We start from the raw sequence: 61,103 nt of genomic DNA, 5'->3' as shown, positions 1-61,103 counted from the left end.
ATATTAAGCTATCACCTCTGTGATTTTCTTTCACTATTCCTTTAACTTCGACTGACTTAGACATCTAAGGGTCTCCCATCGGATAACTTCCGACAAAAGGACTCATCTTATAGATTTTTTCACCAACGGTGGCAAAGGCACACTTATTGGCATCCAATCGAGGATCTCGCTGGAGTTTAATGGCAACAGATTGGCATGCCAGATAGGAGATAAATAAACCATGATGGAAATGAGGGCTCAGAATGCATCTACAGCTCCGTCAGATGCTCTTCACGTCGTGAAGAGCTTCTTATGCAACACGCAGAGCCTAGTACTTCACGATCAATAATCATGATGGACCAACAGCAGCTCACCATCCTAATGCAGTAATTCAAAATGCTAACCAAGACTGTCCATAGTCTACAATAGATTGTAGAATAGTAACAGCAACAGTCACCAATGGAGAAGCTGGCACCACATACTGTGCCATCTAGACATAGCTGCCATGCCCCTAGCAACCTTCTTTACCACAGCACCAACCTACTCGACACTCACACTGTACTGATCCTCAACTTACTTGGCACTCCCATCGTGCCGATTCCAAAGAGCGACGATCTCTTTGTCCCAGATGAATTTTGAAAAAAGAGAAACAGCCTCGCTCTCCTTCAAACTCCTCAGGGGAAGACTTTACTCCAAGATATTTTTGATATAATAAGGAGTCTCGATGATGGCTGAATGATTATGATCAAATTATGAAAAATCGATCATTGACTCGCTCAGCTTTAGGAGGACAACCGAGGCTCATCAAATGGCCTCGGGTTCAACTGTCGTCCTCCTTTCTCTCGAAGAATTTTGGACAAGCTGATCTTGGCTCAATTCAAGATGCCATAGCTGGAGTCTTATGATGGCTCCATCAACCTACTCGACCACCTAAAGAGCTACAAAGCTCTCATGCTGATTCAAGGGGCTTCCAATGCCCTCCTCTATTTGGCCTTCCCAACGACTCTTTGAAAATTTGCTCGAGTCTGGTACTTCAGACTTCGGCCAACAAGCATTCGCTCCTTCAAGCAGTTTGAGCAACTATTCATGAAACACTTCAGCTTAAGCAAAAAGATGCCACGAAAATTCAATAATCTCTTCTCTATCTACCAGTGGGAAGGAGAATCATTGAGGGACTGCATAGTGCACTTTAACATTGCCACATTAGAAATTCATGATCTCAATGAATCGATGGTCGTGTCAGTCATGAAATGGAGACTTTGAAATTTCAGATTCACTTACTCCTTGGACAAGTTCTCTAGATCCTACTCTGAACTCCTTGAACAACATAGAAGTACATACGCACTGAGGAAGGCGCGACTGACCAGCATCAGATTGAAGAAAAGAAGAAACAAAAGAAGAATGTAGCCTCAAAGGGATCTAGTAGGGCCTAGCTGACAAGGAGGCTCCACCTTGATGATAAAGCCTAAGGCCGAAAACCCTCAACTACAGATATGACTCTTATGCCCCTCTCTTTGCTTCTCGTGCATAAATTCTTATGGAGATTGAAGGGGGGAGAACTACCTCCACAGACCTCAATAGGGAATCACCGACTTCTCATAACAAAAGAAAGTACATACATTTTCATCAGAACTATGGGCACGATATTGAGTAGTGCATCCAATTAAAGGACGAGATACAGGCTCTGATCTGTCGAGGTTATTTCAATGAGTATCTGCGTGATCGTCCAATCTAGGCACCTGCCAATTAATAAACTTGATCTCAACCCAAGGAAGAGATCAATAATCAACCTACAATAGGGGTGGTCAACATGATCTCTAAAGGAATACCATTTGGGGGGCAAAATGTTCAAGGAACTCCTTAAAGCACCAGCGAGGAGATAATCTCATCATTTTTTTTGATGAAGATCTCCAAGAAATTCAGACTCTTCATGATGACGTTATTGTCATTTCTATGACAATAGTTAATTATAATATAAAAAAAGTTTTAATTGATAATGAAAGTTCTACCAATATATTATTTTATGATGTTTTCTCCAAAAAATGATTAACTATTGATCGACTGAAACAAGTCAACAGTTCTTTAGTCAGATTTTCAGGTGATTCAGTAAAGATTGATGGAGAAATACTCTTTCCAGTCATTGTAGGATAACAACCTCGATAGGTTACCATCCTCAACTTTCTCATTGTCTGAGTACCATCGGTCTACAATGTACTATTAGGACGACTTGGGCTGAATGCTGTACAAGCGATAGTTTCAACTTATCACCTCCTCATCTGGTTTTCAATAAAAAATGGAGTTGGTGAAATACAGAGAGATCAACAATTAGTCCGATAGTGTTATATGACAATAATTAGAGGAAAGAAGTCCTTAGATATCTTTCTGATCGATGGGTTAGATCAACGGAAGAAAAAAAATCAAAGAGAACTTGCTGAACAGCTTATATCAATCCTATTCCAGGAGGGAGATCTGACTAAGACTGTGCAAGTCGGGTCACTACAAAATGAGCACCTTCGAGAAGATCTAATGGCCTTCTTGAGAAAAAATACAGACATCTCTGCTTGGTTGGCCACGGACATGTCAGGTATACCTTCTAACGTAATTTCCATAGATTAAATATTAATCTAAGGGGGTATTTGTTATGGGATGATCCATCCAAGATCAAGGATGATGTAGGTGAAGGTAATGAGATCACCGTATTTGATTGCACCATGATAATTCTATATAGTAGTAATTTTAAATCACCCCTACTCCTCAATCATCATCAAATGCGATGATAGAAAATCCGCTCTTAAGGATGAATATCCAACATCGCTCAATCATGGTGATCTTATATTAAAATATATTAATCAAAATATCCTCATAATCGAGAGATTTCTTAGAAAAAAAATCTATCTTTTTTGCTATGATATTTTTTCGCACGTATATGCGATATTATTTATGCATACTGGATGGATATATGAGGTGTCATCTCTATGAAAGAAGAGAAAGAAATCCTTTCTTTTCTCATCATATTGATTAAAAAGAAGAAAAATTTATTAGATATTTTTCTAAAATTTTCTACCCTAATCCTAAATCCCTACTCCCAAAACTTTGTTGAGAGGGTGATTCAAAGTGATGATTTCGTTTCCTCAATCCAATCACGGTAATCTGAGACTTTTTTTTTCTTCCGTCTCTCTTTTATTATTTTTTTTCTTTCCATCTGAGATATGTTAGGAATATTTTTAATATTATATGGTCGGTAATCTTGACTTTTCATAGCATACATAACAAGTTACTTGTACATATCTGAGGATTTTAATCACTACACCATGACCAACCAAATATTATGATTTTAGATCACTAGAGATCAGATCACCCAAGAATTTGGATCACCAGTGATCTAATATTATCGTGGTGATCCTAGTTGGGTCACCAAACATCCTCTAAAATGCAGGCCAGCATGTCAGAAGAAAAGAAACTTTATCCCAGAGAGGTAGACAGCAATCGATGAAGAAGTTGGCAAGTTGTTAGCTGTGGATTTCATCCGAGAGACATATTTCCTAGAATGGCTGGCAAATGTGGTGATAGTTAAAAAGGCTAAAGGTAAGTGGAGAATATGCATTGACTACAATGACCTTAATAAGGCTTGTTCAAAGGATAATTTTTTGCTACTGAGAATCGACCAACTAATCGATGCGACATCGGACCATCAACTCCTAAATTTTATGGATATTTTCTCTAACCACGATCAAATTCAAATGGCTCCCGAAGATGAAGACAAGACAGCATTCATCATCAAGAAAGGCTTATACTGTTATAAAATCATATCTTTTGGCCTAAAAAATGTTAGAGCAACTTATCGACCAATTGGTCAATAAAGTCTTTACAGATCAAATCGGTAGGAACATAGAGATTTATGTTAACAAAATGCTCGTAAAAAGTGATGAGGCTTCTCGATATATAAATAACTTAGAAGAAGCATTCGATGCATTGAGGAAGCACCAAATGATACTAAACCCAAATAAATGTGCTTTCAGAGTAATCTTAGAAATTTTTTTGATTTTATGATGTCAAAGCAAGGAATAGAGGTCAATCCTGAAAAGATCAAGGCAATCATCAACATAAAACCTTCAACTTCAAAAAGAGATATTCAGAAGCTGGCTGGATGTATTACAGCCCCTAGCCGAATCTCTAGGTCAGTAGAACAATGTCTTCCATTCTTCAAAATCTTGCAACACATGAAGAACTTCACTTGGTGGGATGAGTGTCAAAAAGTCTTTGAAGAGTTGAAAAGTTATCTAAGTTCTCCCCCTTTGTTATCGAAGCCAAATATGGATGAAACATTATTCATATACTTGGCTACTATTAGTTTGCAGCTGATTTGCATGCAAAATTATACTAGTTACGTTAACTACAGTGGAAGCAGATATGAAAAAAAATTCAGATCTAAGCATGCAGATTCAAAATCTTAATCACTTAGAATCGTCTAACATGCATAAATAAATTTATAAACATGGATCTGAAATAAAAAATAGTAAGAAAGAAGGTATACCTGATTGCTTTTCTCTCCTCTTTCCTCGGATCAAATCCTACAGATGTCTAGGGTTTTTATCATAGCCGCATATGTGCCCGACCTCTGCTGGTATCCACACAGAGATGATCTCGATCAAAAACTCTGAAGCCTTCGGAGTGCTAGCTTCCTTGCAGACTTCATTCCTCGACTTGGATCAGGGCCTTTTTCCTTATATTACTTGAAGCAGCCCTGTATAGGATTCTAAGGATTAATCCTAATCACCAAGAAAGATCAAGAATCCCTTCTTGATTCTTCTTTCTCTCTCTAAATCCTCTTTTAGATCTCTATATGGAGGTGGAACTAGGTGTGGAAGGGAGGGAACAAGGAGGAGTTGGCGTGGAGGAGGAAGGGGGCGGCAAGATTGTTATGTTGCAACTCTCTCCCTTTTTACCACACGCCCACCTCTTTCCTTTTATTTTGTCGCCCAAACATGAGCCCCTTTCCACACCAGTAACTAACTATAATTAGATTAGAATCAGTTTAAAATTTGTTAGCCTTGTCCCTATCTAGATAGGAATTCAAACTAACCAAGAAATGAAATGGCACCTCATCCCAATCCTCCCACACGCATGTCAAGAAGAATTGGCATGAATTTTCATCACCCCATCCTTATTTTGTTTAGCTAGATGGAGAGAGAAGCCCAGATAAATATGGGCTCAGATGTTCAGATTCAATTGGGTCCAATCTGGGTTCAAATCAAATTCAATTTGGGTCCGATTCGAATCTAATTCAAAAAGCTGTCAAACCTGTTCCAATCAGGATCGAAATCTAAGTCTAACTTAGATTATTAAATCTAATTAATCTTTAAATTAAATTAAGATCAATTAAATTAAATTTGATTTAAATTAATTAGGACTTGATTCATAATTTAATCAATCTCAATTAAATTATAATATTTATAATTAAGTCCCTCTGCTAATAATTAGCAGTTACTAAATCTGTAAACTTACAAATTAATTCAAATCATCAATCCTATTGATAATTTGACTTTGATCCAAATCATTGATCGGGTCAAGCTCCTTTTACGTGTGACCTCTCAGATTATATTCTGCCTAAAAATGAGACATATCGTGATCTCTATCATAGTATTATCGAAACTCTTTTCGATGGATTAGAATAATTTTAGCTCAATCCAACAAGGATCGTTGATCCATAAATAATCTTAGTGTATTCTCACAATCTACCAGTAATGGCTAACAGCATATAGTGGCAATCCAGCAGAATAAAAAAATCTAAACCCCTATGTACAGTTATCATGTGATTCAGTCTTTCTATCGTGAGTCCCTACTCGACGGAGATATAGAGAACTTGTCAAACCCCATCGTCAGTCAAATACCAAATTGGCTCGACTCAAGTTCATATATGAATCCCTTGGAAAAGAGTTTTTTCAGTATTCATGCTTGCTTCGGCCAACGACTTTCTAAACTCAGTCTTGTGAATTGCATAGGACTATTTCTTTTCTATCAAGATTGATAGATTATATCTAAATGCATCCTACTCCAAACAGTGAATCTGAATCTACTGTAATCAATATACATAGCAAGGACCCAAATGACTAAAGATCAAGTGAATATGCAGTCAAACTCAGTAGCCTCACTATGAATAGCCAATGCACTCCAGTTCAAAGGACCACTCACACCACTGCAGCATCGAGAAATTACTGACGAGTGTGTAGATATCCAAGTGATTTCTCATATTGATCATACTCGGTATAAATTATTCTCTAACAACCACCTACACTCTCATCTCAATGTCTCTACATTACAGACTCGACACTCATCTGTCCAGAAGGAAGGTGATCCATGCATCGATCTTAAATGAATTGATCACTATCTTTCATGATGATCCTATGATCGAAAGCCTTTAAAACTAATCATTAATAATGTATGTCTTAAATTCTCAACACGTTGAGAATATACAAAATCATCTTTGTTAATTTTTAGGATAAATCATGGACACATAAACATAATTAAAAATAAAAATTATCTTTTATTAATAATAAAAATTTTATAAATATAAAAATAAGTTCTAAAATTATAAAATATGTCAGCCAATAATTGGCTTCTATGGCACACATTTAACAGCTACTTTCTTGGAAGTTACAAGCTCGATATTGATTCGAAAAGATGAAAAGAGTGTATAAAAACCCGTCTATTATGCTAGCAGAGTTCTATATGATGCAGAGTCAAGGTATTTCAAAATAAAGAAGGTGGTCTATACACTCATTATCACCGTACGATGACTTCATTCATATTTTCAAACTCATTCTGTGGTAGTTTTAACCGATCTATCCTTAAAAGCTTTATTACAATGATCAGACACTTCGGAAAGAATGGCAAAATGAGTGGTAGAGCTCAGTGAGTTTGATATCTCTTATCATCTTCGATCTTCAATTAAAGTTCAAATATTAGCTAATTTTATTATCGAATGTACCATTCTAGAAGGCAAGTTGAATCAGAAGGTATCCAAAGAATCAACTACTGAACCGACATGGATTCTACATGTGGATGGAGTATCCAATAATCCAATTCGCAAGACTATGAAGCAGGCCATATCCTGACTAATTCAAAAGGAGTTGTTGCCAAATATGCACTTCGCTTCGCCTTCAAAGCTTCGAACAATCAAGTCAAATACAAAGTTTTGATAGCCAGCTTGAAAGTTGCTAAAGAGCTTAGGGTACAAAGATTAAATGTTTTCATCGATTCGCAACCGGTAATCGAATAGGGCCGAGATCCAACTCTTGCAAGGTATCTCTAGAAGCTCCAAGCCTTAAAATTTGATTTTGATTCTTTTGAAATTTTTGATATTCCACGATCAGAAAATGCTCAAGCAGATACCTTGTCCTGACTCGCAACTTCTAAATATAATAAGTTGGGCAAAATCTATATAGAACATCTCGATGCTCCAAGTATCATTGTTGCAGAGAAAGTCCACCAAGTCAAGACCAGTCATGAACCAATTTAGATTGACCCGTTCGTAAGATATCTAACCTATAGAAATCTACCGACAGATCCTATGGAGGCATGATGAATAAAGTGACCAGCATTTCGGTATGTGCTCGTAGAAGGATGACTTTATAGAAGATCTTTCTCCCTACCTTTACTTAAATACCTTCAGTCTACTGAAGCCGACCATACCTTCCAAGAAGTCCATAAAAGAATTTACGATAATTATCTAAAGGGTAGATCTTTGGCTTATAAAATATTTGACAAGGATATTATTGGCCGACTTTGCAAAAAGATGCCATTGAATTAGTAAAGAAATGTGACTTATATCAAAGATTCGCCAACATATAGAGACAACTGGCGAGTTATATATTTAACTTTAGTTTCAGCATCATGGCCTTTTGCCTAGTGGGGAGTTGAGATTCTCGGTCCATTTCCTCCCGCAAGTGGATGATGAAGATTTATTATCGTTGCCATTGACTACTTCACAAAATGGATAGAGGCAGAACCCCTAACACAAATTATCGAGAAGAAGACAATAGACTTCTTGTGGAAGTCGGTCATTTGCCATTTTGGTTTACTATGAGTAATCAATATGGATAATGACGATAATTCGATAATACTAAGTTTAAAAAAATTAATGCAGAACTTCACATTATTCACAAACTTACTTCGGTTGGATATCTACAATCAAATGAAGAAGCCGAGGTAATCAACAGAACTATACTATAGAGCCTAAAGACAAGATTAAGTCAAGCTAAAGTACAATAGGTTGATGAATTATATAGTTTCTATGGTCCTACCGAACAACTCTTTGGATCCCAATTGGAGAAAGTCACTTAACTTAGCACTTGGAATGGAAGCTATGATTCCACTAGAAATCGAACTACCATTGACAAGGGTTGAGCAAAATGAAGAACCAAGTAATTTAGATCGACAACGTGTAGGTTTAGACTTAATTGAAGGAACACAAAGGCAAGCTTAGCTGAGAATGACTTCATTCCAACAGCGGATAGATCGATATTATAATTTTTGAATAGTCCGATATTATAATTCTCGAGTAAAATCTAACATCTTTCATTAGGGGATCTTATCCTTAGAAGAGTTGAAGTCTCTAAGTCAATTGAATAAGACAAACTATCACTGAATAGAAAAGGTCCATATAAAATCTCTGAGGTACTCTGATTAGAAGCCTATAGGATCAAAAACTTAGATGACACTGAAATTTCTCAGACCTAGAACGTCGAAAATCTATGCATGTATGATTAGTAAGTTTTTACAAGAAATTATATTATGCAAGTAGTTTTACTATAATATGCCGACAAGTTATGGGCGATGAATCTCAGCTAATATGAAATTGATTGTTTGGCACTTGATCGAATAACATAGACAACTGATACTTGATCATGCAAAAATGTCATCGGCTGACACCCGATAAAATTTTAGTCGGTTTGCACCCAATCAGTAGAAAGACTAGATATAACCCAAAATAAAATAATTATAAATCGATCAAGTCCAAAGGAAAGAAATGCGATGACATTTGATAAATCTACTTAGAAATTTTTTGACAAAAAAGTCAAATTTCAATCACATGCCATCGATCTTACTTAGACATCTCATTTACTAAGCAAGACAAAGAAGTAACGAAGAAAAGAAGATTTCATTGATCAAGTTGTTCTTACAAACTCGGCTCACAACCGAGGTCAAAAATCAAAATATAAAACAACTTGACAGAAAAGAGAAAAACATCTAAGGGACGACGTCAGAGCCGGGGATATTGTTTCTTCAATAGCATCAACAGCTTCAGGAGTAGTTTTTTCTTCTTCCTCAGCATCTTTCGGTTGCATCCCACTCAAGTCCAACTCGACATGAAGACGATTGATAGCGGCCTTGCAGTTTGCAAAGCCGACTTTGTAAGCGATAGCTAACCCTTCAGCGATCTCATCTTCGAACTCTCAAGAAGTTTTATGTTCGGCCAGTGCTTGGGAAGCTGACTCTTGGACTTGAACTTCAACAGCAAAATCTTTCTCCTCTGCTTCCCGAGCGACCTTCTCGGCATCTTTCCATTTTTCTTTGGCCTCTGTAACAGCAACCTTGGTCGGGTCAATTTCCTTCTCAAGCTCAGTGATCATTCTCTTTTGCTTGCCGACCTCTTGTCTCTCCTTTTGTAGTTGGGCCTCCAATGAAGCAATTTTATCCCGAGAAGGAGATAACTTGCCATCTAGCTGAGCAAGATCCTCTTGATACTTCTCCCACTCCTCAATAGTGTGGAGAAGTTCTTCAGCTACTTCACTCCGAGCTTTTGCAACTTGGACCTTATCTTCAAGAGAGTAACTAAGTTAGTCGAAGTTGGTTAGCCCCTCATACAAAATGGTCGCATCATGCATCATCTATAAGAAAAGAAGAAATTCTTCTAAGTAAGAAATTTGAGAATGAAACTAACAACAAAGTCAAATAGTAAGTCAGACTTACCGAAAGAAGTGACGCATAGGAACCGTTGATAATATCCTCCAGTGGGTGAGACTTTCTGACCTCCCAGTCAGTTAGAAGCATGATCATCTTCATCAGCTCTCAGACAACTATGTCGAAGGTCCCAGAGCATCGAGCCACTCACCCAAACATGCATCCCAATGGTGATGTAACTTTCCTCGGATGATTCGGGAGGAGGTTGGTTGGTGGGAGAAGCAGATGATTGTGGTGCCTCTCCTCAGCTAACACTCGAAGGACCTGCTTCTACAGGCGACTAACGACATGATAGAACTCGAACCGAACCTGACATAGTGGACATCGGTAAAGCTTGGACTGCTGGTGCAACCATAGTCGGTGCACCCCCGATGATGACTACATCATCATCGACTCCTATCGAGACGGTCAAAGAAGCTCCGATCTGAGGAGGAGGTGGGGTTGACCTTGGCGGTATTGCACTCCTTTGATCTCCTAAGGAAGGTTCTTCATGGATCTTCTTCGAGGGCTCTCAAGAAGTTTTTCCTTAAGAAGAAATCAACCTCTTTGAACCGCTTGATGGATCAACTCAATAGTGATCTTCATGACTACAAAATTGAGAAAGACAGTCAGCATCAAGAAAAGACATGCAATAAAGAAATTCAGAACTTAAGGAAAAGATGAAGCACTACCTAAAGAGTTAATCGGACTTAATCTGATATTATGCAAATACTGCTCCAAATCCGACAACAATTCTTGTTGCTTCGAAACTTTGACACCAAGCAGCAAATGATAGTGCTCTTTATTCTCTTCAAGGACCATATCGTTCTTATTCGGGACAATATTGAGAGCAGTCCAAATCCAACTAAAACCCTAAGAATGATGATAGAGACAAAAAAAAATTATTTTTCTATCTGTGAATGGAAGATGGAAGCCTAGTAATAAAGTGATGATAGTACCAAAGATCGAAAAACTACCATCCTCTCTCTCGAAGGTATTTCTTCAAAGAAATAAAGCTCGAAAAAGAGAGATCTTTAGAGAAATTTGAAGAAGATTACAAAAAATAGTAAAAGAACAGAGAATCCAAATGGAATTTGGAGCCAATTGAGCTAAAAGTATTTGGTACCAATCTAAGATGTTGCAAATGAAAGGATGGAGAGGGAATCAAAGCCTAGACCGAAGAAACTTCTCATAAATGGCGATATGACCATCTAATGGATGGGTCACTCGACCATCTCAGTTTGGAGTCGAGAATTTATATCGGCTTGGGACCAAGTATTGATCCTTCAAGCATCGAGTATCAACCTCAGACAATTCGGACCTCTTATGCAGTGGGCCTGAATAGTTCTCGATGACCATTTTCCAACCCCCTAGAATCTGATTGGGCCTAAAGAGAAGATGTACTTTCTCAGGTGCATCTTGAGGAACTTTCTTAGCCTTATCTTGAGAAAACGAAGCCTGAGAATCTTGATCTCTCACAAGGTTCTCGCCCCTAGACTCACTTCTAGAGGATGACATCTCAAAGAGCAAGAAATGCAGAAAAACCCAAATGGCAGGGAAGAGAACAAGGGAGAACCTAGAAAAATCTAAGACTTGGACCGAGAAGGAAAGAAAAAAGAACATAACAGGAGAAAACTGACCTTCAATCCAAATGACCTTGAGGAAGAACACAGTTGAGGAGACTTTTTCTTTCGATTATGAATCAAAGAGGAATAGAGTAGTCTGGAGGCAGAAGAAGGCAACAGTAGGGAAGAAACTTCCATGGATAAAGGGCCTACAATATATAAACATCTTCAACGGCCATGATCAATCCTTCGGTTCCTGATCTCCCTGGTGATGTTGACATATGGCAGAGATCTTAGCCAACAAGTTCCATGGCCATTCAACATACCATCACTGCGATCTTACCATGCAAGGTGAGTCCATGAAAAAAATCTCTGGGCCAATACTCTGTCGATACATGGCCACTTACAAGCGACTCGAGAGCAATCACTTGGATCGCTCAATCTTTCGAAATTATTATGGAATATCATTTTACGCAACCCACAATCATAACTATTGCATGACTCATGAAATGACAAAACTGCCTGACATGCCTTTCCAAGATAACAATAAATATAGGTGGCAAAGGAAACGACATGCTAGGCATACGCCAGAAATCAAATTTGAAATTTGAAATCCTGATTTACTCCCTCCGCCCAATGCCCTTAGACTATTTCGAACTTGAGAGATGGGGGGCCAAGTGTTGGGGCACATATTTGAAACTGCGATATCGAAGGAATTCTAACAATCTTACTCGGCTTATAGCCGACAATCAGCAGCATTGCCGAATCTACTTAGATGATGGCTGATGATTTCAATCTGACAATGCTCAGCGATTTATTTAGCAATACAGTCATTTATACATCTACAATTTTATCAGTATTCAACTGATTGTCTTACTCGATTTATACCCAAGAATCTGAGGAAAAATCGTAATGCATGATCTGGAAGATCATGGCTCAGAAAATGGCTATAATGCATGATGCGAGCATTAACTTCTTATAACTGAAAGATCGTGGGCCGAAATAACTGCCTACTCAACTCACTTGAATTCGATAACTCTCACGTTCCCGTATTCCGAGGGACTAAAGTTATAGAACAACGGCAGACTCCACCCTTATATAAAGGGAGGTAAAAGGAGAATTGGGATAAACTTGTTTTGATAGATACTAAGCTCTCGCTTTTATGATTTTCTTCTACTATTCCCTTAACTCCGGATAACTTAAGTATCGGAGCATCCTCCGTCAGACAACTTCCGATAAGAGGACTTCATCTTGTAGATTTTTTCTTCACCAATGGTAAAGTGCACTTATTCAGTACCCAATCGAGGATCTCGCCGGAGTTTAGCAGCAATAATAACCATTTGCCCTGATATTTGTTTAAGTAATAGTGAAATGATAGCATGTAACAGCTTGAAAGTCTAGCCAGCACAATTAGCATGTAGCAATGATAAATGTGGCAAATAATAGTAAGTATTCAGTAGTTTAACTAATTATCGACATAAATTAAATTATTAGCATAACATATAATTAAACCTTATAATACTACAATTCTCTTAATTCTAAGTACATAGAATATGCTCTTCCCAAAAATCACATTTAAATGCTAAATAGAGTTATGAAAACTTGAGACCAAAATTTTATAGAATGACAATGATTTTATTGGTAATGATCTTTTGTTATGGTATCAGTTAAGGTAGCTAGTAAATGCTCAGCCAAAAGGCAGCTAAAAAAAGGCAGCTAGTAAATGATCGCCTGTAAGAACAGCATGTTCGAGGCCAATAGCATGGGTCCAGCTCAAGTCAGCCAAACATATGACCAACAAAAGAAACACAGCTCAAGTTACAGCAGCTTTGGGCAGTTGAGGGCATTTATTAAAGTACCACCCAAGCATAACTCAAATTTCTGATTGCATAAATTTCTGTGGTCCTAGTTGCATAAGATCTGGCTGCTCAGCATTTCTGATACTAGCATAAGGAATAAAACCTAAGGATTTGCTCATTCAAGAAGTTGCCAACGACCATCACATGAATTAGTTCTGTTAATAATTTGAAGTGCCGAAAGATACATATCTCATGAATCTGGATACACCAATAGAAAGCAGCAATATGTTTACCGAATGATGTTCAGGTAATTACATCCAAACTTGCATCTCTCTAACAAATCAAAATTCCTCAGGATATGTACGGGTTCTTTATGCAAAAATTGATTGCACCAGTTAATCTGTCATGGCCAGATAGCCTTTAAAAAAAAGTCAATCTGCTCTATGACATCAAAATTGGGTTTATCCATCCAAAGACCAATGATCAGCCCCTCTGCTGCACCGTAAAATAACAGAAATCTCCTTCTGAGATACCAAACTATATGTTACTTATTTGCACCTTTCCTAGACTTATTCTTAGGGCGTGGCTTGCTTCTGTTTTTAGAAGATGTGGTAGCCAACTTATGTTTCTTGTTCTTCTGCTTTGGTGAGGTGGCCAGCTTGCGTTTCCCGCTCTCCTGCTTTAGTGATGGACTACTCTTTGACTCATGGTCTTCCTCATCAGAAGGCAAGCCACCATCAGGAGCCTCATCTTCTTCATCATCATCATCATCCGAACTTAGGACAAGATCTTCCACTACATCCTCATCTCCACCTACATCTTGCTCCTTTTCGTGGCTTCGCTTTTTCGAACTCTTTTTCTCATCCCTAAGTCTGCATGCCAATGTATATTATCAGATTTACCACACATGTTGACAGTGAAAGTACGAAGGGCATTGAATAATAATTAATTATTAGCCCTACTTAGATTTCTTTTCAGGCAACCAGGATGAGCTGAACACAGCAGCACCTTCTTCAGCATCCCCATCATCATCATCTTGTTCCCTCATTTCAGACAGCCTGCTGGCAAAAACAGAAGACTCTGCACCCACAAGAACACTGGCAATAGAAAAGCACAAAATATTAATAACCGAAGTAGTACTTCCAATTTTAACAAAACTTTGGGAAGGGGGAGCTAAATTCTACAATGTGAAGATATTAGGAATTTTAATGGGCATTGCATGCTCAAATGTTCAGGTAAATTGTCAATTAATAAGCTTATACATTCTATACTGAAGTGACATTTTACCTGTTAATTGACATTTCAATTGTGAAACAATTGTGAAACAAATGCTGTATCTAATAATAAAACAAACCTGGATTCCACCATTGAATCAATCCTCTGTTGAGCTTTCAGGTGCAACTTAGCAACAAATTTTGAAAGAGGACTGCTCCCAGCTTCCTTTTCAGCCTATAGCAAAGCCAAATTCCATTGGTTTCTGATAACAGACACATCAAACAAAAGAAGAGAAAAGCGAAAATGAGGCTGCAGTGCTACCTTGAGAAATGATGCTGCAGCAGGATCATTAGGTGAAAATTCAATACCAATTCGTTTGGAGTTTGTAAAGTCACAATTGGCCTCCACCTGGAAAGAAGAAACAGGAGCCATGAAAACATTGGTATTTACACAGCTAATTAAATAATTATATATGCATTTTCTAAAACACCTGGCGGATGAGCTCCTTTATTTCTTGTCTAAACCTATCAGCTTTGGTGGATTTGCAAAAGTTCCGGAGCCGAACAACTGGAATAAAAGACAACTCGAAGAAGGCAACAGAGTAGCTCCACTGAGATAAATGTTCAGCAAGTTCCTCAACCACTGAATATATACATGCCTCCTGAAAACCACGTGTCTTCAATGTAGTCTTGTCAACCTGCAGTAGAACATTCAGGTTATTTTCCCTGCAACATACACAGTTTGGATGGTGAAATTATCAGAGAATAAAATTTCACCTGTTTAACATTAGGCAAATTGACAGCTTTACCAACACCTCCAGTAGGGGCCCTATTCAGTTCTTTCATTTCCAACATACTAAGCAGGAGCGACGACACAGGAACAAAGGTACCAGTGGCGCCTGCAATACGATTGAGCATTCTTACACACCGCAGCCTAAGAGGGAAGTACCGAGCAGTTGGAACTAAACTTGCCACCCCATAAATTATCTGAGTAAGTGGGTAAGCCAAAGGTTGGAAATCATCTTCTGAACTGTAAGCACATATAACTCCAGTCCAAAGCTCAAGGCAGAATATGAACTGCCAATCATAGACCTTTTGATATGCTTTCTGCAAAAGGAAGGAAAAAAAATCCATTAAACCATCAGAAGTATGAAGCAATAAAACAATATTCAGTAATGATAACTAGAAAAGAAAACACAAACACCGATCTACAAATATTTTCCCAATGCCAGAATATAACATAAACCTAATTCTTGTCCTTTTTTCAATTGATTATTTTAAACTTGTTCGACAATAAGTAAATGCTGGACAGTTGCATTACCCAGCAATATAAATAATTGTTGTTGGGCGCTATTCATGGACAAAGCAAGATTCTGAATTTTAAAAAACTTGCAAACTTATACATTCTATGGTGAAAAGCTAGACTAACTCATGGACTTCTTAGTGGCATGGTTGAAAAAGTAGCAAATCAATGCACACATACAGAATTACTACAGATATCATTTTTTCTCAAAGAAAAAACCATCATAGGATATCAAATCAAAAAATTGTAGATTTAGAACAGCGCAACATGGGCATGCAAAGTAAGCATATCATCTATGGCTATAGATTATGGATGCTGCAGACCAAGTGACCAACAAATGCCAGAGCTCCAACCACCATATCATAGAGATTCTTTACTTGTGCCTATGGAGCTGTAGCTACTGAGAGGCATGAAATATTGTGTTAATCACTAACAATTACATAACCCATCAAAGAACTGTTTTTCCCATCAATCCAACATTCAACAATATGCTTGCAAACCAAAAAATGCACATGCTGGTTGCTCTCCATTCACCATTGTTTTTTCGATAGTATTTTTGGGTATATAGATAGCCCTCTTGCCAGTTCCCTTCAGAAAAGAAGCCAATCAACAAAATATTTCATGTGAACATGTCTGCAAATATGACACAGCATCTCATAAATTCAACCGTGTAACCATTAGATCTCCATATGAGTGCCCATGGGTATCGCCATAACTATCAATGATTGAAAATTCTTTTGCAACATTTAAGCTTTCTTATGAATTTGTAGTTCGACAAAACAATTCCTGGTGTATGTCTTTTCCTATTCAGATGGAAATAAGTCTTGAATTTTGCCTGAAACAAATGGTTTGAGGCCTATTGTTGGTACTAATTCAATAAGAGGCAGCCAACACTTCCATGAACCAACTTTTAATTTGCAAGATAACTGGAAATGGTCACTTTTGCAGAGCATGTCCTCAAGTCATACTGAAGACATTTCAATACATTTTCAAACTTACACAAGTACCAAAAATCCCCGTTCCATATCGTTGATGATCAATGCTTACACTCAAGGAATGCCAAACTATCCTGAACTAGGTGGTTCGGGGCATATTGAACAGACCGATCGATTACTGGGACAATTCGGCCTAGGGATGGCAGCTAGGTGGGTCTTTTCAGTTATCTGACCCATCTCGAACCAAATAGGACCAAAACCCTATAGGATTGAGGAAGGGTTTGGGATTTAAAATTAAAACTCGTAAGGGTTTGGGAATCTACCTAAACTCAATTATATACATATATATATATATACGTGTATATGTATGTATATACGTATACATATATGTATATACGCATATATATGTATGTATATATATGGATATGTATGTATATACGTATATATATGTATATACATATATATACATATATATATATATATGTATATATATATATATCTATATATATGTGTGTGTGTGTGTGTGTGTGTGTGTGTGCATATGTGTACATATGTGTGTGTGTGTGTGTATTATAAAATTTTACAAATATATATATACAACAAAGGGGTCAAGGGATTATGGACATAATGTTGGTATTACGGATTATGGCTGTTTGTTCAAGTTTGAATCAGAAGTTTGATATAATATTGATTTTCACATGATATTAGTTATATTCAGGTCATTATGCAAAGGTCTTTCCCTCTGTTCCCCCTCCATTTCTTTTTTCTTTTTTTTGTTTGTAATTCCAAATCAGGTATCCGACTTAGCCGAATAAAGATTAATGGGTTTTGCTATAGTGCTCCAAAGGGTATTTTGGTCTTTTTATTTTTTATTTATTTTGGACCATTGGATTAAATATAAACGACTCAAATTTGAGATTAATGGACTACCCATGTGCATGGTTGGTGCAGTAAATATTTTAAAAATTAGAATTATTTTTTTTCAAAAAATCTATTCTTCCCTGCACCGGAAGAGGGGGGTAAATGCGGAGGAGCCGCATGGGCATCGGGAGTTGGGGGGCGGCGACAAGGAGAAGTCACAGGCCATGGACGCGGGGGACGCTAGGGGGTGGGGGGTGCGGTGGCGTGGAGAAGCCGCAGACCGCAGTGGGGGGGAGGGAGGGGAGTGGTTGTGGTGGCACGGAGAAGCCGCTAGGGGAGGGTGCGCGTAGTGTCGGGGGTGGGCGCAAAGCAGCTGCTAAGGGGTGGGGGGGCACAGAGCAGCCACGGCCGTCAGGGGTGGGGGGAGGGGGGTTGGGGGGCTCAGAGCGACGACGAAAACGAAGGGAGGGGGGGCATGCACAGAGTCGAGAGCAGAGGAGGCTTGGGCCGCCAAGGGGTTGGGGGGGTGTTGGTGGTGTGGAGGAGGCGCAGGCCATGGGGGAGCGCATGCAAAGGAGCGGAGGAGGCACGCGGGGGGCCGGGTGGTGGCACAAAAGAGGCACAGGGGCTTACCGGGGGGGGGGGTGTTGTGGAGCACGGTGGCACCGCGGACCAGGGAGGTGGGGGCGTTGGGCACAGTGAAGCCATGATAGAGGAAGAAGAAAGAGGAAACAAATAATAATAAAATATTATTTAAAAAAAAATAAAATATATTAAAAATTTAATGTATAACGTCTTTAATGTCCTTTATAATAAAATATTATAAAGAAATACTGTAGCAAAACCCAAGATTAATTGGTCGGATTTAGGTGCCTGACAAATTTATGTTTTTTGATGGGATGGGTTTGAGATTTTTAGAAAAATTTTAAATCGGATTAAGGATAGGTTTTGGTAATAAGAATTTAAACATGGTTCGCATACGGGTAGAGTGAAATTTGTGGGTACCCTACCCATTGCCATTCCTAGTTTGGCTGCTAGATTTGGTTCAACCGAAACCTTATTTTATAAATTCCCCTCCCCTCTCAATCCTCTCCTCTCAGTTCTTCTCCCCTCTTCCGATCTCTCAATCTCGACTCTCCTCTCGCTCTCTCTCGAGATGGTCGAACTTCCTATGTCTGCCAGAAATGATGCTCGCAACGAATTGAAATGGCTTTACTTCCCAATGACAAGGATTGAGGACTCAGCAAGCAAGGTGCAGCTCTGATGAAGTGCCATCAATCAACTGAGAAGTGTTATAGTAGTGTGTTTATCTAGGTCTACTATTTTTTTTCCCCTCTTTCTCTAGTGATTGTGGGTGGAGATCATAGGGAGAATAGGAGCTTTCTGAAGGATGAAGTCTTGTTACTTTATCATTATACCCTTCCAACGAAGAGCTTCCAGTGGTCAATTGGCATATCATGCGTAGTATTGAGAGCAGATGGCTGCATGTCTAAGGACTGTTTCTTGAGGTTTGAGGTATCGTGTTCTGCGCATTTCTTTGTTCATGTGTACGTTGTTATATTTATATATATGATTCTCTGTCATTGTGGACCAACAAACCTTGTAATCATCATGGTGGGTAGATCCATGGAGGCTTGGACTGTGTATTTTGCAATTTAATCATCACTCCCAACCCTCCACACTGGAGAAAAAAAAGTAAAGAGAAGACAACTAATATCAAGTTTCTCGTCAATAATATTTTGGGGGGAAGGGACATTAGACAACTTTAAAAGCAGCAAGCTGGGTGGGAGACCTAGCTAGTTGTCCTATAGTCTAATTTCATGCAATCAAGAAGCTGCCCCTAAACTTAGACACACAGCCCAAATAGGACAGGAAGAAAGCATGGTCCTTAACTTGCAAATAGTCTAGGTAGAGATTGAAGAAGGCATGGTTTGATATAAAAGGAACTGCATTCATACTTCAGGAACATTACTAATGCAGGTGCACTCAGGCCTGTCCAACACCCATGCACATGCTCACATGCCTGCCCCAAAGTGTATGAGAAAGTGCATGTATGGTCAGCTGCAAATATAACTACAACCAAGCAAAAACTGCTACCATTGGGAATGTTATAAACTTTCAGAGGTAAGAAAACATCAATAACACTATATAAATGTGCACATGAAACAAGTGTTGACTACAAGTCCTGCACGGTTATGTATACCTGTGTTGCTTATTCAACCATCCCAGTAAAAATAGTTCAAGCAAGAATAGGAAATTATTAATGGTGGAAAAATCATTGTCTCATTTATTAATGGCCATGCGGTGACTGTCATTTGTTAATGGAGAAAAGGAGAGAGAGTAGGAAATTGTTTGCAGACATGGGATTACCAACAGAAGAGATTGGATGTGCAAACATGGGATTACAAAGAGGAGATTGGATGGAAGAGGTGGGCTGGGTTTGGAGAAGGAAAGGGTGAGGGGGAATTCCTACAGGCGAGGGAGAATTCCTACAATAACTTTTGGAAGAAGAAAGATGGAGAATGTGCTACTGGAGAAAGACAGAGCAAAAAGGAGGGCAGCATGCCTGGATGGTAGTATATTTTTGCATCCAAACAGGGACCAATAATGGGGGTAAACCTCACAGTCCGACATGAATGTAGACATAAAACTCTAGGTTTGTCACTTACAATGCTGTTGTGGAAATGCAGCAACAGCCATAAAGTCTTGAAATATAACAGTAGGTTAACATATGGAACAGGTAATAACAGAAGATCATAAAAACTATATAAGAATTATGAAAGGCTTAAGAAAATCTTGACAAAGCTCACCTCAACTTGTTTCTTTGTGCTCTTGCTGCTTTCTTGTTGCTTTTGCCCTTTCTTTTTATCTTTTACTGCCTTTGAAAAATAATAAAAGAGCAACAGCAGAACAGCTATAATAAGTAACCCAGATCAAATCAAAAGCATTATGATAATATTGTGAACACAATTTTAATTGGAAATTCAAGATACAAGAAACCTAGAAGATGGATGGTGGATTTAACATTACCTTATTCCCCCTCTCAGTGAGGGCACCTCGTAATATCACTGCCAGTTGACGAATGAAAACAAATGCATGTTGATATGCGGCTGGTGGGTCCAGACCATATAGTTCACTGACACAATTTCCAAGGAACTGAATGTGCTGCAACTTTGATCTACTAACAGATTTGGACAGTTTGCAATTCAAAACATAACCCTTGTATACTCCCTTAAGGCATGTATCAAGACAATCAGAACCAAGACGAACACACAAATCTCTCAGGAATAGAAATGAAACAACCGGTAGAGCACCTTTTCCTGTACCCCAACAGTGAAGGGCAACCTGCAAATAGAAAAACAATTAGAAGTGGCATCCAAGACCAAATGTTTCTTATTCACATTTTGAAGGTGGAACCACATATGCAAGGATAACCAGAAGGTCCCACTTATAATTTATAAATGGTAAGAGGACATAAACATTTATGTACCTTAACATACTTCCTCAAGAGAGCAGGATAGGCAGCTAAAAAGACAGCTGATGCCTTGATACGCTTTAAGGTGAATGAGATCATTTGTTCATCTGTCATTTGTGTTAATATATGAAGTGCATTACCAAGATATAGCCTCATCAAGCTGCCATACTTCTTCCAATTTTGAGTGGTTGTCAGCTCCATAATGGTCTCCTTTTTCCCTCCAGAGCCAGGGGCTTTCAACATTCCACGAAGAATTCCATCCATTTCATTCAGAACAAACACCATTATCTTATTAAATACATTGCTAGATATGATACTAAATTTCGGTGCTGAACTATTTTCTCCATCATCTCCATAATGGCATGCTGTCCTAAAAGCTCGCAGCAGACATCGAACTGCACCAAGTTTATCTCTTTCTTTGACTGCTTTGCACCATGAATCAACCATTGCAGTTGTAATAACTTTGGCTTGTGGTTTCTGTTCCCTCTCATGAGTAGGCTGAGATTCCACATCCTCCTCCAAATCAGTTCCTTCACCCTCCTAGATAGAACATTCAGCATAAAGTTTGATTTATAATTTCTTGTGCCAAGAATGTCGTAAACAAATCAATATATACTCACATCAATATCTTCATCATCAAACTCTAACAGCTCCTTGTCGTGCTCCTTCAGATATTGATAGAATTCCGGATCCTGCAGAGCGAAAAATGCCATTGCAAAGAGATCGGATAACACAAGCAGATGAACACCATGAAGTTTTTTTTAGATTGATAATCATTCTCTGGAACCTCCCAGGATGTACAATTTTATGAATGGTTCAAAAACAAGCCAGTTGTTAGTGAAAATATGAAACACAAGTTACTGACCAACAGACAAGGGGCAAGCAAATTCATAGAATTAGTGTTGGATCGACAATTTTTTTTTTTTCATTCACTTAATCAGCAAACAATGAAAACAAAAGCACCCTTCGGAAATATAAGCCCACATCACCCAAGATTGGCTACAAGCTTAAATCACCCAAAATTGGCTACTTATATCCAAATATTGGCAGATACCTGGTTTTTGTCAGTCAGTTTTCATTGTAGATATTCTGGCTTACAGTCGGAAGAGTAATGCTAGCTAATAAATAAATGTGATGATATAGGTTCCACAAGTCATGCATGGAGCTTCAAGGAAACAAAATGTTAAAAAAATCGTAATCTACCATTTTCTAAAGATATATGAGAAACCATTTTTTGTAGTGTCACATATAAAATTTCAGTAATCAAAATGTGTACGGTCCCATGCACAAGAAAGTATTCAATTCATGAAGAAAAACTATCAGAAACAAGCTGTGGTCAAAAGTGAATTGTGTCAGAATATAAATGAATTAGTGAATACAACCCTTCAAAAAGTAGCATTTATTTTCGTTCTAGCAAATGTTTTTATAAACAATGAAAATGAGTCCCCTTTAATTAATAAGCATCTTATCTAATTTGCAAACTGGAGGATTTTCCTTTTATCTTACCAAAAAATGGGTGGTGACAAAAGAGATTGTGTTAAACCAGAACAAAGGTCTTAGGTCTAGATGAAACCTTACCTCCTACAATGTAATTTTAAAATTCGCATAGTGCTTTGACTTTTGAATATTGTACCTATGTTTGAACCAAATGAACATGAAAAGAACATTGAAAACACTTTTTTATCGAGCATCACTAGAAACAAGCAAGATATTCATAATTCAAAACCATAAACTAACGAAAAACTAGAATCATGAAGAAATGAAAATTTTACAAATGAACATTCTTTAAATGTTCAGGTTTAAAAAGCATTAAGGCTCTATTTGCTAGCTAAGGAACTAAAGGAGACAAAGTTAGTGCCAGGAGAATCTTCTTTTCCGATCTTTGGTGATGAAATCTAACTACAAGAAGTGAGCAGAAAAGAAATAAAATGCCATAAGTTCCATCAGACACACCTAATATCAATTGGATAGCTGACTCACAAACACTTTATCTAAGATGTTCTCCATAATTTTCACAGCTTAATTAAATAAAAGGAAATCATTATTTGTGTTCCTTTTTTATTTCATTCCTCAATCAGCAGAAATAGGTTAAACCTTTACTATCGAATCTTACGTATCATATTGGTATCATTACATCTGACAATCAAACCTCTATGCAATACACACTCAGCAAAGTATAGAGGGGTCAGTATCAATCAGACATCCATACTATGCATGCTATACAAGATACTATCATAATTTAAACCAGAAAGCAAACTTAAAGTTTAGCCACTCGTCAGCTGCAAGGTCGAAATCTATCAAGTTGACAAATATGGCCAACCAAAATGCCAGCTGATCATAAGATATAACCCATATTAGATACATCAACAAATATTTTATGTCCTGTGACACTTGAAAGTTGGCAACACAACCATTCTTTACATCTTTATTAGAAGAACATAACCAACAGTCATATCGATATGATAGGCATATCTAAATCATGTATGCTAAGTGATTGTTCTACATGGTGGAGACACCAGCATCAAACTTTAAAGATACTGCGAATGGCCTGAAATATATACCTTCTTAATTTTGCAACCTATGACCCCTAGATTACTAAAATGTGTCTACATCATAAAATGCACCTATGAAAACAATTTTAATAATAAGATGAAGGCATTTTGAGTTGATATTCATAGGTATTTGTACTTTAATTTCTCAATGACGTCTATGACACATGCTCTATTTGACTGCAGATGTCCGATATAAAATTCATAACTTCGTTTTGTTTTGTGGAAAATGTGTTGACACATAATATAAGACTAAAATAGGCTTATACATCAACCCTTTATGTGGAAACATTTTTTTCCTGTCAGCATGAACATCTATCCAAATCGTGCTTTTCTACATCAACAAAGTTCTTAGATCGAATTTTTTCTTGGATACGAATAAGCAAATGAAATCTTAAAATACTAGGCAGCAACATGAGAGGAGGAGGAAAGCCACCCACCTTTTCTTTAAGTCTTTCCAACTGTTCGACATGCTCTTTAGCTTTTCGCCGCGAAAGAGAGAGACTTCCTTCTTCCTCAGCATGGTTGCCATTATCTAATCCCAAGAGAGAAAATATGAGCCAAGTTAAACCACTAGAACTCTCGTTATGAAACACAGAAACGATGGTTCTCGGAACAGACCTGAATCCTCGATATCTGACATGATTCTGCTTGCAATTGAATTCTACTCTCGTCACTCTTAAAAAACGAACACCAAGCTTCTCACGCTGCCGCGCCGCCCCAGAGGTCCCAGAGGAGAAGAGAGACTAGGGATGGCAACGGGTAGAGTACCCGCAAAATTTGCCCTACCCGTATCCGAACCCGTTTAAAATCTTACTACAAGGACCTGTCCCCTGCCCGATTACAAAATTGACTAATCCATGGATTTGGTATCATATTTATCGTAAAACAAAGCTACAAAATTTTCTTTAAACCCTCGTGCTTCTACCAAAATTAAACTCCCAAAACGTCATGGACCAACTCAGACCGCCACAATTCGAACAAAAGCCCATACGGGTGAGAAAAAACCGCAGCCGGAACCTAAGAAACCCCTCCGTTCTACCTTAGGTGCTCTCTTTCCCCACATATACCCGAAAAAGAGAATGAAATGAAAAGAAAAAGAAGCGAATCAATCTATGTGGGAAAAGGTCCTACCTTTTAAATTTTTCCGTCTTTCCTTTGTTTTCGTTGATTTTTTCCATGTTTTTCGCTGGTATTTCCTCCGTTTTTTCCGTCCTCAGCAGTCTCATTCGGGTGGGAGGCTTGGGGGCCGGGGCAGCGAATAGGGAAGCTTTGACCACGATGGCTAGGGTTTTGTGTTGGTATTCAAATATAAGAGTTTTTTTTTGGTAGAAAGCATCAACTTTATCCATAATATAAAAGTAGCTACATTCAAGAGTCTGATGAAATCAAAGAAAATACCAACTAGAGACAGCAACCCAATATTAACTGAAGTACAGCAACATTATCAACAGAATATATGGAGAAGGAAGACCTAGTATAAGGAAACATTTGCCGGTAAGACAATAATGAGATTGAATTCGAGTAGAATGCCATTTCCATGGAAGAACGAACCAGGATAGTAATGGCGAAATACCAAAGATGCTCAATTATGTAAGACTGTGATGAAAGTGGAAGAAATATGATGGATGCAGCTACTCCAAAGTCAAGCCCGTGAAGATAACAGCCATCATAGTAATTGTATATGTATATCCACAACAATACCTATGTAACAGATACAGCGTACAGAAGAGCATATTAACAACTGTACCATATGAGAGGAGTCATATATGCCTGTTGAGAGGCTCAACACCCTACATAAACAAATGAATGAGATGTTAGTATAAACAATTTTTTTCCTTTTTCTCCTTTTTTTCCTTTTTTGTTTTTTGCCTGGGTTGTTTTTTTCTTTTTTTATCAATTTTTTTTCTTTTTTTTTTCTCTATTTTTTTTCCTTGAAACACTCTTTTCCTATTTCCTTCCGACGCAAAATTAAATTTGATGAATTGAAAGAACATAAATATCTACCGGTCAATTTTAAACACATCGAAATTATTTTGTATTAGTTAAGATAGTGGTCAGGTGATCTAATTATTTGAGGTTGCATTTGATGCATCACCAGATAATCTTGAAAGATAATGTGGATTGTCTTCAAGATAAATTATCATCATTAAATTATCAATAATATTGATTACTATATTTGGTACACATAAGTAATGTTGCGGTAAAATTACTGAAAATCTTGATACATATATTTAGTATGACAATTAGATTACCGATAATATGAAATTAAATTCCTACAAAATACCTCCAATAAAGTTGCCTTGGTGCTCTTCTTTCTCCCTGATGAGAAGTGGCGGGAGTGATGTGGGTGTGGTTGTGACGTAGAGAAGTAGTGGGCTGGAGGATATGGAGAGTGAGAGAGTTTGAGAGAAGAATGAGAACAATGTTGCCCTAAATCTCTCTTCCTAGTTTTTACTCTTTGGCCAAATCTCTCTTTTGCCTGCTATGCCCGTCCTACCTGACCCTGACCCGATCGCCGTCCAACCCTCCCTACCTTTCCCCATGTCTTCCCCACCCACCACCACCTCAATGTTCCCTGAGCAGTCCAATATTGCCGGCACCGCTTGCCCCCTCGACCTCCCCAACGACCTCCTCCCTATCGTCTTTACGGCCCACTTCGCATCCTCCACTGACCGCCTCTCCTCTCAGTCCCGCTGTTGCCTGGCTCTCGTCACTTGGCTTTATGTTGGCTACTTCGCCACTGCCTTCGCAGCCTACCCTTTGCCCATTCCTCTCACACTCGACCTCCCCATCCTATCCGACAACTTCGAGGCTTGCATCAGTGGCATCAAGCACACCCTCCATGATCGCAGCATCTGCCTCTCCCACGTCAATGGCATGCACGATGCGGTATACTACTTCTACGACATCCGTCTCTGGAGGCTAACGTGCATGGGGGAGCATTCATGGCATTCGGTATGGAGGGGCAGTAGGTTCCATTGGAGGAGCCGCATGGGGGTGGTGGGGGATGAAGACGGAGGAGCCACAGGCAAATGGGGTGTGGAGGAGCCATGGGTGGCACCAAGGGAGGGGGAGGGCCACGGATTTTTCATGATTTTTTTTTTAGAGATAATTTTATCTAAAATTTTTATTACAATATTATCAAATAAGTGATAATTTAGATAGCCACCCTCTATAAGACTATCTAGATTACCTCATAGGAGTTAACGTAGATTGCCAAAATGATTTGGATTGCTACCTAAAAAGCATACCAAACGCAACAATCCGGTGGGGCTACTTTAAATTGCCGACAATCTGGATAGATTGCCAGCAACCAAATGCAACATGAAGTCCAAATCCTCTTATCCTTCAATTATATATATATATTTATATAAATTTATATTATATTATATATAATATATAATCTAAACAGATTTTAACTTTAAATTTCAAATCAATCCCATATTGTCAAATAGATCCCACCATAGTTTGGGCCAAATCAAGTATCCGAAAAAATCTGTCGGACTATCTCAAAGAAAAACTTAAAAATACTTCGGTTAGGCCGGCGCACATGAACCAATTTTGAATTAAGTTTTATAAAGTATTTAGAACTTGCCAAATCAAAATTTTTGATTTAGTTGCAGTTCGATCGACCCCAACTCCCATTTCTTCTTCCATGTTCTTCCTATCGATACTCTTCTTGCACCTGATTCTATGTGTCGCTTCAAAGAGAAGGAGCAAGGGAGGTGGAGGCTCCTGGGCCGACGATGTCGACGATTGAGGGAAGAGGTAGTTGGAGGCTCGCTAAGATGTTATTCGATAAGGAAAAAAAAGTAAATGGAGAGAGATTAATCAGGAGGAGAAATTAAACTCGTATTGTAGGTTAAAAAGGTTTTATCGGATGATTCGAGCAGATAAACTACTCAATCCAATGGGCTAAGCGGGTTACCAAATATTCTGGGTTTAATTTGATTAGGACCATATTTGGTGTCGGGAGACAAGTCGGATGGGTTAACCGCTAATCTCGGGAAGCCACCTAATTGATTGTAGCCATAAATTTCCTTACCACAAAAAATTTAAAAAAAAAAATGAAATTATATTTTGCTTACCACATGGTCTATCCTCGAGCCCAAACATGATGTTTGTGTTGTGCACGATACCATTGAAAAATGCAGGCCCGACTACGCCTTGATGGGAAAAATTTCAAATTACAACTTCATGCTTTAATGTCCCTTGTGAAAGTCATGCTAGCCTATTATCTTTAGTAATATTGAAGTTGAACCATGGATATAACAATTTCAAAGTTCACATACCACATGGACACATGGCTAATCTTACTCTGGACTGTAGCCGGTTCAAAGTCTGTTTAATCTGTGATAACTAGCTAGAGATCCTTGATTGATCCAAACATCTCTTCAAATTAGGATGATTAGCAGTGGATACCTCAAAAAACATGCAACTATTCCTTCAATATGAATTATGCTCTATTTTTCACATTGAAAATAATATTTTCTTGTGCAGAATAAAAAGAGCAGTCCAGTGCCTCCTAGCTAAACATGGCGTTTTCAACATCTTTGCCTTGTACCACAAACTTTTCCCTTTGTATTTCTCTTTCACACTTCTTAACTTCCAAATCTTGTATGTCTTAGATTCATGTACTCAATGAGATCTGGTGGGAACTTTGCCCTCCTATTTTTTCATTTAGTGAAAATGGTAAATACTTTCACTTCTAGTATAGATGCTTCAATTTTTCACATGAAAACCAACCTTCTATGTGTAAAAAACAATGAAGTGGTAGGATAGTAACTACGGTGTTTGCCCGAGGCATGAAACACTGTCCTAAAGGATAGATTCCGTCCCTCTTGGGTGCAGAAGGTATTTTGACGGCTATCCCTAGGATACAACAAGCCTTCCCAATTGTGTGCACTCACAAGTGAGGAAGGAGGAGTAGCAAAAATAAATACAAGAATAAATCCAGCAAGAAAAGCTTGAATTGAAGAAGATTTTTTTCTTCTACAAGACTGCAACCAGGTGAAAACATATATATATATATATATATATATATATATATATATATATATAAGCTATTTGTGACTGAGAAAAAGTTGAGAAAAAAAATCTACTGGTTGATTTTCGAGGGGGCTAAGTGGGGTAGAATTTTTAGGCCACTTAGGTGAGAGGATGTTGGTAAAGTTGCTGAAAGTCTAATTAGAATCAGATGAAAGCAAACTTTTAACAGAACAGCAAATATGACCAAAAAATCAGCTAAAAATCAGGAACAAACTGGAAACAGGCATAGGGCTGACATGGTCTTCATGCCTTTTGAAATACCACATAATTTCAACAATCCCCACATATTTCAAAAGGCAAAGAAAATAACCAAACAAATGCTAGGTTAACTCAATTGAGTGTAATGCATTGAAAATGGTGCCTTTTGAGCTATGAACCAATCTTGGAAAGAATGAATTATAATTTACAGGATTATTGGTGAAGTTTATAACTTCTATGAACCAAAAATCTTAGAGTAAATTATAAGTTCCACCAATCACACTACACTCCTACAATTTCTGCTACTCATCATGGGTTTACGCTAATAGGCCATGCGCATGCCTGGTTATTCATGAGTGCTCTGGAGATCTTGCCAAAGAATCTCATAGGAGCGGCCCCACTCCACGCTCACATAGGTGATTCCATCAAGTGTACACTGTAATTCAATACACCACTCATAAGGGATATGGAATTCATTAAGAGCTTAACTCAACCTCTCATTAATTGTAGTTTGCACTATCCACACCATAGGAAGGGAAATAATATTAGTAGTGCTTTTCTTGATCAGCAAATGACTTGTTATTACCCATATGAACCTACTTCATGGGATCACCAATCACATAGGTTGGGTTACTATCATTGCTGATTTTTTAAAGTCAGCTTTAGTCCCATTCCCCTTGATGTTTCATTTATGAATTTTCTTCCCAAAGGTTTAGTCAGAGGATCGGCTAAATTCATCTCTGACTTCACATAATCGATGGATATAGTTCCATCCTTAAGCAGCTGCTTTACTATATTATGTCTTAAATGAATGTGTCTATTTTTATCATTATATGTTTTATTTTTTACAATGGCTATTGCAGCCTGGCAATCACAATGCATAGACACAGAAGGTGTGGGTTTTGTACCCAACGAATATTGACTAAGAAGTTTTTCAACCACTCAGCCTCATTTCCAGCCAACTCAAGGGCTACAAACTCTGATTCCATGGTGGATCTAGCAATGATAGTTTGTTTGGCTGATTTTTAAGTTACTACACCCCCACCAAGGGTGAACACATATTTACTAGTGGATTTTGTCTCATCTGAATTGGAGATCCAGTTAGCATTGCTGTATCCTTCTAATACAGTGGAAAATTCACTATACAAAATATCATAATTAATGGTACCTCTCAAATATCTCATTAGTCTGACTAAGGCAGTCCAATGATTACGATTGAGATTTTAAGTATATTTGCACAATCTACACACTGCATAAGCTATATCAAATTGTGTATAGTTCATTAAATGCATCAGACTCTCAATAATCTGAGCATATTTAGATTGAGCCACACTATCAACTCTATTCTTTTTTAATTGAGTATTAGCATCATAAGGAGTACAAACAGGTATGTCATTAAAATGACCAAACCTTTTAAGTAGCCTCTCAACATAATGTTCTTGTGTCAATATCAGGCCATTCATATCTTTTATGATTTTAACACCCAAAATCACATTGGCTTCTCCCATATCTTTCATGTCAAATTGGGAGGCTAAGAAACTTTTTATTTTTTTCACAATTTTGAGGTCAGTTCCAAAAATGAGCATGTTATCCACATACAAACTGATAATCACACAATCATTATCAATAGTCTTGGTATACACACATTTATCTACTCCAATAGAAGAAAATTCAATATCTATTAAAACTCTATCAAATTTCTCATGCCATTATTTTGGAGCTTGTTTTAAACCATATAAAGATTTTCTCAATTTGCACACTTTGTTTTCATTACCAGGAACAACACAACCCTCAGGTTGAATCATATAAATTTTTTTTCTAAATCATCATTTAAAAAAATAGTTTTGACATCTATTTGATGAAAAACAAGATTATAAATGGAAGCTAAAGTGATCAAAATCCGAATTGAAGAAATTCTGGTCACTGGTGCAAAAGTATCAAAATAATCAACATTTGGTTTTTGATTAAAACCCTTGGCAACAAGTCTGGCTTTATATTTATCAATAGAACCATCGGGATTAATTTTTTTTTAAAAATCTATTTACACCCAATAGGTTTTGCCCCAAGAGGTAAATCAACTAGTTCCAAGTTTGATTATGCAAAATTGAATCAAGTTCATTTTTGATAGCTTCTTTCCAAAAATAACTATCAGGAAAGGAGATAGCTTCAGAAAAAGATATAGGATCATTTCAACAAGATAGGTATAAAAATTATTTCCAAATAAATATTCCTTTCTAGGTCTTTTGCTCCTTCTTAAACCTAAATCTGAGTTTTCAAAGTCAACATTTCCAGAAAGCCCAGGAGTTATTTTCTCAGATTTTAAAGGAAAAATATTTTCAAAGAATTCAGCATTCTTTGTTTCAACTATAGTGTTACACTCAAGCACATGACTTTTCAAAACAAGAAACCTGTATGCTGCACTATGATCAGCATATCCAATAAACATGCAATCTGAAGTTTTAGATCCTATTTTTCTTTTCTTAGATTCAGGTAACAACACTTTTGCAAGACACCCCACAATTTCAAATATTTCAAGTTAGGGGTATAACCCTTCCACAATTCAAAAGGTGTCTTACCAGACTTTTTATATGGAATCCTGTTTTGAATATGACAAGCAGATAAGATGACTTCACCTCAAAGGTTATCAAGTGCATGTGAACTAACAAGCATAGAATTCATCATTTCTTTTAGTATTCTATTTTTTCTTTCTGCTACTCCATTTGATTCAGGAGAATAAGGAGGTGTAACCTCATGAATTATACCTTCCTTCTCACAAAAATTATTAAACAAAACATATTCCCCACTCTATCTGATCTAATTCTTTTAATCTTTTTACTTAATTGATTTTCTACTTTAGCTTTATATAATAGAAATATACTAAAGGCCTCATCTTTATTCCTCAATAAATAAACCTTAGTATACCTAGAATAATCATCAATAAAAGTGATATAATATATCTTTCCACCTCTAGTCATGGTTTGTTTTAAATCACCTAAATCAGTATGAATTAATCCTAAAGTTCAGATTCTCTTTCCACAGATGCACAAGTTTTTCCGGTTGTTTTGGTTTCAGCACAAATTTCACACTTGTTTATGCAAGCATTACCAATGTCAGAAATTAATTCTAGAGATTGCATTTTCTTAATATATGATATGCTAACATGCCCAAGTCTACCATGCCACAAATTAACATCATCAAGCATATAAATAGAAGAAGTACATACATTTTATTAATTACTTCAGCAACATTAAGTACAAAGAGTCCCTGATTACAATATCCCTTACCCACAAAAATATTATTCTTTGTCATTACTATCTTGTCAGATTTTAATGACACTTTTACCCCAACCTTTCCCAGTAGGGCCACAGAAATCAGGTTCGCTCTTATGGTAGGAACATGGAGCACTTCATTCAATGCCAATGTCTTGCCTAAGGTGAGCTTGAGAAGAACTTTTCCTTTTCTAAGAACTTGGGTAGATCTTGAGTCACCTAAGTAAACAGTTTCTTCTCCTTCCCCTACTGTATGTAGGAGGTAAAGGTATTTCTATTTGCATAGATATGCCTGGTGGCACCAGAGTCCACCACCCAATCTTTCATAGTTGCTACCATATTCACTTAAAAAATGACCACAGCAATAATGTCATTGTCATCTGCTTGAACCAAATTTGCATTTGGCTTAGCAGGATTGTAATATCTCACTCTCTTCCTACATTGAGGTGCATGGTGCCCTGGCTTGCCACAAATAAAACAATATCCTTTTTTTTTGAAGGTAGGGTTATTGGGTTTGGGTTTATAATCAGTTTTAGAGTGTCCATACCTTTTATGCTTATTCAACTTGTCTTGTACCAGGTTGGCTTTTGAGATCACCTCTTTGGTCCTTGTGGCCTCCACTTGCTTTATATTCCTATCTTCGATGATGATGTGCACAATCAGATCTTCCAGCGACATCTCCTTGCGCTTGTGCTTGAGTTGTTGCTTGTAGTCACTCTAGGAATCGGGCAGTTTTTCGATCAGCATCCCACTACAAAACTTTCTGGCAGCTCGATGTTTTCGGACCTCAAGTCGCCTATCAGCTGTAGTACTCGTTGATCCGCGTCTTTATATCCTTGTCTTCAATCATACGCCAGCGAGCATAATTCCTATCGCAAATCTTTATTGGCCAACGTCTTCAGTAGTGTACTTCTTATTCATGGACTCCCATATTTGCTTTGCTTCTTTGTAGGGACAATATACATGAATAGATCATTTGATAAGGTACTAAGAATAGTATTTCTACATACCTTATTTGCATGCTTCCAGATCTCTATGTTGCTGGTATAGTCAGGTGTTCCTTCTTCAGGCTTTGCTTGAGTTAGAGCAAAGTCACATTGTACATGTCAAGAGCTGAGAGGATGCGCTCTTGCCATCTTCTAAAGTTGTTGCCACAAAAATTTCAATTTTGGAGGTGTTGGAAACCCTTATGTGCAGTGAGAGGTATGGTAGGAAGCAACGGCATGCAGGCATTCTAACAGCAGTAGGTGTAGCATTGGAGGAACCAGCGGCTATGGTACTAGTAGCAGTGGGATCCATCTTTATCCTTTAGATTGTAAAAAACAATGAAGTGGTAGGATGGTAACTTGGTGTTTGTCTGAGGCATGAAACACTATCCTAAAGGATAGATTCCGTCCCTCTTGGGTGCAGAAGATATTTTGACGGCTATCCCCCAGGATACAACAGGCCTTTCCAATTATGTGCATCACAAGTGAGGAAGTAGGAGTAGCAAAAATAAAGACAAGAATAAATCCAGCAAGAAAAGCTTGAAGTGAAGAAGATTTTTTTTTCTTCTACAAGACTGCAACCAGATGAAGATATATATATAAGCTATTTGTTATTGAGAAAAAGTTGAGGAGAAAAATCTGCTGGTTCGTTTTCGAGGGGGCTAATTGGGGTAGAATTTTTAGGCCACTTAGGTGAGAGGACATTGGTAAAGTTGCTGAAAATCTAACTAGAATCAGGTGAAGGCAAACTTTTAATAGAACAGCAAACACGACCAAAAAATCAGCTAAAAATCAGGAACAAATTGGAAACAAGGGCTGACTTGGTCTTCATGCCTTTTGAAATACCACGTAATTCCAATACTTTGCACATCTGGGAACTCCCTGCTTGATATGATAGGATGAGGAAGGAGAGCTCGAAGAAGGAACAAACAGGGCTAATGTTTGTCAAACTAAAAACATAGGCATCAATTGCAATACATGTGCTGTGTATATAAAACATTGACATGTTATATCAGATGATTCATTGCACATCAGAAAATGGCTTGTTTTCTATGGACATCCCACTAAGAAATTACATAAAGTTCAGTGCAAGTTGGCAATGCTTATGTCATTATAAGCTCTCCAAGCACATATAATTCATACATGTTGCTGGGACTGCCATAGGATGCCTAGCATTTTAAACTCAAAGCTGCATTACTATATAACACTGAAATAGTCCTTCCAGATGTAGGATGCCTAGCATTTTAAACTCAAAACTGCATTACTATATAGTCCTTCCAGATGTAATATTGCATCTGCAAATGGCTTATTTCATCCAGACATCTCAATAAGAAGTTCGACAAAGTCCAGTAATAAGTTGCCAATGTTTGCCATTATTAGCACTTCATGTACAGGTAACTCAGCCATGAATCTTGGACTGCCATAAGATGCCTAACATTTGAAACTCAAAATTATATAACATTGGAGAAGTCCTTCCAGATGTAATATTGCCTCAGCAAATGTCTTGTTTCCTACAAATGTCCCAAGAAGCTCAATAATGTTCAGTAATAAGTTGCCAATGTTTGTCATGCAACTTGGACTGCCATGTAACTCGGCCATGCAACTTGGACTGCCACAGGATATTATTGGTAGATAAAAAAATCCTTATACAATATAAATACATAATTTCTCCGACTGATAAAAAAAAGGTCATAGTAGAAAGAAAATAGATGCATTGACTGATTTATAACATACAGTGATATCCAAATAGTGGAGAGAATCTAGTGTTGGACACTTTAGAAGCATGACTTTCCATAATGTGGAGGCAATTTACGTAAATATATTTGCAAATAAACAGGTGACAAACCAATAATTTGCTAACAAAATGGCAGCATAAACAGATAATCCCTTTATGGTGCTTCGCAACAACGGAAAATTAAGAAAGCCCGCTCTGCGGGTCTCTCTTTAATGGAACATATGCAAATGTTACATACTTTGTAGGCCTATTATAAGAACTTAGTGTTGCAAGAAATCTTTTAGCACCAGAAGTCTTGGATTACTGGGTGCAAGGAAGGGGATGCTAATAGTCGATAATTCTATCAGTCTACCATCTTGCATCGCAATCGTGTTCACTATATCCTTGATTCTCATGGTTACTTGTAGCAAGATGATGCTAAAATTTAGGAGATCCTTCTACAGCATTTTATGCAACACTGGAAGCAACCAACTATTTCTAATTCTGACTGAGTGTTGGAACCACTAGTTAAGCTGATTTCGTTCTAGGATGATTCTCTTATTACAGCAATTACTAAGGAGGAGATTAAACCTATAGTTCGTCATATGAGCCCTAATGAGACACCTGGACCAAACGGGTTCCTTCCTTTTTTCTCCTCACTTAAATTTGGTATCTCATCAAGGTTGATGTTTGTGAACCAATCAAGTATTTTTTCAAGTTTTGACTCTATGTCTCTCATCTTGAAAGACATCTATATTACCCTCGTTCCTAAAAAACCTAATCCTTCTCAAGCCCAAGATTATCGACTTATTAGTTTATGTAATACCGTTTATAAGATTTCTGCTAAGAACATAGCTAATCGTCTTTGGAGCATCATGCCCACTTTAATCTCCCCCACTCAAGGCACTTTATCCCCGGTGGTGATATTGTAGATAATCTTTTGCTAAGTCAGGAAATCAGGAATTTCATATTGTATGCATCCAGATCTAAAAGTTTCATGACCATTAAACTTGATATGGAAAAAGCATTTGATCACGTTAATTGGCACTATTTGTCCCTTATCTTGTCTTCTTTTGTTTTTCACTCCCAGTTCATATCATGGATTAAGACCTATGTATCTGAACCAAGATTTGCTTTGCTTGTTAATGGTACTCTATCTACCCATTTTTTTTCCACTATTGGTCTTTACCAAGGATGTCCATTATTACCTTATATCTTTATTATGTCTATGGGGGTGCTCTTTAATCTGCTGCATAGGGCTATTCAAATGAGGCCTTACATGTCTATAGACCTGGATAAATCATTTATTCAGTTTATCCGTCAAGTTCCCCCACATTTTCGATCTCATATCTCGCATTTGCTGCAAGTCCAGCCTAAAAGTGGCATTGGATATATTTAGGTGTTCCATTATCAGGTCATCGGCCAGCACTTTCCAGATCCTTGCTACAATGTGGCCTGTAGAATTAAAGGGGCGGCAGTGGAAGGCTCTTTCTCTTGCGGGTCGAGCACCCTTGCTGCAAACAGTTCTTTCTTCGCTTTCAATCTATTCTATGGCTGCGGTGTATCTTCCAAGCCAATTGCTGGAGCAAATAGAAAAGCATTTCGAGGCTTTCTTATGGGATCACCATTCCATGCAATTGGGCAGTAAATCTTTAGCCCTCAACAGCAAACTTAATGCCCAAACTAGCAGCTAATTTGGTTTTATCACCGGACTCCTTCTGGGCTCAGGTAGTCACTGCTAAGTATCATGTGTCTCATGTCATGGTCTTTGGCGTTCTTTTATTATCTGGAAAAAGATTGTAGCAGGTTGCTAATGATACTTCAAGTAACATACTGGATGATCCTTGGTGTTCTACTGTCCCTCTCAAGTAGTGGCCCACTTACATTAATATGGAAAAGGATCTATCCAATCTCACATTGATCCGTGTATTTTACAGGACAGATCCTGGGATCAATTGATGCTCACGCTATTGTTTCTTCAGAATTGGTGGACCTCATTCTAACTATTTCCATCTTGGTGTCCTCTTTTGCTGACAGATTAACTTGGGGCCTTTCTCATATGCTTAAGATTTCTTTGGGTCTTTTTTCCCATGCAAGGTAGATATTCAGATTCAATCGTTGCTAACGTGTTTTGGGTGGCAATATAATGAAATGAATGCAATCGACGGGTATCCAGCAATGAGGCCGAGACACCTTTACAGTTTATCCGTTATGTTCTTGAGTCTTTAGGTGAATCATGATTCCTCTACAGCCCATGATCCTGTTAGGACACAAGTATATAAGGAACTGAGCTAAGAGATGTCTAGCAGCATCTGCAGGTTTGTTTTACGTGACCATTGTGGTAATCTATCATGGATGTCTTCAGGTATTATCGCGCTGTTTACTAACTCCTCGTTGACAACCGTAGCTGTTCCTTTGGCCGAAGACATTTTCAGATTGAAAGCTTCTGGTATACTATAGTTACAGTTTCTCACATTCCTTAAAATGTTAATCATTGGACTGCTTCTCATGCTTTTAATGGGCCCTTTCATTTTTAAAGGATGCAGGATTTACATTTACAACCTCGCAGATTGCTGGCCGCTGCTTTGGCTTTTGTTTCTTCCATGACTTCCTAGACCTATTTTGTGTCTTACATATCAGTCTAGCATATTCTATTAGTCTATCTTACAATTATGCTGCTTCATGGTTCTTTTCTGTGGTTGTCAGGTCTTAGAGGCTGTGTTTCACTGTGGTTGTATACTTCTCATTTCTGTGGTTGTCATGTGGACTGTAATCTTCATATCAGGTCAAACTCCGAATGAGGTTTTTTTATGCAATACATGACCTTAAATTTCGCCTAGGAAAAAAAAAAAAAAAAAAATTACAGGACCACCTGCAGGACTTTAGAGTGGAGATCTATGTATGATATGGAACATGTTATGTTGGCCATGAATATTTACAGTATGATAACGTCAACTTGATCTGCCAATAATATTGAGATCATGTTCGAGCAACAATACTTCTATGGTTGGTTCTGATGCAATGCTAGCATGGTATAGAAACTCAAATGGATTCAATTGCAATGTCATTGGCAAAAACTTCCGAACACATACAGGGCCCTACAGGGCAAAACCACAAGGTTTAATGTCTTAAAAATAAAACTGTAGGAACATAAAGTTGCAAAAAGGAAATGTATTCAAAAAAAGGAGTATCCAAGCGACGGTATCCAGCATGCATCATTAGCCATGCTTATCCAGTGTCCTCTTGGTGGCAGCTTTGTCATAATTTGGGACCCATCCTGGAGAGCACAAGTGAACAAAAGATGAAAGAGTGTCACAAGAAATGGGCTATACCACGTCAACGTTCATCAACAAAGAACGAAGGGGCCAAATTTTCACTCACCATATAGCAAAGGAACGGCAATGTGCCTCTTTATCGCCTCTTCATAGTCGAAAAGGGCCTGCTGACATGTTGACTTTAGTATAAAATTCAAAAATGCAAGGGAAAACAGGCTAGGGTATAAAACGAAGACCAGCGATAGAAAGTTTATATAAATAGAGCTGAACAACTATTGGTCCAAAAAGAAATTTGTAAGGTCTTACTAACTGATTGGGAAAATAAAACAAACTTCTTTTGTTGTGGAAGATATATTTCATTGACAACACGCGGCAGATTAGCTTTCCTACATGGACGTGCCCTGTTCATAAAAGCAACTTCTTTCCCATCCAACCAGAATTGTTTTTGATTCCTTAAGTTTGAGAACGTGGCCCTGATATTCCGACCAATGATGCAAGTTGTTTATTCATGATCTGTTCTTTATATCAACTGATGCCAAGAGATGAAGTGATCTTGCCCAATGCAGAAACTAGAAAATGTGCCTACAATGATCATATGCCTAACATCGCTGTAGAATATGACAAACAACCGCATCTATAATATCTATTAAGTAAGAACAGAAATTGTTGCAGCCAATTCACTTGTCGTCTATTGCTGATGAAGAGCACCTGCAAATACAAGTCCTCATAGATCGAATTTCTATCCGACGGAGATCCTCCGATGTCTAAGTCAGAGAAAATTGATGAACAATAGATTTGAATGTTTAGTGTAGCAGAGCTTTGGCTCAGAATTGTCTTACCGATGCTGCTCACTTATCTTCCTTTTATAGATAATTCTGATGTAACCATCGAGCACGTGGTCCTGCTTCTTATGACACTAAATTATCGGATCATTATTGTGGAGTTAGTGGGTCGTTAATTTTTACTAATTACCGTGACACGTAGTTGATAACTGTTTACAATGTTAGGATGTGTTGGACAGATAGGCCGACTGTATGTCGGTCGGTAGCAGTAGATCGGTAGAAGATCCGAATGACATCGGCTAGTAACTCTGATATGCGATGGTTTTAGGTCGGAGGTTCATCAAGTCATTTGTTGTTGATTGATAATAGCCGACTATCGGTCAGTCCACCGATTGTAAGTCAGCGTAATATATTCAGTCGGCCGATGTAGAGTCAGAGTCGAGGGTCGGTTGACTTATCCCAATAGACATGTAATGCATATCGAAGCATAAAAAGGATAGAAATGCGTAAGCGCAACAGATTGAAATATAAAAATGAAAACAGGTCACAGAAACCCAACATAGAAATCCTCACAGGCAAAAAAAAAAAAAAAAAAGCAAGCAAAGGTTTATCAAATAAAACCACTGTCACAGTTCTGGCGTTCAGGAACAATGCAGCTACAGGTGATCATTTGGAATTCAGAAAAAGCCAAGCAAACAGATCAAGGTTCCATATAACCAAAAATTCGAAATAAAACAAAAAAATATAAAAAAGTATTGGTTTTCTAAAACATTTGCTATCTTATTTACTTAAAAATGAGTATAGGAGAGGCAAGAATGATGTGGCGAAAAACATAACATCACAGCCAGCAATAGATGTTTAATTTGTAACATGAAAATTGCTTAAAGTAGTCATAAATAACAGATGAATAAAACATAAATTTGTACGTAACTCAAGAATAATTGAATAGATTTGGATGGATTTGTTTCAGGAAAACAATTCAGAGAATCATTAAACCAAGAGAAATACCAAGAATAATCAAAGAATTTTCCATAATTCTGAGAATGTTGTAACTATGAATGAAACTAAGACTCGTAAAAAAAAAAAAACAAAAAACTATCAACATTGAGCATGAACCATCTCCAAGCAAACCTCATGCAGTATATCAAAGTAATTTTTAACTTATAATCATGTGGATTATAGATAGAACTGAATCATAATTGAATCATTATGGAAGATATAGAACTGAATCATTTCGTATTGTGGTTGTAAAAATCTATCAGTTACAACCACGGAAGAAGGTGCCAGGCTTGCTGGCCCCTTACGACTATGTACATATCAAGTAGAGGATATTTCAGTGCAGCCCTCACGATATTTCCACAGGTGAATCGACCTCACAAATGAACCAGCGGATGCGGGACCACGCCAGCCCTGAACTGCCCCTATACCAAAGTTATATCTGTGCCATCCGGTGGCTAATATGGATAAATTCTTTGATTTTAAATCTCAACTAGTTTATAACCCCGTTCAATGCACAAGATGCGAGTTTTTCTCAAAAAATATTTTATTTTATTAATTTATTAATATCTATTCTATATGCATTTTAAAAATAATTAAAATAATAAAAAATATATTTTCTGCATAGTGTGATTATAAGCTATTATAGGCTTTTATGTTTTTTTAAATTTGGGTTCTCCATGGGCCTTTTGTAGCTAACTCCTAAAATCCTAGTCCTCTTTCCGTATTAGCATTCATTCTTCTTTGCTTTGCTCTTCGCCTCCAAGCTCGCACTCTTTTCTCCCTTTCTGTTGTTATGGTGAAGCTCAAGAGGCTCTCGGAGAGCAAGATCTCAATCGGATCAAACATATCGATGCTGACTCACACATCCACGACCTAGGTCTTGACTCCACTCTGGAGGCCCGCGCCATCTCCGAGGGCATGGTTGGCCAACAGTCCTCGTAAGGCTGCTGACCTCATCCTCCAACTCATCTGTATAGGCAAGTAAGACACGTATTAAATGAACCTCTCTTCCAATGCAGAAGCCTCTATTTTATCACCTCTATCATGCTTCCACCGAAAATACCACCCGCCGCAGCCTCGTTAGGTAGCCCGACATCATTATCATGAAAATGTCACTTAGTATGAATATTAAAAAGCAAATAAAATGCATTGATCACAACATGGCTACTTGATCAACCTTTATGAAGATTATATATTTTTCTGAGCAGGGCCGAAGAAGAATCCTCAATCAAAAATCCCCAACCCTAAAAAATATCATGCTTCTCCAAGATTAAGCTCTCAAAATCTCAAGGAACTAACTCACACCGCCACAACTCACATAGAATCTCATATACGTGAGACAAAATCCAATCGAACCTAAGAAACCCCTCAATCTCTCTGTGTGCTCTCCTTCCCACATATCTCTGAAAAAAACAATGAAATGAAAAAAAAAGAAGCAAAAAAAAAAAGAATGATCATAGAAAGGTCTTATCCTTAAATTTTTCCATCTTTCCTTTGTTTTTGTTAATTTTTCCTATATTTTTCCTTATTTTTCATCTATTTTTTTCCATCCTCAAGAGTCCCAACTGGGTGGCAAGCTTGGATTGGCCGAATAGGAAGCTTAGACGATGGCTGGGATTTTTTCTGAGGACGCATCCTCACCTGGTGCCCTAGCAACCCCCTCCCTCACCGCTGGGCCGCTATCATCACCCACTTCCATGGCTTAGAGCAGCCGCTTAAATGATGGTGGAAATTTTGGATTACTGTTTTCCACCACCGTGAGGGCGCCAGGATGATCCCCACCACCCTCCACTCCAAGAATCACCACATCCTCATCGTAGGCGGCAATGAGACCAGTAGCATGTATCGATGCCATGGCTGGGAAATTGACAAAAGCCTCGATCATCGAGGTCACCAGGCAATGGCAAGGGCGAATCAAAGGGTGGATTTTCCTAAGGTTCAAGGGGTATCAAGTGGAGACGCTTGGGAATGGACAGATGGGAGCGATGGTGGGAATTGTGTTGGTAGAATTAATCCTCCAAACTCTTTTGCATACGATTAAATACCATATATTTATACGTGTCAAACAGGAGGTTCTATATTTTACACATGTCAAACAAAGCTCTACCAATGCAAAAGCCTCCATTTTAGTATCGATATATTACATATGACAAATATTTGTATTTCCCTGCAGTAAGCCACAACCAAAACAAACAGATCATGGTAGCTATTTGTTCTTTAACGTCAAATAAATTTCAAGCCAACGAAACCTACTCAAAAGTGGAAACCATTGAGTCATATATGATCAGATTTGATAACTAATATAATATAACATTCAACTAGATGAAATTAAATCCATTGACTCCCTATTTAGAATTGAATTGCATTGATTGATAGTTCAAATTAATGGAACCATGTCAGGAGTGTATTGGATCAAAATCAAGTCAAGTTCATATTCACTGACCAATGTAGATGGTATTCACAAGCCTAGCAAGAAAAAAAAAAAACACTTTTGTGGTTTTACAGATTTACTAAAAGGCAAATTCATTACATATTAATGCCAGATGTCACCTTCCACGATGGAGCTGAGCTGGGATCGGACTCTGAACCTTCAGCAACTTGAGATGCTGCAAATAGAAATATTGTGGGTATTTGTTTCCATATTTTAATCCATGGATTCTCAATAGTGCTGATGGCAGAAGCAAACTTCTAGGTAATCCAGGCGCATATCATTGGAATATGAAACTGAAAAAATAAATAAACGAATTGTCAGTCAGAAGGCAACGACAGACTAAAATTTGTTTGATCTCAAATTACTCCTCTACATTGATCCCAGCACAAACATGAGATGAATATCTATACTATCATTAATGGTAGACTAAGGAAAAAACAAGGATTTTTCGGTGAATACCCCCCTACTAAATTTTGCAAATTTGTGCGAACATCCTCACAAAAATTGATACCTGTACATATACCTTCAAAAACACTATTTTCACATGGTTATAACCTCCCTCCCCCCCCCCCCCCCCACAAACCCAACCCAAAAAAAAAGGTCAGCTCTCCAGACTCTATAAGTTAAAATCACATTTATTTAAATTAAAATTAATTAGAATTATGAAATTATGGTATATCCCTATAGCAAGTAATGGACCTCACGTGTCTCATAGGGAATTAACCCAATCAACCATCCATCCATCTCTCTCTCTCTCTAACGTTCTCCTTGGCTCACTCCTCTCAGTTTCTCGAAACCCTTAACCACAAATTCCTAGTTCCCAAATCCACTCCTCGTTGCCAGCGATTCTTCTATCCTATCCAGTGGTTAGTAGAAAGGAAGGTAAACATGTCTCACGTCTCTATGCTGCTGCATTCTTCCTCAATCTAGAGGACAGAGAAGAACCAGAGAGATTGCCCGATTCTACCAAAATCCCTAGTCCCCAAAATAAAATATGATTTCACGTTGGATGTGCTTTTATCTTTGTAAAGATAACTGTTTTAGAAAGCAAGATTATATGTTTGTGGCTGTTAATCTTTATGTTTCAGAAAGCAAGATTATATTTTTGTGATCTGTTAAAAATTTAGTGTATTATTACTATTTCCTTCTCTTGTCTCCCTGATTAGATAATTTAACAGAAGCTTAATTACCACTGAGCTATGTTTGTTACCAAATGTTTTCTTCTGTCTTTTTTTTTTCAAGGTTACATTTCCCTTTCTCTGTTTTCATAGAAAATATCTGTTATCACCCACTATTTTCAGTTACAATGAACAATAACAATCATTATAAAAGCTAATGTCAATTCTCAAAGTAAACTCAAACCAAGGCATTTTCTTTCATTTTTTTTTTTCAATATTGTTACTACTGTTTTCGTTTTCTCGCCTCCACTGGTGATCAAGTTGTGTCCAAAGTCATCAGCTAAGAACTTTCCAGTATTATTGTATGTTGCTAATGGTAACTTTAAATAATTTAAGAGAAAAATTTTCCTGACCTGGTGGATTTTGTGCTCTTTGATCAACAGCCATCTCCTCCGCAAATCCTGTGGAACCCGCTCTATAGGTATCAAGCTGTCGAACTATCAGCTCTTGCTCATGTTGGTCCTCAATCAAACGGGCAATGCATCAGAATAGCTCATTAGTAACCTCAGCATCAACAAAGAAATCACCTGACTACAGAAAGTTATGGATTAGAAAGTAAGCAGCAGAATGAATGGTGCTATGAAGATACTTTTCCCATATGCAATTTATTATAGACCAAAAGGGCAAATATTTTGCTAAATCACCTGGATTTATTCTTATTTCTTCATTAGCCTGATCCATGCCATCATACAAAAATCCTATTGGAGCTTCATCGCCTCGATTGATCTGATGCAAGACACCAAGTAGAGGATTTGTGATTTTTCAGCAGCAGCCGCCCAAAACAAGGGATCTTTTACCAATTCAGCTATATGTTTGCCCCTAGTTCTAGAAGCCAAATACGCTGCTTGTAGCCAGTGTTTAAATTTATTGCAGTGCATGATCAAAAGGTGCTGGGACACCAACTCTAAGTATTACTACCACGCCCGCAACTGTGCAATGAAGAAATGGAAATTGGACCTAGTGAGTGTCAAGACTAAGGTAGATCTGAATTTAACAACTAATTCCAATAAACAACATAATATCATGATACTCAAATAAATGGTATAAAATAAGCACCACCAATAATAAAAGACCTTGATTTACTTATCGAATCAAGACAAGCTGGGATCAACCTCTGGACCTCATCATCGCTGTGACCCAAAATGGAGCAGAATGAAAAATCTGGGGAAACAGTTCCTTTGACTGTCAAGAATTTTCTCGGACGAATACATGTTTTTTAGGATCCCTCACGCATGATGTTTCAATCTTGAACCTCAACACCTGAAATTTTGAGGAACGAAAATTAGATGAAGTTTGCATTTGATCACTTGTTCACATTTATTGCAAGGAATAAATACCAAAGAATATTCACATCCGATGTACCAGCCAGTACAGAAAATTACTAGTAAAGTGTGGTTTAGTTGCCAATCCAGACTTTCTTTCTTGATGCACAAGTAATAAATAATTCTGTCATTTTTGCAGCCAAAATAAGGCACCACTTATTGCACAATTTATAGAACAATATCATACAACAAGACCAAGACGGGCTGCTCAGAGCATATACTGGTGAATTTGAAGAAATTAATTCACTGTTCTCTGATGAAAGCTTACCAATAAGAAAAAGGACACTACGTGCCAAAAATTTACTAAAGATAATTCCCCTTACAAGAGTGTTTTAAGGATTTTACATGGTGAGTGAAGAAATCATCCTCCTGCTTTCTTATGAAAGCATGCCCAAAGGGTGCCATAGGCAGAAAGAAACCAGAGCTAATATACAAAGACTTGTAAATGTTAACGAGTTATTTCTTATAGATGGGGAGAAAAAGTAACACAAAGAAATCAGAGAATTGAAGAAAGCATGCAATCTTTAACTTTATAGGTCAGATTAACACATAATTTGGAAATACTTGCTCCCCCGCAATGCCAAAAGGAATGTTCTTCTAAAGTCAAAAATACCAAAAAAATGATAGGAATTTGCTTATCAAAAGCAATAAGTATTAGCTAATCAGATCGAGAAATAAAAATCTGTGTAACATCATGAAAGGGCACCAAAGAATTATTGTCCAAGAATCTCTTTCAAGATATGTAAGTGAAGGCAATATTAATACTTGGTTAATTCGAAAGACAAAAAAATGGGAACAAGTTACATAAGATCTAGGTAGCATGGTCAGATGCTGCTACACCCCTGCAAATGATGCCAAATGGGTATATGTTGGCTTCAATAATTGATACCCACTTATTAAAATTTATGAAAGTAATTAACAGTTGCCGACTATAAATTATGAGTCACACATCATTAATAGGAGCAGTGACATAACAAAATGGGTGCAATATATTAGGTTGAAGGAGGGGAGGGCAGCTGGGGAAGGGAAGCTTCTTGGTTACCTAGATGGTATATAAACCTTACCCAAAAACACCTAGTCTTGGGGACGAGATGGAACTTATTCTCATAAGTATAAAAACCATGAAGGTTTAGAAAAATTCCTTTCACATAAGAAATCCTAGTAGGAAAGCTACTAAAAACATATATATATATATGGGGAAAAGTGGTAAGCAAAGTGCTTTCATGAATAACCAACATTTGATAATATTAGAAAGATGCTAATAAATGCATGTTATTCTAAAACTGCTGGTAAAAAGAAGCATTTGAACAAATGCAAGAAGTAATGTATCTGATTTAAATGCATAAGAATAACTAGAACCACTTCTAATACAGAAGAAACCTCAGTTGCTATAATCAGGAGCTAATGCGAGAGCTGCCACAGATGTAGGTGGGACAAGTGGATTCTTAAAAAAATTAAGGAAGCACATAGAAAGCAAATGCAGGTTTGATTTTCTAGATGGCAATAGAATATAGAGTGCATACATCACCTTAGACAAGAATTTCCTACTACTACAGGACGAACAAAAACAAAGAATTAGAAGAATAGCAAAAAATAACCTAGATTTAGCAATGCCAATCCTTCCCCTAAGAATGGCAGAGAACTTTAAGGAGACCAAGCAAAAGCAAGTATGAATTTTTGCACTTTGTACTAATTTTTAGACTAGGAAGCATTTGAAATCCATAATAGATCAAGACCACAGAAAGTTATAAGCAAAACTAGAAAAACACTATATAGATTGCTCGAGGATGACAAATGAAAAATATATTATCGTCTACAGCACCTTGGTTCCAGAAATACGGACATTCTCATTCCAAAGAATGCATAATTGGTATATGCTAGCTGTGTTGGGGACATACACTTGTAGATCAATGATGGTAGTATTCATTAAATAGAAAACATTCAAAAACTATATGCCTTAAGTTCTTACAGAATAGAGGCAATACTATATGAAAGATCACAAGACCATCATTTCCTCAATATGTTATTTAATGGAATGCACCATATACTGGAATGAGTTTGATAAAATACAAGGCTCACTTGTTTATATGCCTTAAGTTAATAGACATATGCAAACTTGCTAGCTGTTGTTTTTAAGTAGAAATGTCTAACTGATCATCTATGTCTATGAATACAGTACATATCATGCGCTTAAAAGCATAAGACAGATAAAGGCATCATGCACCAAGGATATTGAATTCATAATGCTGGAAATTTTGAACCAAAGAAAATATTTCGGATATATAAAAAAAGCAAGAAAACTTAAGGTAAATATGCGAGTAGATAAGAAAATATAAATAGGAAAGCAACAAACCCATTTGTTCAGTTGTTGGAAGAGAAAAGTAGTTGAGAAAATCTAAAATTGATAACTATTTCCACAAAATTGCCAAGTAATTCCTTCTTTAAATAAGAATTTTCTGTTATTGCCCTGGGATTGATGAAGTTATTCATCTTGGTTGCATTGACCAAACCTCTGACTTTGAAAACCTCAATAATATATCCCTTGTTTTTAATGCATGCTCTTGAGGTTTAATGGAAATTTATCAAAACTACTATGTTTTGTTTTACAAAATGCTGGGTATTAAAGAAAGCAAAGTACACCAATACCTTATCAGCATGATATCTGATACAGTACAGGAGTGTACAAACACATGGTAAAAGTACTAAGCCAGTACAGTATTGGATCAAGCTCTTATGTTCGAGTTCTCTATCAATACAGTATGATACCACTTATGAATTGGTATAGTCCAATACATTAAATCATGTCGAAAGAAGGTCAGCTCATGCACATTAAATAAACATAACGACAACCAAACACCCAGGTTTTAGGTGTGTTCTCCTACAAAACTCATCTCTTTAACAAGGCAACCATCGTACAAAAGCTATTCTTATAGATTTAGAAAGTTAATAAGCCCATTGCAAACTTGCTAATTTTGCTTTTAAGTAGCAATGTCTAATTGATCATCTATATTTATGAACACAACACATATCTTTAATAAGGCAACTATAGTAGAAAAGCTATTCTTATAGCTTTGGAAAGTTAATAAGCATACTGCAAACTTGCTAACTGTTGCTTTTAAGTAGCAATGTCTAATTGATCATCTATATTGATGAACACAACTCATATCTTTTGCTTAAAAGCACGAGACAGAGAAAGGCATCATGCACTAAGGATATTGAATAGCAATGCTGGAAAATTTCAACCAAAGAAAATATTTCTGATACATAAATAAAGCAAGAAAACCTTAAGGTAAATACATGAGTAGATAAAAAAAAATTATAAATAGGAACACAACATGCCCATTTGATTAGTTGTTGGAAAAGAAAAGTAGTCGAGGAAACCTAAAACAGATAAGTATTTGAACAAATCGCCAAGTCATTTCTTCTTTAAAATAAGAATTTTCTGTTATTTGTCTGGAGTTGAAGAAGTTATTCATCTTGGTTGCCTTGACCAAACCAAAGACTTTGAAAACCTCAATAATCAATCCTCTTTTTAATGCATTCTCTTAAGGCTTAATGGAAATTTATCAAGACCACTATGTTTTGTTTTACAAAATGCTGGGTATTAAAGGAAGCTAAGTACACCACTACCTTACTGGCCTGATATATGATGCAGTACAGGAGTGTATTAACACATGGTAAAGGTACTAAGGTGGTACAGTATTTCCAGCTCTTATGTTCAAGGAGTTCTCTGTTGACACAATACGATACACTCAGTATGGATTGGTACAGTCCAGTACATTAAATCATGTCAAAAGAAGGTCAGCTCATACACATTAACTAAAATTAACTACAACTAAACACAGTTTTTCAGGAGTGTTTTACTACAAAACCGATCTCTTTAATAAGGCAACTATAGTACAAAAGATATTCTTACAGATTTGGAAAGTTAATAAACATATTGCAAACTTGCTAACTGTTGCTTTTATGTAGCAACAGCTAACTGATCATCTATTTTTATGAACACAACACATATCTTGCACTTAAAAGCATTAGATGGATAAAAGCATCATGCAATAAGGACAGTGAATTAGTAATGCTGGAAATTTTCAACCAAAAAAAATATTTGGGATATATAAAAAAAGAAAGAAAAACTTAAGGTAAACACACGAGTAGATAGAAAAATACAAATAGGAAAGAAACATGCCCATTTGTTCAGTTGTTGGAAGAGAAATATAGTTGAGGAAATCCAAAACAGATAACTATTTCCACAAAATTCCCAAGTTATTCCTTCTTTAATAAGTCCGCTTGAGTTGATGAACTTGTTCACCTTGGTTGCATTGACCAAACCTAAGACTTTGGAAACGTCAATAATCTATCCTTTGTTATTAATGCATGCTCCTGAGGCTTAATGGAAATGTATCAAGACCACTATGTTTTGTTACAAAATGCTGGGTATCAAAGAAAGCAAGTGCTTTAACCCCTACCCCCCAACTCTCTCTCCCTCTAAATCAAAAAAAAAAAAATCTAAATCAGAAAAAAAAAAAAGGAAGAAGAAGAAGAAGAAGAGGAAAAAAAAAAGGGACGTCAACCACAAAAAGATAAGCTTGGCAGATCTAAAGAAACAACAATAGATGTTGTGAAGTCTAGGGGATGCAGGCAATTAATGAATGTCTTAGAGCAAATGCAAAAATTACACCAAAATGATGACAATATGGACGAGAAATGATAGAGAAGTCTTGGGCATGCACAGCAAAAATCTGCCCGCCCAAATGGGAACAACAGTTCAGATTTGTCAGAGGGCCAAGAAAGCCAAGACGATTAAGACAACATGGATAGAAGCTGTATATATAAATTCATTTTTTTTTCCAAGAAAATTCTTTAGTAACTCAGAAATCTCACTCAAGATGTCACTTAACTGGTCTGCTTTGGAATACCATTGCTCCTATACTCCTACTGAATCGACCTCGTGAAAAGTGCCAGATAACAAAACAAAGCGAAAGCTATAAGCCACCTGAGATTTCCTATTTTCATATCCAAAGCAAAATTTCGGAGGAAACATGACTTGATCCATTAAATAAAAATCAGAAAGATACGTCTATTCGACGAGATCTAATGAAGACCAAAGCAGAACACAAAAAAATCAGAAAGCAAGATCGAAGGCTCTCAACATCATCATCGTTCAAACCCCGCGAGCAAATAAAAAATTGATCCATATACAGAATATATTAAAACAAGAAGAGCAACAGCATTAGCACAAGATCCTTAACCCCCAAGCCCGTCCGGATGAAACCCGCAGTGGAGCTACACGATCAAGAGCGTCGAAACGTAAAACATAAAGACCGTAAGCAATCAGAGTTTTTTTATTTCCTAATCCTTACCAAGGGTTCTCGCAGAACAGACTTGTTGATCGGCAGCAAGAGAGGAAAGGCGTTGACGGCGGGACAGCGGCTACCGACCAAGGCATGGGCGGAGTTGATCGGCGGAAGGCGAGGATGGAAAATTCGAAATACTATATATAGACGTACCTGGCTCGCCAAAGTCCATACTAGGGTCGCCCAAGGAAAGAGGCTAGGTTTGGATCCGAAGAATGCTACTTCGCGGGCGAGGTGGTGCTGCACATTGTGTGCTGGAGAGAACTATTTGATCGGCTGCGGAGTCCAATTTGGTGCTACCGGTCCATTTCTTGATGCCCCTATTCATTGAAACTTTTTTGCTGCCCTGCAACGATCCAAAAGTTATTTTTATATCTTGAGAGCCTCCTTCTTTAGAGTTTGTCCAGATAAACTTTGATGACAGCATCTGGAATGAGAGAGATGGTGCAGAATTTATCATCTACGATCTAGATGTTCGGTTACTACTGGTTGGGGGCTCCCATCTCTTCGATCCTTCAGTTTCGAATACTGAGCTTTATACCATCTGGATAGGTATTATTCTTGCTAAGTAAGAGTTGCGGACGAAGAGAATTTTCATTGAAGGAGACTATATTACTGCCATTGGATGGATCCGTGACAGCACAAGATAGCTGGAAGTCCATCCACTCTTCTCTGATATCTGGACAGCTCTTTGCCTCTCTACTTCGATGATGGAGCGATATATCTATTGAGAGGCAAATAGTGCGGCAGACTGGATCGCATCGTATGTAGCGGAGTATTTCAGAGATTGGACTTGGCAACAAAGTGATATCTGCCCACCAGCCCTATGAGATCTTTTATATTCTGATTTTCTCGACTGCTTTTATATTAGAGTAATGTGACCATCTGCATGTACCAAAAAAGAAACAGCACGATTACTATATAGAAAAACAAGAACTACAGAGGAATAATACTTCCAGCCTGACAAACATAACAGCTAAAACAAAACCAAAAGTTGAAAGAGCATAGGCTCACACATATGTACATCATAACTGCCAAACACTGATTAAACCGGCTTGATGAAGGATATTGAAGCTGTCTCTGCTACCAAAATCCAAGCATTTAACCATTCTCTGCTCTAAATAGCCACCTAAGGATGGAAGCCCCCAAACCTTTCAATACATACATGTTGTGATAACCCAGTCCACTTGGGCCTAAAACCAGCCCACAAAGCCCAAACGAAAAAAAAAGGAGAACAGGGGAGAAGACTCCCAAAGGGAGTCTTCTTCCTCCTTTTATCGGCTCCCAATCGGAGTCAGAAAGAGCCCCCGGCTCTATTTAAGGAGGAGAACCTTCTCTCTCCCTCTCACCAAAGACCCGAGACCCAATCGGCGGCAATCGCCGGAAAATTACCGTGGAGACCCGACCTGTGCCCGTCAAATTTCTCGTCGGAAAGCCTCGCTGGCGTCGAAGGTGAGTCTCCTCCTCCTTCCACTCTTCTCCCCTTTCCTTTCTGTGCCGGTGTGCACGCTCGCCGGCGCCCGGAGTCGCCGAATTTTATTGCGAAAGAAACCTCTATTTCTGCCCATTTTTCTTCAATTTTCCGACGTCGGTGGTCACCGCCGACCACCGATTTGGTCTCTCCGGGCCATGGGATCGTCGGCCCTTGTCACTGGCCACCGCCATGACGGCTGCGGCCCTTGGTCGGTCGAGCAAAGGAGAGGACCACATGGTTCCCTGTTTCAGCCCAAGACAACCGTGGGAAGAAGAAAAGAAAAAGAAGAAGAAGGAAAAAGAAAAAGAAAAGAAAAATAAGAAGAAGGAAGAAAAAAGAAAAGAAAAAGAAAAGAAGAAAAAAGAAAAAAAAAGAAAAGAAAAAAGAAGAAAAAAATAAAAATAAAAAAATTATTATATAAAATAATACGACTCTCTCTCCTCTCTCTATCTTCTCTCTCTATTTTTTCTCTCTAGATTTTCTTCCTATTTTCTCTCTCTAGACCTTTTATCTCTTTTTATGGATTTTATCTCTCTAGGATCATTCTCTCTCTCTGATTGTATCACAGATCCTAGGATAAACTTGAGATGAAAATATGATGATCTGAGATTGCTTCAAAATTCGTGCAGTAGATCGGATCCCGATCCGATCCTTATTCGAAATTGATAACATCGATCATGGTTAATCCATATTAAGTCACCCTAATATAACCTCTGATGATCTCAATCATGATTGCCACTTTTGAAGGATACGAAAATTCTCTCTCCATTTTTTCTCTCTACTTTCTCTCCCATGATTGACTTTCTCTCTCTAAGAAGGTTTATGAATCCTATACCGAGTCATGCCTTCATCTTTTAGGGGCCCATATTGACTCTAACAAGATGATCCGAAGTTGCTTTGATATCCGTGCTGTATGTCAACCTCATTTGATCATATCAAGGATCTTTCAAATTCATTATTAATGAACTCTATTGATTGATCTTGATCTAATCTGTGCTTCATAATTTCTTGATCAAGTCACTTAAATCTGACTCTCAGATCAGAGACCCTGAATTATCCTGATATCTGGATGGTCCGACATATCCGAACAACAGTCCTTTTTCTTTATAATTTAATCTTATTATATTCATGAAATAAAAATTGATGATGATTTGATATTTAAATAGGATTAGCTAATTCTTCTAACGAAGTCTGAAGATCTAAGATGAACGAGGTAAGTAGATCTTATGCTCCTTATTTATTTTTAAATGATCATATTTTTATGCAAAGAATAGATATTGATGAAATCATAATTTTTCACAAAATAAGGATCGGCATATATGATATGAAAAAATATGTTTTATTATGAGCATTGATTTCATGAATATATCTTATGAAAATAGCATGATTATGAAGCATGAATTTTATTATTTTTCCGTCTATGTATATGTATGCTTTAAGAAAAATGATATAATGATTTCAAAGGCTCTCAGATGGCTATGAATGAATCCCTTCGAAAAAGTCGACATCTGGAGCTAGCATCCACACGAAACATGGCCCTGCCAGCGGGTATAAAGTTGGCACATGAATTAAGAACTATGTCGATTAAGAAACATGATCCTGTCATGGATATAATAGTGACCTTAGCACGAATATCTGTGAGCAATATTTTGAAACATGACATGAATATATGATGAAAATGATTTACGATTCATGATTGTGAAATATACATGATTTATGCATGCATGATGAGTTTATAAATTATTTTGTTATATGCTCTATGAAATATTTTATTTTGTATTATCTATTATTTTTTAAATATTACATTATCATGAAAAACTTATGCTTGATCCTTTAAAAAAGCGCAAGTTCTACTTACTGGGCTAGTGTAGCTCATATTCTTTTTGTTTCTTTTTGTTTGAACAGAGGAATAAGGTTAGGATCGACAAAAGGAATCCAGGCTTGGGGATCAGCAAAGCAAGCTTGAAAATTTTGCACTAGAAATTCAGTTTATATTTATGGATTGTAGTCATTATAAATTTTAAGACTTGAATTATTTCATCTTTGGATTTAGATGCTCTGAACCAGTTTTGGTTTAATTAAATATTTGAATTAAATTTTATTATTACACTTATGTATGATACACCTGTTATTATATTTAAGAAGATGAATTTTGGCTTCGTGTTATCGTGGGTCCGTCCCTCGGTAGCATGACCGTGTTATGTCCCGAATTTGGGGCGTGACATTTTATGGTATCAGAGCTTTGGTTATAATCATTGGAGATTATGATATAAATGATATAAATGATTAGGATATGATAGAATAATATCAGAGCTTAGGTTTAAGATCATTGATGTTGGTGCAAAAATCCGTCTGCGTCGGAGAAGCTGGAGTCGGGGGAGTCGCGGTCGCCGTCGGGACCTGCAAAAGAAGTCTAGACCAGAGTTGGGGTTGCTCTGGCAAGACCCTCCGACGCTCAAGTCAGTTCTCTGCCTCAACAAGAATGGAGTACTCGAACGAAAATTTTAGCAGAGTTTTTGGGATAGAGATTAGAACTTAGAGAATAACGTATCTGGGGCCCCCTTTTTATAGACAGAGGGAGCAACGGATTGATAGCGACGTTTGTAACCGCCTAGTAGTGGCCGCTCGGGGCCAGGAAGAGTTTATTATGAAGAGTAATGGAGAGAGTCGTGGCTATCACTATGGCTCGCTACGTGGAATCTGTTGCAGAGAGTGGAGCGGCGTTCGTTGTCGCGACTCGTCAGGGAGTGGTGGAGCCGCGCAGAATCCGTCGCAGGAAGTGGAGCAGAATCATGGCCATTACTGTGGCCTGCCGCGTGGAGCCTGTTACGGGGAGTGGTGGAGCCGCACAGAATCCATCACAGGAGGTGGAGTAGAGTCGTGGCCATTACTGTGGCCTGTCAGGGAGTCCAGGCCTGTCGGCCAAAGCTCGGTTGAAGCGCCTGGCGGAGAGACGCGGCTATCCATCGTTGGGTGCTTTGAGCATTAGTATTATAGGCGAGGGCCATTTGCTGTAGGAGTCCAGTCAGAGGCTTTCTGTAGACGAAGCTCGATTTCTGTAGGAGTCCGGATGAAGGCTACCTGCAATTAAAGTCGGAGATGAAGTTCGGCTCCCGTAGGAGTTCGGACGAAGTCTACCTACAATTTGAAGTCGGGGATGAAGTCCGGCTCCCGTAGGAGTCCAGACGAAGTCTACCTGCAATTGAAGTCGGGGATGAAGTACGGCTCCCGTAGGAGTCCGGACGAAGTCTTCCTGCAATTTGAAGTTGGAGATGAAGTCCGGCTCCCGTAGGAGTCCGGACGAAGTCTACCTGCAATTGAAGTCGGGGATGAAGTCTGGCTCTCGTAGGAGTCCGGACGAAGTCTACCTGCAATTGAAGTCGGGGATGAAGTACGGCCCCCGTAGGAGTCCGGACGAAGTCTTCCTGCAGTTGAGGTCCGAGACGAAGTCCGGCTCCCGTATGAGTCCTGACGAAGTCTTCCTACCACTGAAGTCGGGGACGAAGTCCGGCTCCCGTATGAGTCCGGACGAAGTCTTCCTGCAGTTGAGGTCCGGGATGAAGTCTGGCTCCCGTAGGAGTCCGAACGAAGTCTTCCTGCAGTTGAGGTCCGGAACGAAGTCCGGCTCCCGTAGGAGTCCGAACGAAGTCTTCCTGCAGTTAAGGTCCGGGATGAAGTCCGGCTCCCGTAGGAGTCCGGACGAAGTCTTCCTGCCGCTGAAGTCAAGGACGAAGTCCGGCTCCCATATGAGTCCGGACGAAATCTTTCTGCAGTTGAGGTTCGGGACGAAGTCTGGCTCCCGTAGGAGTCCGGACGAAGTCTTCCTGCAGTTGAGGTCCGGGACGAAGTCCGGCTCCCGTAGGAGTCCGGACGAAATCTTCCTGCAGTTGAAGTCCGGGACGAAGTCCGGCTCCCGTGGGAGCTCGGACGAAGTCTTCCTACAGTTAGAGTCGGAGACGAAGTCCGGCTCCCGTGGGAGCCCGGACGAAGTCTTCCTGCAGTCGGAATCGGGGATGAAGTCCGGTTCCCGTAGGAGTCCGGACGAAGTCTAGCTGGTAGGAACTTGGGTGGAGTCCGTCCGTCGTGAAGAATTTGGTCGACGTCGGTGGGGGTCTATTCGTCGGTAGAACTTGGGAATGTCACAGGGGCTCGACCGTCGGAGAGATGCCGCCGAAGGTCGGACGTCGGTAGAATCCCTGAGGGGTCACTCCTGATACGAACTTCAGCTGGGGGGTTTTATACCCAATACCAGTCCTCCTACTTTCGAGTTCGAGTTTCGATCGAAGGAAGTACAAAAAATTTTCACAGCCGAAATCGTTTCCTTGAATTCTGCACACGACCGCCCTCGAAAATCTTGGCATTTAATGCACGCGTGCTGGAGTCTTTTTTCGATTAGGGCGATCCGAAGAGTCCTTTCAAAATTCCCACCAGGGCGTAATCCTAAGCGCCACGCCATAATGATCCCGCCGGCAGCTAGCCCTACGTCACGGTGAGTGGGACACGTGGCGGGTGCTGGTGGGCTTAGGGATATCCGCCACCATAACTGCGCCAGGTCCCGTCGCCTATTTAAGCCCCCGCCTTTCCTCCAGGGGCTTCATTTCGCCTGAGAGTCGACATCTTTCTTCTGCCTGAGAGTTTAGCCACTCAGCCACTCCATCGGTGCCCTTTTCGACTCTGAGCGCTCTTCGCACCAGTCTTCGCCATCCCCGCCGGCTCCCCGCCGCCTTCAGTCCTCCGAGCCTCTCCGAGGGGTACTCCCGTCAGGGCTTCTGCCCCAGAGGCCAACCTCGAGAGGATGCCACGGATCGAGAGAAGTAGAAAGGGGAAAACAGCGGCCTGCGAATTCTCCAGCTGTCGAACTGTCATCGAGGGTTCCCACCGCCTCAAAGGGGGCTCGAGGGAGAGTTCCTTCAACAGCAGGGATTTAATAATGGAAACAACCTGTGAGTGCGTTCCGCCCGAGAATTTCGGAGTAGTTAAACGGGGTGACACCGGTCAAGGGGGCAGAGTTGTCGTCACCAGCTGTGGCGGGTTTCCTGACGTCGTCGGGGCCGAGGGACCAGAAGCGATCGGCACTGTCGGTGGGGCAGTAAACTTGTTGCGGGGTCGATGGAAGTAGCGCATACCAACCTTGCCGGTGGAAGTAGTGCATGCCGACCTTGCCGGTGGAAATAGCGCATGCTGACCTTACCGGTGGAAGTAGCGCATGCTGACCTTACCGAAGTACCCAGGACGATGGTCATCGTGGAGCACACGGTGGTGGTGCATGCCTCTGACGTCATCGCGGCCTCCGGGATACTTTCGATCCTTCCCGATGCAGGTCGACGTTGCTGCCGTCGTCGCCGTCGTTGCCCCTTGAATTCTATCCCCCCCTTTCCCCCTAGGGTTGGGGTTTCGACGATGGAGACGAACAAGGTGAGGGGCGAGAGCCGAGAGGTTTATCACATGCACTGAAAAATACTGCTGAGAAGGATGGAACCAGAAAGAGAAGTCGAAAGCTTGAAGTGGTCTCCAATGTATTCCTTTCGAGTCTTGTAGTAATGTTCTTTTTCTTCGGTCCTCAGGGCCTTGTAACGTACACCTTGTTAATCGAGAATGAAAAGGAGATTTTTGTTACCTTGTCCGTATTTTGCATCAAATTGTCATCTGCCGAACTTCTTTCATTTACCATTGTTATTGTTGTATTCCCTTCTTTTTCTTTTTCCCCCTTTTTTTTTTGACGTCGTCCGAAGGTTACTGGTCGTTGCCGTATCGGCTCGCTTTTCCAATCATCCTTCTTCTTCAGCCTTAATGGCTCTGTAATGCATATTTAATAAATAATATAAGAAGGAAATTTTCTGCTACCTCTTTTACTCATGTGTTGAATTGTCACTTGCCGAGCTTCTTTCGACCTTTGCCTTGCTCGAAATCGATGCCGCTCGGAGGTACCCGATTGTTGTCGCATCGACCCATCCTTTTGCTTATGGCCGCAGGTTTGCCTGGGACCACTCGGATTTGACACCCCCTTTCAGGGTTGAGCTCGGGGGTCTGAGCTTCTCGTCGCCCCGAGGAAGCCATCTTATCCCTGGCCTGCATTGAGAGCTCTTTTGGAGACCAGAGATTTTGATAAGAGCCCTCATCCTCGCTGAGACAAGGTTCCCTATATTTTTGATATAATTTATTTTTCATTTGTCGTTGATGTAGTTCGTCGCTTTCCTTTTTAACTCCCCTCCCCTTTCTCCTTTTTCTTTTTTGAGTGAGGGTTTTTCCTCTGCTCCTGGTGGGGTCGCTGGAGCGCGAAGGGGCCGCTGGAAAGGTCCCTTTTTTCCATCCGATCTTGAATGACCAGATCTTAATTGGTGTCGGGGCGAGGTTCTTCCCCTATTTCTGTCGTAATAGGTTTCAGCTCTGGTTAGGATGAGGTTCTCCTCCTGTCCATAACGCAGCTGTGGGGGCACATATGGGCGTTGTAAGACCTTTCCCCCCCATCCGGTCTAAGTGTAACCGAGCCTTCAACTTTGCCCATGTTAGGATGAGGTTCTCCTCCTGTTCCTAACGTGGCTGTGGGGGCATATATGGGCGTTGCAGGGCCTCTCCCCCCATCCGATCTGGATGTAACCGGGCCTTCGACTTTGCCCATGTTAGGACGAGGTTCTCCTCCTGTTCCTAACGTGGCTGTGGGGGCACATATGGGCGTTGCAGGCCTCTCCCCCCATCCGGTCTGGATGTAACCAGTCTTCGACTTTGCTCATGTTAGGACGAGGTTCTCCTCCTGTTCCTAACATGGCTGTGGGGGCACATATGGGCGTTGCAGGGCCTCTCCTCCCATCCGGTCTAAATGTAACCGGACCTTCGACTTTGCTCATGTTAGGACGAGGTTCTCCTCCTGTTCCTAACATGGCTGTGGGGGCACATATGGGCGTTGCAAGGCCTCTCCCCCCATCCGGTCTAAATGTAACGGGCCTTCGACTTTGCTCATGTTAGGACGAGGTTCTCCTCCTATTCCTAACATGGCTGTGGGGGTACATATGGGCGTTGTAGAGCCTCTCCCCCCATCCGGTCTAAATGTAATCGGACCTTCGACTTTGCTCATGTTAGGACGAGGTTCTCCTCCTGTTCCTAACACGATTTGTTTCGATCGTCCTGTCGATATAGGCTCGTGCCAAGAGAGAAGACATGTGGATATAAGACTTTTATTAAAAATGAAGTTATCGGTAATACATTCATAAATTTTTAGAGCTCCATGGTCGCGGGAGGTCTGCTCCTCCGAGCTCCTTGAGGTAATAAGTTTCGGATCGGACTACTTCTTTAACTTCGTATAGGCCTTCCCAATTTCGGGCGAGCTTCCCTCGATCCTGAGGTTGCAAGACGGTGGCTCGTCGAAGCACTAAATCTCCTGCTCTAAAGACTTTATTCTTGACCCGGGAGTTGTAATAGCGGGTGACTTTCTATCTGTAGGCTGCCATCCGAACTTAAGCTACCTCCCGCTTCTCTTCCAGCAAGTCAGGTTGGCTTAAAGACCTTGCGAATTATGATGCACGTTGAATGCCACGACTCGTACCGATGGGAGCTTGAGCTCAATCGGGATAACGGCCTCTGTTCTGAAGGCTAGAGCGAAGGGGATCTCCCCCGTGGGCAGTCTCTGGGTAGTTCGGTACGCCCACAACATATGATAAAGTTCGTCTACCCAAGTTTCCTTCGCTTTTTCGAGCCTTGTCTTGATCCCTTGCAGCAGAGTTCTGTTGGTCACTTCAGCTTTGCCGTTCGCCTGAGGATGGACTACGGACGTGAAGTTGTGGGAGATGTTTAGGTCTCACAAAATTGGTGAATCTCGCTCCCGTGAATTGCCGCCCATTATCAGTAATTAGGGTTCTCGACAGGCCGAACCTGCAGACGATTGACTTCCAGACGAAGTCTTGTACTTTAGCTTTTGTGATTTTTGTCAGTGGTTCGGCCTCGACCCACTTGGTGAAATAGTCAATCACTACCAGAAGAAACTTCCTCTGCCCCGACGCCACGAGAAAGGGTCCAAGGATGTCCATCCCCCATTGCGCAAACGGCCATGGGGCACTCAAGGGTGTAAGCTCGGTGGCGGGTTGTCTCTGGATGTTGGCATATCTCTGACATCGTCGTACTTTCTGACGTATTCAATTGAGTCACGATGCATAGTCGGCCAGTAATATTCTTGGTGGAGCAACTTGTGGGACAAGGATCTAGCCCCAAGATGGCTTCCGCAGATTCCTTCATGCACCTCCCACAAGGCATAGTCAGCTTTCGAAGGTCGGAGATATTTTAAAAGGGGCAAAGAGTATGATCTCTTGTACAACTTGCCCTCATAAAGGATGTATCGAGAGACTTGATTTCTGAGCTTCCGAGCTTCTTTTGCATCATGAGGGAGAACCCTGTCTCTGAGGTATGCTATCAGTGGGTCGATCCAACTGGGCTCGTGGTCAATTTTCATCACGAGCCGCGATTCTTCCGTACTCGAGCACTTCTGAACTTCAAAGAGAACATCTTTGGGCAATTCGGTCGGGGCCAGCGTAGCCAGTTTGGAGAGAAGATCGGCCCTGGTATTTTCCATCCTTGGAATCTGCCTGATGTTGAAGCTACTGAAGGCGGGGACGAGCTCCTTTACCTTTTCAAGATACTTAGCCATGCTGTCCTCCCGTGCTTCATAGTTTTTGCTGACTTATCCCACTATCAGTTGGGAGTCGCTGTGAACTTGGAGCCGATCTACTCCCAACTCTTTGACGATCTTCAATCCTGCGATCAGAGCTTCATATTCTGCTCCATTGTTTGTCGCGGGGAACTCGAAGCGCAGAGCGTACTCCGCGACGATTCCTTCTGGACTGATCAAGATCAGGCCCACGCCTGCTCCCGACATGTTGGAAGACTCGTCCACGTGAGGGTCCAAAAGCAACCAGAGGGGTCTGCTTCTTCTTTGGGGGAGTTCGGTCGGGGCTCCAGGCCGTCAATTTTACCCTGTTCAGATTCGGCCTCCTCCGAGATAGTGCACTCCACTATAAAATCTACCAATATCTGGGCTTTCACTGCTGGTCTAGGTCGATAGTTGATGTCGAATTCTGTGAGCTCGATCGTCCATTTTGCCATCCTCCCGGAGGCATCCGCCCGGTGTAGAATCGCCTTGATCGGTTGGTCGGTGAGCAGCATTACGGTGTGCCCTTGAAAGTAGGGTCGGTGCCTCCGGACTGCAATCAACAGGGCGTAAGTTAGTTCTCTAATTTAGTATACCTGGTTTCGGCGTCTCTCAACGCTCAACTGACGTAGTAGATCGACCGCAGGACTTTTTCTTCTTCCTTGACAAGGACTGCTGTGAGAGCCATGGGAGAGACCGTCAGGTACAAAAATAATTCCTTTCCAGGCTCGGGCTTCGCCAATAATGGAGGCGAGCCGAGGTAGCTCCTTAGCTCTTCGAATGTCTGTTGGCACTCAGCGGTCCAATAGAAG

General features: G+C 39.3%; 1 protein-coding gene, 1 long non-coding RNA gene and 1 pseudogene across 3 annotated transcripts; 1 reads left to right on the top strand and 2 right to left on the bottom strand.

Moving 5' to 3' along the window:
* Nucleotides 1-13,470: 13,470 nt before the first annotated feature.
* On the bottom strand, nucleotides 13,471-24,910 carry LOC105042822 (nucleolar complex protein 2 homolog). The gene is made up of 13 exons (XM_010920160.4): nucleotides 24,757-24,910; nucleotides 24,244-24,455; nucleotides 24,063-24,157; nucleotides 21,694-21,765; nucleotides 21,089-21,613; nucleotides 20,629-20,943; nucleotides 20,409-20,477; nucleotides 15,277-15,606; nucleotides 14,991-15,197; nucleotides 14,822-14,908; nucleotides 14,640-14,734; nucleotides 14,248-14,382; nucleotides 13,471-14,157 (listed from the first exon to the last, which is right to left on the bottom strand). The coding sequence occupies exons 2-13, from the start codon at nucleotides 24,263-24,265 to the stop codon at nucleotides 13,830-13,832; spliced, it is 2,280 nt and encodes a 759-aa protein (XP_010918462.2). The 5' UTR covers nucleotides 24,266-24,455; nucleotides 24,757-24,910; the 3' UTR covers nucleotides 13,471-13,829.
* Nucleotides 24,574-26,636, top strand: LOC105037525 (uncharacterized GPI-anchored protein At4g28100-like; annotated as a pseudogene).
* Nucleotides 26,637-42,247: 15,611 nt separating this feature from the next.
* On the bottom strand, nucleotides 42,248-50,431 carry LOC105042821 (uncharacterized). 2 transcript variants are annotated; one of them, XR_012140976.1, is made up of 5 exons: nucleotides 50,189-50,431; nucleotides 44,580-44,766; nucleotides 44,151-44,435; nucleotides 43,860-44,033; nucleotides 42,248-42,621 (listed from the first exon to the last, which is right to left on the bottom strand). It is a non-coding gene; the product is annotated as an uncharacterized lncRNA (long non-coding RNA). The 2 variants fall into 2 exon arrangements; XR_831596.4 differs by having other exon boundaries at nucleotides 42,250-42,621; nucleotides 43,860-44,037; nucleotides 50,189-50,424.
* Nucleotides 50,432-61,103: the final 10,672 nt, after the last annotated feature.

The sequence above is a fragment of the Elaeis guineensis genome, chromosome 4 (assembly GCF_000442705.2).
Source record: "Elaeis guineensis isolate ETL-2024a chromosome 4, EG11, whole genome shotgun sequence".
NCBI classification, from domain to species: Eukaryota; Viridiplantae; Streptophyta; class Magnoliopsida; order Arecales; family Arecaceae; genus Elaeis; species Elaeis guineensis.
The sequence above is the reverse complement of the archived record's forward strand: the minus strand, read 5'-3'. Positions and strand labels throughout refer to the sequence as shown.

Excerpts from the sequence above, each read along its gene's own strand:
- LOC105042822 (XM_010920160.4), bottom strand. The coding sequence starts at position 24,265 with ATGTCAGATATCGAGGATTCAG. Across the intron at positions 14,735-14,821 it reads CTGCAGCATCATTTCTCAAG|GCTGAAAAGGAAGCTGGGAG; the intron begins GTAGCACTGCAG and ends GCTTTGCTATAG. Across the intron at positions 14,383-14,639 it reads GATTCAATGGTGGAATCCAG|TGTTCTTGTGGGTGCAGAGT; the intron begins GTTTGTTTTATT and ends TTCTATTGCCAG.